The sequence below is a fragment of the Dermacentor silvarum genome, chromosome 1 (genome assembly GCF_013339745.2).
Source record: "Dermacentor silvarum isolate Dsil-2018 chromosome 1, BIME_Dsil_1.4, whole genome shotgun sequence".
Lineage (NCBI taxonomy): Eukaryota > Metazoa > Arthropoda > Arachnida > Ixodida > Ixodidae > Dermacentor > Dermacentor silvarum.
The window spans coordinates 385,586,323-385,658,411 of record NC_051154.1 but is presented as its reverse complement, the minus strand read 5'-3'; positions in this window follow the sequence as shown (position 1 = coordinate 385,658,411).

Sequence of the window (72,089 nt, the reverse complement as noted above, 5' to 3'; positions counted from 1 at the left end):
CTAAGCGGCAAAATTGACCCATTATACACCGCTCTCATATATGCCGCCAATGTGTGAATAGTACTTTCGGACAACATTCGTAAACATAGTTAGGATTTCTTGTAAGCTGTAAATACATATGCACATTTGTCCGCCTTAGGGGCTTTAAAAGATGCAACTTACAGAATTGCGATTTATGTTTTTGTTGTAAATTTTCTGGCACTATATTTATTAACTTGCCGATTTCCAGCGATTTTCGTAAAACATTAAAAGTGATAATTTAAAATTTTGCTTCTCCGAATCGCTGGAAGTTAACTTCCTGTCTTAGTTAAACAAATGTTATTCAAATTGATCCAGCGGCTGTCTCTGACAGGCATTTCCGCGTTTTACATGTATTTGAACAGGGAAATCGCAGTTGGCCTCGAGCTAAAGATTCCTCTCAAGGACGTAGTGCTACGCGAGTTCTTGAATCAGTGCGTCCGATTTACGAAGCAGGCGGATAGCAAACGCCAAACGTCGACAAAAGCTGGCCGTCCATCCTCGAGAAGTTTAAGTATCTGTGACACATTTAGCTAAATGTCCTCAAAGCCGTGACAGTTATGTATGGTTAGGGGCGAGCTATAAGGGACGCGGGATGCTGCTACATACCAGCGCTCATCTGGACACATTGTTCGGAGTGAAGAGTGTACTCGTGACCATTGATGTAGCATAAGTGAGGTCGTATTCCCGAAAGCGGCGCTTGATGGCCTGCTTTCAATTTCACTTCCTGTTTCGGTTTACTGTCGCATTGCCACGTGTTATCTGGCGAAACGCCCACATGCATATTCCGCTTTAATCGTGCTTTGATCCAAACTGCTCAATGTTATGGAACTTTTCGGTACGGCAAATTTTTACTTTAAAAAGAATCAAATTTTGGCTCAGATTTGTATTTTGCTGTAGTATGTTCGATGCGCTAAACTAGCTTTGATTGTGTGCAAAAGAGTCTGGAATACTGAAATCTTACATTTTTCATAAATGAAATGTGCTATAAAGAAATGTATTAAGTATAGACAAGTAGTTTCTTCCAAAGGCTAAAATTGTCAAGCACGTTGTGATCAAACATTTATTTACGAGCTCTGTGTAATTACAAGGACGAGGTCTGGTTATGCTGGTATTTGATATGCGTTTTATTGCGATAGCAATTATATGGACACTTCAACCGGATTTCTGCCGTCGGCGTCGCCGTCGCCGTTGCCGACGCCGTGAGGTTCCGTATAGATTCGAAGGGCGATAAAATCGTCGCCGCGCGCCGTATGCGCGAGTGAAAGCGCGCGGGGGACGCGCGCTATCACTGAGAGCCAACGCGCGGCGGAAAGCAAACGCGATTGTCGCGCGAAAGGCCGTGGGGGTATTGGGGGGGGGAGGCGGGGCGACGCTGTGCTACGGCGCCAAATGCTTATCTTGCAACCCAGCGCAAGGGGAACTGGCAACGCAATCTCCCACGCGAAAGAAAAAAAATGCGGGGAGGCAGCGCGGGAGGGAGGGGGGGGGGGGAGCAGCTTCTACTCTGCCAACAAATACGCTTGCACTGGCTGTGGTGGCCGTCGCCCGCACCATCTCTTATCTCCACATGGCTCTGACCTTTGTATGCGCTGTGCATTCGCCGCTCAGTTTCCGTTGAAGCGATAGACCGCACGATTCTTCGCCCGCTGCAGCGGCTGCGCTTGCTGCCAGCGCTTTGAAAGTCGTTGTCTGCGGTCATTCAGTGTGATCTATTCATGTTTGCTTGTGCGCGATGACACCACGCTTGTCAATTCAGTTACAAAGTGAATGTGTCGAAGTTTATGCGGCCGATAAAACTACTCTACTATCCCTACTCAGAATAGCTCTCTACCAATTTGCTATCGCAATTGATGCTTCGGCTTTCGGGCGAAACTGCGACATTTTAATATATTTATTCCTATAACACTGACTATACAAAGCACAGTGTTGACTAATGCTGCGATTCATGCAACATTCGGAGCAAATAATATTCTGCCGAATATAGACTGGTATGTCAATTATAACACATAACAAGCGCCGGAAATATAACTAGCATGTGGCAACAGCCACAAAGACATCACTGGACTGCATTATATCACTCAGCGAGCCTCTACGCATGTTATATCTTACCTCAGTATTTTCGCATATCGATGGTTGTGTTGATATGTGATCGCGTGCAATCCTTCCTTGCCTTTCACTCTTTGGCGATACTTTTTACTCTTCCTAAGGCATTCAAAGCAGACACAATTTCCTTCATTATATAATCTTTGGCGAGCCAAGGGCATCTCAACATTTATTTATTTATATTCAATACCACCCCTCTGATTTGAGAAAATAGCAAGTGGGCATTGCAAACGGACAATCTTGGGGCGCTATAACGTAGAATGATTCCAAACTGTTTTGATTCCAATTTCCGAAATCAGATTCCACGATTGGTCTAAACATTTGCGGGCCACTCCCAACATCGCCTGTCTGTGACTCGACGTCATGAAAACCGCGATAGCTCCCCATCTGATATAACGTGTACACACTGATTATGCATGATTAAACCGCACAAAAGAAGAATAATCATTCTTGATTCGACGATTTTCCCCCATTAGCCCTCTGCTATGGGTCCAATGTTTTCTAGCCTACGCCCACTTCGCCTGTCTGTCACGCGACCTCACAAAACCGCAAAAACTCACAACGTCAAAGTGACGTGTAAGGGAAAAAATGCATTATTATGCCGAACAAAATTGAACATTTTTTCTGAATAGCCACAGACTGCCCCGTTCCGAAAAGAATAGAAGATCGCTGCCCACCGATCGCTCAGGCCCTCGCTACTCGCACCTGCCGGTGAGTATGTATTTGCGCAAGGTAAACGTTTTTGCGTGGCAGTTAAACGTTATCGAGCCCTTTCGGCATGCATACGACATCGCTCTGCCAACTCTTCCTTGCTGAGGATCCGTTTTAGCGGCATTCTTATCCTTCCGTTTCACACCGCCGCGATTTCCTACCAGCCACCGCAAGCTAAGTAAGGTGAAGCGGACCAATCGGAGAAGCCGGCACCACCCTCTTCATGCGGTTATCTATTTTCACTGTGCTGGCTCGGCCCCATCGAAACCCTCTCCACTAGAGCGTGCTCCTCGCCTCTTGTCAGCCAATTAGATAAGAAAAACCGCTGAGTGTACACAATGTTATTGGTTTTGAAATCGAACAAAGGTGACCTCCTATAAACGAGAAGAGTGTTTGATTTGGTTGTTCAGACAACGCTGCGGGTCACCGCCCGATGCTTGTGTCGGTGGTTACGTAAATTTGACGTCAGGAGTTTGGAATCAAGACACATCCGCCAGGGTAGGATTAAAGCAATAAATGTGCTGTAAGCAGTTTATCACGCAAAGAAAATCAACATCGCAATAAAGTTTAACAGTGTACAATGAAGTGCATTGTGCATACAATAAAAAACAACACAAGAAAAATTTAACCCAGAAAAAGAAGAAAGGAAACTTCTAGACAGAGCATTTAAAGCAAAGATAACACATAAAAATAAAATTAACATTTCGAAAGTATGCACGCTGTGCACACGAAATGAAGCACAACCAGCGGTGAAGGATTACAACCAGCTTGCTTAGCAAAGAGAATCAATGCCTTATCAATCATCCGCAATGTGTAAACAGCAGAAAATAATACTGAAAGAAAAAGCGATCCACAGCCATGCACATGATTGGAATCTGTTACAAAAATCGGAATGGAATAAAGAAGTGAACAAGTGGTAGTACACGAACGAAGTAATATGCAATAGCATAAGTACGCATATGACGGCTCACCCACAGCAAATATTAGGACAAGGAAACCACTACATTGTGTAAGTGCAGGAATCTCAGAAAACAGAATTAGCGTTCAAATGATAGAGTGTATGTGGAAATGACGATGGTACAACAAGTTAGGCGTAGTTTGTAACTTTGCGGTGAAAGCGGACAATGTTTCGGCGCCCTGACACCTGGATTTAACCGATTCCATTCGCGTATCCTAAGCGCAAAAAACGAGTGCCCAAACGAGTCGTTGTTGAAAGAGTAATCTTTTAATGTGTATTTATGCTTATGACCAGTCGGGTGCGACTGTGAAATTGCGACATGCTTAGACACATCTATCTTATGGGCGTCTTGCGCTGGAGTTTGAGGTATAGTAGCGGCGCCTGGTGGCGGCGAAAAGCGTCATCCGGGTAGTATCAGCTTGGATAGTATTGAGCCCTGGCTGTGGCGAAGCATGTTTCTAGCCCGCGTTTTGCGTCGATTCACACATTTTTCTGCCCTGTTTCGAGTGCGAAAAGGCTCGTCACTGCTCACAGACCATGGCTACCAGGCTGCGAGCTGGCCGCAGCCTATAGTTTTACGAAAACGGACTCTCCGTGCGCCGTGGGACGCAATGCTGGAAGCAGAAGACATCGGCGACGCCGATCCGGAGAGACCTAGCTCAGCCTCGAAAAAGCGTCACCGTCGTTACTGCTGCGTCGTGGGCTGCCATGAACAAGAAGGCCTGAATCCTAACATCAGATTCTACCGTTTTCCTTCAAGGCCTCACGAAGTGGAGCGTCAGGCGCGCTGGATAACTGCAGTTCGTCGCGCTGGGTAAGCGAAATGGAAGACCGACATAGCAGCAGGCATGGCTGGTGATTCACGATTCGAGACCCGGCCACAGCGACAATTAACAATTCGACCGGTGCGAAGTGGTGAAGTGACCAGGTGTGTGCAAATGACCACAAATGGTCGGACTCATTCGGTGACAATTCACTACCCCACTACGAGCAGCACAGGTTAGAGAGTTGAATCTGCTCATCCTCGACCTCAAGCCAACACATTGAGGCAGCACAGCAAGGTAGTATTGATTACAGCACATCGTTGTTCGAGGGCTGTCATTAAAAGCTACATCAAGTGAGCAGCGCACGAGCTCGCGCTGCAGCGTGATTCGCACGTACGTACGTTACTGGGAGCTTATATGCATTGCATCAGTTATTTATGAATTTCTAGAGGGACAGATGGCCGCTACTACAGCGCAGGCATAATTACTTGTCTAGCGGCATGCAGTCAAGAAAGATTGCAGGAGGCCCGCCGTTTCACGGCATGTCGAAAGACCGCTGCCGTCGCGGCGCGTTCGATCGTGCGCTCGAGCAGTTCGTACACCGCGGCATGCTGAAAGACCGCTGCCGTCGCGGCGCGTACCGTCGTGCGCTCGAGCAGTTCGGTACACATGTCTGCTTATCTCTGCTGTGAATTCATTTATAGAAAGCATTTCCTCGCGTTTGTGCGCCTGAATCTAGCAGCGTGCAAACCTTACCTGAAGTTCAACTTCACACGTGCGTGACTCGCTTCACTTGCGATTGACACCGCGCTAAAACTCGCCGCTTATTTCTTGAACGGCGTACACGTATTTGGCGTGGCATAATTTCTTGCCTTTACGCAGCATGCCACCCATGGAAAAATCTTCGGCGCCCGATATTCGCTGCAAGCCGTGGTACAACACAACCGAAAGTGGCGGGTCCATATTGTAAACGTGCTTCCCGAAGCAGACGACCGAGCTTGGTACTACCCAGTTTCGGATTGAGGGCGCTTTTTAGCACCATTTTTGCAGCGCCCCCTGGGCAAGGCAAGAGCCCCATAGCTGTCATGCAGCAATTGGTACAATATCTTGAGACATGCCTGCTTTGCCCTAGTGGTTACTGTCCAAATTCCAGAAGAAGCCAGAAAGTTAGTGGATTAGTCCGTGCCTTTATACTTGTTACGCACAAATCTTATGGCTTTGCGCTGTACTGACTCCAATTTTGTTATCCTAGCTGGTGAATCAAACCATGTTAGCATATTCTAACACTAGTCTTATGAACGTAGCGTATGCTCGTATAGCTTTCAGGACGCTGGCGCCATCCTTAAATATATTTTTATACAGAATTCCGCAATGTTGGCAACGCGTACGTCCCATCTGAGGTAATACGTCAATGTTACGCCTAAATATTTATGTTGTTCAACAACCGGTAGGGATGAACCATTAATAGTGTAAGTGAATAAAGATGGGCTCTGTTTACCTGTTACGGCAATGGTTACAGATTTTTTGAAATTAATGAACATTTGCCATTTAGCGCACCAGTCTGTTAACTTATGGAGGGATGCATTGAGTTTAGGATGGTCTACGAAGCTGAGAATTCCCATATAAATAATGCAGTCCAGGAAGAGCTCGACACTAAACTCAATGTTTTCTTTAACGTCATATTTTCTCGGAGTAGTCACCGTGACCATCCGCCATGAGCGTCCCAACACACAGATTGTGAAACCCAGCAAGCGCGGCCACGGCAACGCCGACACCGCGATTGCGGCTAAGGTGCTTTCAATAATGCTATTGCAATGAAACCATTTTGGCGGAATGTTGTTGCAGGTTTCGCTAACCTACACTAATGCAGACATCATTCACTGCGAAAGCATCGGTGTAGTGGCTGTCGCCTTCCTCCTCATCCCTATCTTCAGCTAGTTCTGGCGGCACAATCACAATATAAATGTCCTCTTTTATGTTTTCTGCGCTCTCAACTACATCCAGAGCTTTGTGCAAACGACACAACCGCTTCCTTACGAGGAAAGAAGCATGAGCCAATACACTCTGGGAAGGTGGATCACCAGCGAAGCTGTTTAGCACACGACACAGACATGACAGAATTCGGAACAAAGATACGAACACATCTATTGTCTTGATCGGTGGTCATTACTTGTCTTGATCGGTGAACAATTGGTGTTTAGTGCCCGCCGGCACCGATTGCACTCTCGCATCTGTTCTCGCCGTCGCTCTCCATAGGCGCGCTGCTCCTTCGGGGTCCAGACTATACGCGGCCTCCTCATTACGACGACAGAAGAGAAGTGAAATTCAAAATGGAGAACGGCAACTTGTCTTTCTGTTTCATTTATATACCGCCACCACGGGAGAGCGGAAGGGAAGGAAACTAGATACGCAAGCGCTTGGAACGCCGACAAAGAGAGGGCGGTGCGAACGTATACAGGGCCGACGTGGGTCGAAATGTGGCAAATCTTTGAGAAACCTTTATTATCTACCTGGCAGTCTACTGATCTTAAAAATGGTGCCTATTGATAACTAATGTACTCGAGAGGCATATTCGAGGGACGCCGACGAGACAGCTGTGGAAAACCACGACGACGAATGCGTGAGCAGTGGCGCGAGCGCGTTCGTGCTGGACTTGAGGTTTTGCTTTCGCACACGGATAGTCCACAGAACCGTAGCCATGAATAGCTTCGCTGCAAAACTCTTTATACACGCTGGAACGCAAGTGAAAAAATAAAGGGCCGGTTCGTAACCGCGAACGCCATCCCCCCTGCAGTGTACTATATATCAAGTACACAAACTTTCAATGCGCGTTCTGCTCTTTAAAACAAAGCCGCAGATTTGACAGTTTGTTTCTGTAACACGCTGAACATATGTACTAAACACCGTAATGAGCACAACGCAGATATATAAAGCAGACGAGAAGAAATAAATTATAAGCTAGCACTCATCCTCATTTGTCGTTCGAGACCCCCGTTCAAAACCAACTTGCCTACTACTCAAATTGACTTGGCCCACCTCCGAAATTCACCTTGCCGCTTCGAAAATTGAGTCCACCCACATTCAAAACCGATCTGACCCACAACCAAAATTTCGGTGGCCCACCACCAAATTTGACTGCCCAATTCGAACACATGACCAAGTGGAAAGTATGGCGCGGAAGAGGCGGAATGCTTTCGCATCCAATGCACGGAAAGAGACTTATGTGTCTTTGTTACTTTTTTCACTAATGTCTGTGTAACAAAAGTTTCTAAGGCACAATATACACGTGAAACACATGTGAAACTCATACAAACAGGTTGCCCAGCATGCAAAACGGCAGCTGCGCCAACCGTCAGGCATGTGCTGTTGGACTGCCCAAACTATGCAGCCCTCCGACGAAAGCCCCGGAGCAAGTGGCCAGCTTCGAGGAGTGGATTTGTCCCATCAGTGGAGGCCGACAGTGTCTCGCGAGCGCTGTGTACCTTTGCTGTAGAATCTGGCGTTCTCCGCATTGTGTTAACCGTGTGGGGAAGCATTCCTCAGTAGCTCACCCTGTCGTGATCTCACAATTCTCCAACTGCATTACTGTTAATAGGCCGATGAGCTATCCCTCTTTTAATAAAGCTATATCATCATCATCATCATCATGGGACAGCAGATGGACCGATTCGAAAGAAACTTGCTGCATTCGAGACCGCAAGTTAACTTGTAGAGAGGGTAAAAAGCAGAATTTTGATAAAACTACGTCTTAAATTTCGTACACAAATTTCCAAAGTTGGTTAGTTAAAAAAAAAGCTAGGAGCAGCAAGTTTACAAATCCGTAATTACGCACCGAAAACTGACAGGGCAGATCTGTAAACAGCATCCGTTAAAGCATTTCAAGCATAAAAATTGGCTACATAAATTTAGAGTTTACGCGAAATTGTTAGAGCGTTTACAAGTGTTTTGCAAAAGTCCCATTCGGACCACTTATATTTCACAACAGGGTATAAATTATAACACGTCGATTTTGTTTGCTGTATGGTGTATTATTAGGTTAAGGGTTAACGAGGCGCTGTTAACAGAATCGTGATACCGTTTTTCACGGCTGAGTCAGAGCTTTAAACTTTATAGTTTAGTTCGAAAAAAATTTCGGATTTTTTATGAACTTTGCAAGAAAAATTGACGGAGTACTTGACTGGAACAATAATCACTAGATCTTAACTTATTTTAAATTCAAAAGCTCTAATTAAAATCGGCGTATCGGTTCCGAGAAAAACGATTTTTCCGTTCCTTGTAGTTTGATAAAAGCTCGAGAGTCATAGTTTCCTATTAAGGGGACACACCACACTGCCGTATGCCTCAAGAAGGTTGCAAGGAAGTGTGGCATTCTACCATCATGCTTGGCACCCTCGGTACGTTCACCGTCAGCGTTGGGGTGTTTAAAACAACCGGAAGTGCGCCTTTCCGTTCCAGGAATAAGAAAGAAGACTGACCTGCCTACGTTGGCCTTGAAGTTGCAGCTCTACATTGCTTGCACACTTTCCACTTTGACCGAGTACACATATATACGGATGGGTTTTCCACTCAGACCAGCTCCACCAGCGCAGTGGTCATACCATAACGATAAATAAGCATCACATACCAGATTTCCCACGTCACATCATCGACTGGTTCACAGCTTGGTGCCCTCCGAGGTGCCGTTGATTATATTGACACCCAACCGGCTAATCGGTGGGCAATATTCTGTGACTCAAAGGCGGCCCTACAATGTCTTTTGTCAACTCTTCGTCACGGGTGCTGTGAACAACACGTGTCGGAGATACGGGAAATGCACCATCATATGATCGCAAAAGGGCACGTCGTGGTACATCAGTGGCTGCCGGGTCATTGCGGTATCTCCGGCAACGACCTCGCCGACGAAAGTGCTAGGAAAGCATACGAAGGAGCAAACCTTGTTTCTGTGCCTTTATCGGGGGACTGACGCAGCCCAACGCCTAAGCATGCTAGCGCACCGTATGACATTAGAGAAGTGGCACACGCCTGAATTCACCCAGCATCGTTTGCATTCTCTCAATCCATCTATGTAACTGTGGCTGTTACCTGGTCTTCCGAGAAGTGAGGAAACAATGCTGCGCCGCTTAAGCTTGGTTGTTGCATTCACCAATGCATACACGTGTTTGATTTGAATGGCTGATAGCGCCGAGTGAAATGCCTGCGGTGTCGAGGAGACCATAGAACACCTATTGTGCTACTGCCCATCATTTCAAAACATAAGACGTTACTTTTGCAGAGCTCTAAATCAGCTGGATAAAAAAGCATTCACCTTGAACAATATCTTGGGACCATGGTCTCGAATATCGCAGCTACAAAATGCCACAAAAGCGCTGCGGCGATTTTTGAAAACTAGCGGATTGAGTGAACGTCCTGTGATTCGGTCTGAGTCAGTGATAGAGCATAGAAATGTTGCTACGTCGGAGATGTCCACAGAGGACTTTCTATTCTTTTCTTAATCTTTCTCTCCCCTTTTTCCTTCCCCCAGTGTAGGGTAGTCAACCGGGCTCAGGCCTGGTTAGCCTCCCTGCCTTTCATTTACCGTTTTCTCTCTGTGTTCATTCGGGTCAGCACAACGTACTGAAGCTCTCGTGAAAAAGCATGCTTCGCCTTTGTTGACTGCCTTGTGGCTGTGAGTGATACAATTCCCCTGGTCTGTGGCAAATGTATATTGGTCAAACGGGTCGTTGTTCGAACAATTGCTTTAGGGAACACCAGGGAGCAGTCATTGCTTTAGCGGTTAGTGGCCATCTGACTGGACATTACCGTAGATGTTCGTGCACCGAGCGATTTCACAGCACTCGTCGTCTCAGACACTGCAGCTCCAGAGACGGGCTGATAGAAATATATTTGAAGTTTTTGGCATCAAAAAAGGATTTGATAGTCCTGTAAGCACCGTGTCGCTGGGTCTTACCGCAGAAAAGTGTTACTATTTGGAAAATAACCTGCGTGTAGTCTTGTTCCGATACTTGGGTTAAAGCGGGAGAAAAAATTACGGCAGAAACCATTCTCGATGGTTACCTTAGTCAATGCGAAGAACTTCACCCCTGTGCGTGGCGCAATGCCCGAATGAACTTACGTCCTCTTGGGGAAATGCTCACCCAAAGACCACGACAGGAGCGGGCCACGACACACTGGCGACGTACGATAGGAACAAGAGGCTGTCGCTGACGGTTACGACACACCAAATTCGTCTTCGACAAAGTGCTTTCCAAAGTACGCGTCTGCGTCCCGCAAGTGGCGGTCCTCCAAAGGGCGCAGCTTGGTCTCGGCCGTCTGTTCAGCGGCCGTTCACTTGCCGTGCAGCTGTTCTTAGCCACGCGTCGTTGGCCTTGCGGCTCGCTCTCCCCCGCCTGCGTAGCTCGTCAGCCGAGCGCTTCGCATCCTGCAGCGTCGCCCCTTCGGTACGCAACGCATATTTCTGTAGCCTTTGCAGAGCCATTGCGCTCTTCCGCTCCTCTTCTGCTGGATACTTTCAAGGGTTCATTGTTGTATCTGCAAGTAGAGGACTACACGCATCATTACGCAGCTAAGGCAAGCGAGCCACGCCTATTTGTGACGCGCATTCACGTTCCAGTGAGAGGAGCAAAGAGAGGAGGTGCCAAACCAGTAGCGGCGTGGGAGCGAGTTCGTGAGAGAGCACGCGCATGTTCGCGGAGCGAGGAGGGCGGGTGCATGGAGGTGCGCGCGCATCGGCCACAAACTGTGACCACAGACGGCTTCGTGTTTGACCTAGGCTCCGACTAGGCAGGAAATGGTTTAAAAAAAGTTAACATTGTTTTTTTGCATCGATGTTCTGTGCATCCGACACTTTGTTTGTTTCCACGAAAAAAACAACAACATAATTATGCGGTTTTATGTGCCAAAACCACTGTATGATTATGAGGCACGCCGTAGTGGGAGCTTCAGGTTGAATTTCAACACCTCGACTTTTTTACCCTGCACCAAATGAACGGTACAGGAGCGTTTTTTTTTTTTTTGCATTTCAACCCCACAGAAATTCCGCCGTCGTGTTCGATATTTGATAACGTGCCCTCGAGCTTCGTAGCACAACAGCATAGCCACTACGCAACCACGGCAGGTTGTTTCAGCGAAGTAAAGATTAAAATAAAGTCTAGCGTCATGTCCTGCTTCTCGTTCTCGTCCAACGTCTTTTAGGGCTAGTGAAATATATCTCAATTCCGGAATACCCGCAACCTCAAACTAGCCCAACTTCGCTGACTTATACTTACATTGCTATAGAGTTTGTGTGGGTATAGACAAAAGGGGTAAATGTCCAACCCAGAAGAGTGTTTTAATAAAACCCGACTTTGGCCTTGGTGAGAGACTGCGGTACAGGTCATATTAGTAAAATGATTTGAATTCATCTGCAAGTGTTGCTGTGTAGTCAATATTTAATAGGCGTTCCCAACTGAGGGACGCACCTACCCCGTACCCGCTAGCGGACAGATGGTGCAAACAGTTGATGTGCGAAACTTCTGAAAATGTCACTCAAACACTTCCCGCATGAAGCAATAACGTTTTAACACAGTGCCCTGGCGTTGAAAATGGTGGGGATCTTTCCCATCAGAGATAAGCCAGAGCAAATGAAAACAAGCACAAGAGGATACAAACAAGCAAGAAATAGGTTGCACAATTGCAAAAATACAAAAATAAGGAGCTCATACCGCTTTAAAAAATCGATACGACTGCGCATACATATTGGGTGCATTTTTATCTTTTTTTATCGTTTACCCTTTGCTGACGGCACATACAAGTACCCCTTAAAAATGTTAATTTGTCATCTGAATGTGCATAACACATCAAGAATAAGCATATTCAGCGAAAACAATAAATATTTTGTGGAAACTTTTTCAGCACTACGGGGAAACCCCAGACATAAAACTGGAAGTGGGCTTCTAGCCAAGCTACCCATGGTTTCGTTCGGAATTTGTAGACAGCTCTCGTCATTAGTGAACCAGAGTTGCAGATTTCATTTGCTTTACATCACGTTTGTGACACCACTGCAGCTGGAGATATTGCATCCTTTGACCATGCTTTCAAAAGCAAGGGAGTCGCGTGCCCAACTTATACTACCTAGTCCTGTGTTGCTGCTCTAATCCAAGAAATGATGCCTGTAGGCAACATTCGTCAATCAAGGGTTAACATAATTTTCAAAGATGACCTGTGACGTGTAGCAGAATTCTACCTTTTGAGCTAGATTACTCTCAGAGGGGGGTATCACTTGCAAATGAATGTTTGAATAATTAAAGCAGTATCGCTAATTAACATTAAACAAATTAATTTACGGCACACATTGCAATTAACGAGTTGTAGGTGGCGAATATGAAAGCGATATCCACATTAAAGGAACTTGGAGAATGACACCATTTTGAGTTGTGCTGTCCCAAAGTTCGCGACGAAATGCACTGGTAATCTTGTAATTTTTGCAGTTCAATGCGTGAAAAGGGCGTTTTGTTAAAAATCGTAATGTAGAACATTGTTTTTTTTTTACCGCAAGCTTAACAGCGCTTATCTCGATACTGGTGTTAGCTGACAATTTCGTTCAAGTGGATGTGCCTTGTGCAATGAGTGGCTTCAATTCAGGTATTGGAACATGCGCGCTAAAATAATTTGTTAAAAGTTTGTTAGTAACATTTTTGTAATTAGTATATTATGAATTTTGATTTCCAGTGTAAGTAGCGTACGCCTCTTCGAGTGTATAGTTCACTGAGTAGATTTGTGCTTTATGCCACTGCTGAAAATTTTGTTCACGTTAAAAAAATCGCCCGTAGTTTGTGGCGGCAGACTTCTTTACGTGAAAAACTTATCAAAAGCTCCGAAACGTCCATGCGTCGCCTCACATCTGCGCGACTCTTTCATAACTTGTGAATTTTCTCACAACCTGCCTATAATACTTTATGGTGGCACACCTAGTAACGTGCTTTTTTATCTATGTTAACTAAACATATTAAACAGATGTCATGGAGAGCAAAAGCATTGTCACGGCAAGTTAACTGATTGTGACACCTTGTTTTCGGCCTGCATTCGTGCGGGCGCGCACACACGCACGCACGCACGCGCACACACGCGCACACGCACACAGCAGAGCGAAGATACGATAAGAAGTCCTTGGTATCGCCCCAGCTGTGTTCTTTGGATGGCAAAGGAAAAGCTGTTGGCCGCATAAGTTTTTACTTTGTACCTTTATTACCGAGTGCTGCTTTCTTCAGATTGCGTACACCGCCTGTCCTAAAGGCTAGAGACTGAAAAAAAAAAACGTCGAGGACGCTTCAGCTTCGCCTTTAAGAGTGGAACGCGATAGCATTCAAAGATCCCTGACTGCTTCTGACGCATCCCGGCAACTGCAGCTTATGTAACTGTAATGTTTACCGGGAAACGCTGGCGGCGAACGCTATGCACGAAGGCGAGCTTTCTGGTAGAAACGCGATTTCTTGTGTGGCCGATTTCTGTGTGGCCGCTGTGTGGCCGGTCGTGTGCATCCGCGCCAAAAGAACAACATAATTTTCAGGCTTCGGTTATTGTTTCGCAACTTTTAATATTTCAGGCTGAGAAGCTTTAACATAAAAGGCATGCGCTGTCGGTGTTTTCTTTCAGGACATTTGTTTGTGGGCTGTCACTCTCAAAATTCCGAGGAGTAACTTTGTCAATAATGGAAGGGCATGAGCAACTTGAGTGATAGAATGTTGTGGCAATATAACCCGCATATACCGCATGCCCTATAGCAAGGCTGGTATATATATATATATATACCTAAATATAATTTTATGTAGTGGACAACGCCGCTGAAGCCGGCACCCGAGTTTCTACGACATGGGGCCCTTAACGCTATCGCGTTATTATTAATCATTCGCTTGGTCGTGACCTTTGCGACTGCAAAGTGCCTTGCATTAACGGAAATTGAGAAAAGTTCATGCTTCTGTGAAATATGAGTTCGAGCAGAAAGTGCCGCTTACCTTCTCGGCTGACTAACGGTGCCTTCGATGTTATAATCCGCCCTCGACACGCGGCAGAGTAGCGAGTGAGCGGTAACAATTCACGAATATCTGCGACAGACGGCAGAACGGGTCAGAAATTCACAACGGCCATCCACTGTAGCCCAGTTACGATCCGTTATTCGCATAGATTCAAACGGCGAATGTTTAGTAGAAGGCTTGACACTGAGTCGTCTCTAGCGTAGACAGTGCGGCCAGGTGCGCGCGTCGTTTACTGTGCTGGTTGCCACGGGCAACGGGCCCACTTCAATCAATCGCGACCAGCAACCGCATACGGTGCGCTCGCCGCCCAAGTTGCTCGGTGAGGGGAAATGAGGGCCCCGCTCGCAGCATTGGCGGGGGAGGGGAGGGGAGGAGCAGACAAGCGCAAGTTTAGAAAAGTGTTAAAAAACGCTTTTTACTTTTTCTTGGTTGATGCACAGCCTTCCAAGAAAGCTGTTGCAATTCAGTGGAAGAAGCAAGAAGAAGCAAGCAATGAGTGGAAGAAGCAAGACATACACACGGAGAATTCACAAGTACATTTATATCTGTGCAATAGAAGAGCGCGTTTGCATTGTCAGCGCATATCAATGGGTTTGTGTATATTACAGACCCGTGCAGTTAGGCGAGCGCTAGCGTATTTTCTCATCGCTGCTTCTTTTGATTGCCTTCACCTTTTATGTCGGTGGCATACGGAATTATTGTAATAAACGGTGGCATGAAGATGTATTCCAGTGCTGAAGTTTTGCAAATGCCAGGCATTGTGTTATGTACTGTTATCAGTGCATTTTCTGTAATGAGGACGAAACTATTAATTTGCGGGGTTAAACTTCCTGAAGGAGCACCGTGGCTATGGAAATGACCCTGTGAAGGCCCCCGGATTGATTTTGACTATCTAGATTGATCTGACGTGCACCTATACAATAATAAGGACACCTCTGTTAGTTCATTTCATCTCAACCACCATGGAGTGGCCGGAAATCGAGTCCTCGACCACGGGTTTGGAAGGAGAACGCCAAAGCTTCCCCCGCGGCGTTTATGATGACGAAATAATTAATCGCATCTTACTGTTAAGTGCCGCTTCACTACGTTAGGAGCAATAACGTAAACGTTCCCCGTTCCCAGACGTAACGCTGACTGAATAGTTCGTTTTCCACGCTTTCGCAGCCCCGACTCTTGGATTCAGCCACCGGGGTGCTTGCTCCACAATTCGGGATTTCTTAGCCCTCTCGATTGCACATTATTACCTTGTTAAATTTGATGTCTTTACTGCCTTTCAGTTAGTACTGCCAGACTCCTGTTCTTTCTGTTGCTGTTATTAGTATGTTACCATGAATTCTGCTATCCTATATCACTTGCTCTTTAATCAATACTAGAGTTTTTCTTCCTGTGGTATTTTTGAATAGTCCGCATGGCATCTGGTAATCTTGGAAAAGGCGCTTTGAACGAAATAAACGGCAAAGAGAGTGTGGCCTGTTTCCTGTCTTCGCCTTGTCTCTCTTTCAAAGCTCCTTTTCAAAGATGAACCAATACCAGCTCGCCCAGTTACCTACTGCTAGAAACGCTTGGTGAAGATAGGCAGGGCCAGCTATCACGCAGACGATTCAAAAAAAGAGGAACAGCGTTACATGGAGCAAACCTAGTGCGTATTGTTTCCAGTACAGTGGAGTAGCCGCCAGTATGTTTTTGTTACTGAGATTTATTTAATTATTTGTAATTAATTATCTAACTAGAGAAGTACTGTCCTAATTATCAGTGCCAATGAGAAAGTTGAAGAGCAACATGAAAAACTCCCGATACAGCTTCCCGTTGCTCAATACGAGCTACATAAAAGTGTTTTTCCGAGCATGAAAGAAGCCCGCGAATACACGCAAAGTACCTCGAGCGGCCAGTCGTGCGGCAATTCTGCGTGTATTCGCGGCCTTCTTTCACACTCGGAAAACACATTTATGTAGCACGTATTGAGCAACAGAAACCTGTATCGGGAGTTTTTCATGTTGCTCTACAACTTTCTCATTGACACTTTGATAATTAGGACAGTGTACTTCTCGAGTTAGATAATAAATTACAATAATTATTTAAATCTCAGTAACGAAAAAGTACTGGCGGCTACTCCACTGTACTGGAAACAATACGCACTAGGTTTGCTTCACGTAACGCCGCTCCTTTTTTTAAAATAGTGCTGCGTGATAGCTGGGACACCCTGTAGACTAGGTATGAGCAATACGCTTCTTGGACTACAATAACAATTATAGGAAAATGAACAGTCTCAAACAACCTCGGGTACTTATGTTTGCAGTTGCATTCAGTGTCCATTGGTATGACAACCACCATCGCTGAAAATCGAACCCACGACATCGTTTGAAACAGCACAAAACCGTAATAGCTGATTCAGAGTGGCCGGGTGCTTTATTATATTTTATAATACACTCAATCATGCGCCGTCTCTCCCAAGGTAAATATGCTAAGGATTCGTAAAGGCCGAAAGTTAGCCAAGGAGCCATGCATGCTGTAGAACGCGACACAGAACAGAAAATGACTATATATGAAGCGCCGTGAAACATAGGAAAACATGGGTGAACAATTGTCTTCTTTTTTTCTTTTATACCTAAAAAAACACATGGCCTAGAAAGAAAGGCGCAGTATGCATACCACTTTAATAAACTTGTCGAGGTCAATTGCGTGCAGGAAACACTGGCTTCCTGTCAATTTATAGACATTACGCGGAATAAAATGCTTGAATTAAAAAGTATGTTGGGAAGAGCGGGATGTATTTTCATCACACATTGGGATTTGGTGCGTACAAAATTTCGAGGATGGAAGTAAAGTGGACCGGTTTTCATGACAGACCTCCATCGATAAAGTTGTTTAGACATTCGATTTATTGAGGCTGACTGAAGTGCGAAGTGGGAGGGTGCGAGAGTGAGGGCGCTGGCACATAAGGTGATAGCGTGGCTCATTAGTTTCAGGCGTTCATGAGGCCACCATTCCTATGTCGAGAACGCGCCAAGTGCAGTATAACCAAATTTGCCGGGCAACCAGAAAATCACCACAGGCCAAACAAGCCGGAGAAGGGCGCGAACTATAGATAAAGAGCTGCTCCTGAGATCCCCCCGCCAACCCCTGTGCTACAAAAATGAAAGAAATGACAAGAAGAACACAGTTGATGGCATGAGTGAAAAAAGGAGACCATTGGGCGATGTGCGTCTAAATCAAGAAATGAACCTTGTGGTGTAGTCCTACTGAGATGTCCGACTTTGTCTCATGCGAGCTTGCTGTGACGACGACTATAGATGATGATGACGACTTCGTGATGACGGCTTAATGAATACGGCGAACATTGACCAGATGACAGCCAGGTTCCGAGAATCGGGATGTTGTACTGAAAGTCGAGAAACGGGTTTAACCGTTTGTGCTACATTCTCTTCGGAAAGCAAAAGCTATAGAATTCTCATTTATCACTGGGTTCAGATCGGTATGGAAGTTATACCCTATAGGTAGACAGTGGAGCAACAGTCGTCACAGTTGCACATGTCTTGCTGCTTGTAATGGAGGATAGTCAGCATTCTTTTCAAGCATTATTGAACAATTGATGCCTGCTTTTGTCAAAAGAAGGACGCAGTAAAGTTTGTTCTGTCTCCTTGAAGTCGATCAAGTCACTTCAAAATGATAATCGGCGTTGATGAAGCAAGAGGGAGGTTGGAGGTAACAAACTTTAGAGATATATTCCAGTGAGGGTATTTACACGGTCAAATGCAGAATTTGCAGAATAATACTGATGAAAAACACACAAGGAAGCATCGCCTTAATCTTCTTTTTCTTAAGTTTGAGCTTAGGAAAACTGTTCCCACATACGACCAACTAAGTCTCAGTGTTCGACCACCAAGTGGTTACACCCTGACTAGCGTTGCATCGTACAGAGTCTTACCGATCAATCAGTTTAGTTATTACACCCTAGACTGAAAGGAATGGGTTCCAGAGAGTCTAAATACACTTCAGTAAACAACTAAAAGGGGAGGTGGCAACTGCTGGCCAGCCTCAACGTTCCCCTAACCAATGCTGTTACAACTGAGCTTAAGCCCCCAATTGCTGGGGCCTGCCTAATCTCATTAGCAGAGTTGTTAAACTTTAGGCAAGCGTTTGACACCCTTTCCCAGGACGGCTCTCTCTCTATCCTATTCTCACGCTCTTAGCGATTACTCGCTGCATGGATGCCTACAATTTCTGTCGTCAGGTTTCTATGCAATTTGTCCGTATGCCCGCTCTCATACAATACCAGAAGTGACACGCGCACGCGCAGTTAGCAAGCACTCCGCCAATGGAGGGTTTTTGTCGAATCTTACGCTGTCACTATGCTGGCTATGAGCTTTTGACGAGTGTGCTGTTCTCACTTTGGGGAATGCTTGCCACCGTATCCGCGCAGGTCATACACCGCGTGAAAGGTCCTTGATATTGTGCGTTCTTTACCGTGGGCATTTAGACCTGACAAAAGGTCGTGCGACATCATCACCCCCCCCCCCCCAACCGCCAACCTTTGGTGACGGTGCCAACGTTCCCACATTCATTAGTAGGGATCAGTAGGTAATTGCCCCTGCATTCGAGCGTGTCACGCACATCAATTATCGTGCTGAGAGAGAGCCGAGAAATCGCTGGTATACTTAATGCGTTGCGCCTCCTATTCTTCGAGTTTGAGAGATGCGCGGCTTAACAGAAGTCAATAAGAAAAAAAGTGGGGACGCTGCAGCGTACACCCGTTTCCTGGCCGGTGCCTTATTTCTGGCTAAAGTCCACTATCCTATTCACGACCATCATCAATTTAACTGCATAGAATAACTCAGTGGAGCTGGTGGAGAATTTCTTTCGAATCAGGTGACGACGAAGCGTAAAAAGGAAGGGTGCTCCGACGAGCGACGGAATGCTCGTAGCACAAATACTCGGTTACAACGGATTAAGCCGCAAGAAGCAGCGCGACGCGCCGTGGTTGCTTAGTGGCTATGGTGTTGGGCTGCCAAGCACGAGGTCGCGGGATCAAATCCCGACCACGGCGGCCGCATTTCTATGGGGGTGAAATGCGGAAACACCCGTTTATTTAGGTTTAGGTGCACGTTAAAGAACCCCAGGTGGTCCAAATAATTCTAGAGCGCCCCACTACGACGTGCCTCATAATCAGATCGTGGTTTTGGCACGTAAAGCTCCATAATTTTAAGAAGCAGCGCGCATGTCTTTGTGTCCATTTGTCTCACCGCTTCTGCTGAAGCTTCTGGGAACGTTCTCCTGGTGATGTTTACTTCAGGGTCTTTTATTTTTTCAAAGGTTTAAAGCTTGAAATTGTTCCCCGTCGCTAAGTAAGCATCTTGGACAACTATCGCTGACATTTAGTGAGTACTAACATGAATTACGGCCACAAAAATATCCGTTTTTCTCCGTGCTGTCAATCACCCTTTTCAGCGCTGGTGCAGAGAGCAAACGCAACACCTTGAGCGTGAATGATTTTACAATAATTATTGAAAATCAAGGAATAAAAAAAGCTAAAGGACAAAAGTTCAACTCTGAAATTCCGTCATTAATAACGATATCACAATTTTGCAAACTGCACCTATCAATACATCTAAAGCGGTCAAACCACTATGAAATGCGCCACTAATATGGGAGTATGAGTAGGACTTTGGCTAAAGCCTAGTAAACCTTCAACAAGTTCACCTAGGCTCTCAACTCGTCTGTGAAATCTGTCCGCTTTAGGTGCTCTAACAAATGCAGTTTATAGATGTGTTATGTCAGTTTTCCGTGCAATTACGGGTTTGCAAACTTCGTGGGTCGTATTGTTTGAAACTTAGCGATTTTCGGTAGTTCGCTGCAAGAAATATAGGTGCTAATAAATTGTTAGTCTCAGGAGGTAGAATTTACCTTCAAGATTTCAAGATTCTGATTATTGAAGTACATGTAGTACCTTGCATATCACATATAAATACAGAAGGAGCAGACGGAGGTCTCAAAGTCGCAAAACAGAGTGGGATATGCTATAAAACCAAGCATCAGGCAGCAACATTTCCGTAAACAATGGTAAACACAGAAAATTGAGCTATAAATAATATTCAGTTAAGCAAGAAATGAAACATATATACTTTAATTATAAGATAGCTTATGAATATTAAGAAATGTCTATGAATTTACCCTTTAAGGAGGAGTCATATAAACACCCAGAAAAATGTTTTTATATATCTAAATGTGCAAAACACATCAAAAATAAGCATAATCAAGAAGAACGAACAATTCCTTGCGAAATTTTTTTAGCCATACGTAAAAAAACCCAGGCAGTAAACTTGAAGTGGGCTTCAACCCAGGCCAATTAGAGCTTTGTTTTCAATTTGTATAAACAGTGCTGTTCATATGTCAACCATAGGTGTACATTTCATTTGCTTTACATCAAATGTGACACCAATGCACCTGGATATCATGCACTGGCCTGTCTCCTCTGACCTTGCTTTGAAAAGACAGGGAGTCACCTGCCAAAATTATTCTTCCTCGTCCAGTATTCCTGCTCTAAACCAACAAATGACCCTTGCTGCTTGTCATTCACTGTTGGACAAAGACATTTATCCAGAAACTTCGCACTCAATACTGAAACTCGGCAAGAAAAAATAAATTTCTGGAATGTTGCCTGTAGGCAACACTCGTCAATAAAGGGTTAACAAGTAAGAGCGCAAAGCCATTTTAAATATTTCAAAAGATCCCTTTTTTATACCTACAGGCAAGGAATTTCAAAATGATACTGATCAGAACTTAGTAGTAGGCTTGCGATAGTTGGTTCTTTGTTTAGGTAAGACAAAATTATTTAGTTTAGCAAAGCGAGTTGATGATACATGAGGAAACTGATTAGTGTGTAATAAAGGAATCGGAAGCTTTCCATTCACTTATTTGTATATAAGAATGCCGAGAAAGTATCTGCTTAGTTTTTGAACTGATAAAATGCCATGTGAGTAGAGCAAGGAGGACGCATTGAACATGACGTAGCTGAAGGCTACTATTCTCATTGCTTGGTTATGGAGATGCTTAATGGGTCAGAAATGAGTAAGGTACGTGATTCCCCATTATGAGATGCAATAGACAATATTGCTATGCAAGAAAACGAAAGAAAGGATGAACTTTGAGTAAAATTTGAATCGCATATGCTCCTTTTCGCGTGAGCAGTGACACCTGTGATAAAGCTTGAAATGTTCATCTAGTTTGATGCCAAGAAACACTACACTAGAGGTAGCACGAATGCGAGTATCGGCCACGTAGACAAAGAGATTGTTAGGAATAAATCGGTTAGTTGACAAAATTATAGTGAAGTTAGATTTTTTGGCTATAATATTTTATTTTCTGGTTGAACCAGTGAACAAAATTTATCCAGTCGGTATTTAGTTTAAACGCATAAAGTATACAGGAAGAATGTACAAGGCTTTGCTGAAGATCATTGATGCTAATCAGAGATAAAAGCGGACCCAGTATTGACCCCCTGAGGAACGCCGATGTTGATGGTTTGGGGGTTAGAATAGGTACAAGACACATGTACTATTTGTTAATGAACAAGCAATTAACCATAAATTGGTTGTAATGGGGGCCCAGATACACCAATTGACTCCAGTTTCTGAACTAAAATCTCGTGCACAATCGAATCAAAAGGTTTTGAAAACGCACACCACCAACGACATTGCCAGTGTCAATGGCAGATTTCATTTTATCTGTCACTGACATTAGAGGTAATTCTGTTGAGTATCCAAGTCTCAAACCATACTGGTTATTGGAGCGAATACAAAACTTTTCTAGATAAGTTCTTAAATGTACTGCGAAAAGTTTTTCGATGACTTTACTGAAAAATAAACAATTGCTATGGGGAGGTAATTAGAGATTAATTGTTTGTCGCCTTTCTTATAGACAGGAATAATTTTTTTTAATTTTCCAGCGCTGTTGGGAAGAACCCAGTTTGAAATACAAGATTGACGGTGTGACTCAAAGTATCACAGATTGAATGCGCTATAATTTTTATGTTGGCAGCATAAACGTTATGAAAACCAGCGCTTGTATTCTTAATACTAATAATAACGGTGTAAACTTCTTCAGATGAAGCCGGATAAAGCAAAAAAGAATGTGGTAATCGCGGGCATGCGTATTCGAAGGGTGCTGTCGACTGGGGTGGATAAATGCCGAAAAGTCACTGAAAGCAATTACAATATCGGATGAGTTTTCCATCCCATGGTCTCCCGAGTGAATCCACGTTACTTCTGAATTCGTAGTAGTTTATTCAAGAAAGGAATTTACAGTTTTACAGTGTTTCTTGCCGTCACTTCCTGCCCGTTTTATTTTCTCTTCGAAGTGCTTCATTTCAACTGCTTTAAGCACTTTTCCTAAAGTGTTTAAACAATATTTATAGCGCCTGTGTAGATTAATATGAAACGGCTTTTTTCTCTTTTTTATAAGTTATCCTTTTTCCGCAAATATTTTGGTAGATTAAGTGTCAGACACAGATTAATTGGGGCAACATAATTTTTCTGCGTGATACCAATGTCGAGGCAGCTGTAAGTGCATTTGCAATGATATATGAAAACTTTCGATAGGCAATTCTGCATTATTGCCTTTTATACTTGAGAGCCAATCGTATTGCTCAGTAATAATAAGGCATGAAGCGATGTTTACGTGATTCTTAAAGTGCCGGTTCATTTTTATAATATTTCTGCACTAATAGTTAGACGAGAAAAACTTGGTAATGATCTCGTACAGACACCTCGACAACACCAGCTTCAGGAGGACTAATGTGGTTAGACAAGATCAATGAAACAAGTAATGTATTCAGAAATCTTTGCGTTTATACTATCAAGGAGGTTGATGTTCATATCACCTAAAATAATTACCCCTTTTCCTTCTGGTGATAGAGCATTCAACACATCACCTAAAGCTAAGCAGGACTCTGTGATAAATGAAAACAGCTTGCGATAGATGCAGGCGGCAAATAAATTCTTAGTGGCTTGCGAAAAGTGCGGTTCATTAAGTTCTTTCCATACGGATTCGCATTTGTGAACATTTAGTGCCAAATCTAGTCGCCTGCGATATTTCAGGCATGTTGATATAAAACAGCAGCACCACAATGAGCATCATCATTTCGGTGACAATATCATTTAGTCTCACTTTAACATAGCCACGTTTCACTAATACATATAATTGAGGAATGGTTACCAATGCACGACAAGAAGTTTCTGATATTATCAGAGTTTCCTCTTAGACTTCTAGCTCTAAAATAGACGAATGACCTACATGGTAGAGACAGCTGCGAAGCAAGATCAGAAGTTGAAATATAAGCCATCTTATGATTAGATAGACGCTACAGACGCAGGGTTTTAAATATATCCAGGAGAAGATGGATAAGTCGACATCCGATCTTCGGCAGGTTCTAAAAACATCACCATGCGAAAATAAAATGCAGCAGTATTGTGCGCTTGGATCTGTGTGGGCTGCTAAATTGTACTAAAAGGTGCAAAAACTACGTCTACGAAAGAAACGTAAAGCAAAACAAAAGACCAAGTTAAGAAGATATAAGAGATTGCTCATCAGTCAATCGGTTGCAATGACCATCTTAACTCGGCGTGATATATGAGGTCTGTCTAAACGTCCATGCAGAGAATCAGCAAAATGGTTGGAGAGGGAGCGGCGCCAGTCTCTCACTCTCTGCACTCGAAAAAACCCGGTTGACATCTTGGACGAGCCGGACTGCTATATGACCAGGCAGAATGCTAAGTGTGCACGTTTCGTACTAATTTTAGTCTGTCAAAGTGGAGATCGAAAAAACGGAACAAGTGGTCACTATTAAACTTCTCCTGAGATTGAGAAATGATGATGCAGAAATTTATCAAATGTTGCAAAAGGCCTGTGGGCAGGCTTAGCTTAGGAATAAAGTGTGCTCAAGTGGCTCTAGCGTTTTGGGGAAGGCAGTGAACAACCAAGTACGATGCAAGATCAGGACGCCCCTCCATCTTGTGCGAAGGTGAAAACATCATGTGCCTTCTTTTGTGGATGTCACCACTGAATGATTGTTAGAATGATAGCGGAAGCACCTGATTTGGCAAAGCAGTCCACTCAGCAGATTTTGTCTAAAAATTTGGAAACTGTTTTGCATTGATTGCAAACCTTCAGATGACACTGATCATATCTTGCAAGCGATCGTCAGCTGCGGCGAAACTTGGCTTTCCGAATACCGCATCGAGCTAAAGTAGCAGAGCAAGGAGCGGAAAAATAAAGATGAATGAAAGCCAAGAAAGCGCGAACTAACGAGGAAAAATTAGAGATATCGATGACTTTCATGACTTTTAAACGCAAACAAGATTTTGATTGTGCTTATGATTACCATGGGATTGTGCACCATGAATTTGTACCTAAAGGTCAAAATGTTAACCCAGCTATCTGCGTGGAGATCCCTGAAGTGTCTGAAACATGTTGTTTGGATTGTGCACGCCGCAAGCGACGAAATTTGTTTAAATAAGGGCGCTAAATTCTGCACGACAATAATGGCGTTGCACCCCTTGCATTGATAGTGCGTGAGTTTTTGCACACATGTATGTCACTGTGACGAAACTGCCTGCCTAGTGGCCGGATTTCTGCATATGCGTCATTCTGCTTTGGGGTTCCCCAAATGGAAGCGGGCGACTCGGGGGCGGCGTTTCAACACCAATTCAAAAGGTAATGACTGCACTGCTCAAGAAGCGCTTATAACAGAAAATGGTTGTCAAGTAATTGAAGACGAGGTGGGGTCAGTGTATTTTGTCTAATGACACATTTATGTATATGAACTGTCGTGAAACGAATTTCTTTAAACGTACTGCAAATAAATTTGGGATCGACCTCAGAGGGCTGTGTACAGTATGACCAATCCAGCGCATAGAGCACAACGTGAGCCATCTATATTCACTCCAATCCTATAATTACACGAGTCTAGCTGTAGTCAACCCCAGAATATATAAATCATAAATTTTTTGCTCGTTAAAGCGAGAAAAATCAATGCTGATGTCTTGTGGATGCACCAACGATGTCAAAATGTCAAAAGGAAGCGCACGATGGAAGAAATATTTGAGACGTCGTACACTATAGCCAATGTCCAGTATAACCATTTTATGACTCTAGTTGCTCCTACCTTGTCTTACATTCTTGACAAAGTTATTCCTCGGTATTTTGAGAATGACAGCCAACAAACAAATATCATGAAACAAAACACTAACAGCGCATGCCTTTCATGTAAAATCTTCTCAGAATGAGATATTAAAAGTGCGAAACAATAACAGAAACCTAGAAGTGATGCTACTTTTTGACGCGGCTGTACACTACCTCCATGATCGGCCCACGCAATAGGCCACGTTTCTACCAGAAAGGTCGCCTTCATGCGTAGCTTCCGCCGCCAGCGTTTCGCGGTAAACATTACGGTTACATAAGCAGTAGTTGCCGGGAAGCGTGAGAAGCATCCAGGGATCTTCGAATGCTATCGCGTTCCACTCTTAAGGCGGCGGTCCCACTCCGGCGGCACGAGCCCCCCGTTTTCAGTACATTTGTAGCAACCGTGGCGGCTCTTCTACTTAAGATATGAAGTTGTCGTATAAACCATAAAAAGCTTAATTCTTGTAGATTCCAACTATATATAATATAAATAAATTGATTGGTGTGATTTAGAAATAAATGTTCAAGAACAAGCATGAGATACATGTTTTTTGCGAACTGTGTCTCAGTTGTGACCATATTTAGAAGAAACTACCGCACTTACTGCATTGCGGCTTGCTCTGTAGCTTTAGGACATATTTATCTAGTTCCTAGACGTAGCAAATTAATTTTTAATTTTTACTTTTTGGATAATTTGCTTTTGAAAATTGCCAAATATTGCAATGTTCTGTTGTAAACAGCCCGGCAACTACATGCTCAAGGAAGCTAAATTTTGGATAAAGTAGAGATCAAGGTATTTCCATTTAGGAGGCAAAATTTCATTCGTGTAGCTTTATTAGTTTTTCTAATAATGCGGCCGAAAATAGGCAATATTTAGAATTCTGGTTTTATTTTTGCCCAGTTTTGCGGGAAGGTAATAAAGCTGCGAAGCTGCGCTTTAAAACTAATAAAGTTACATGAGTGAAATTTTGTGTCCTAAATGGAAATTCCTTGAACTCTACTTTATCCAAAATTTAGCTTCCTTGAGCTTGTAGTTGCCGGGCTGTTCACAACAGAAGAATGCAATATATGGCAATTTTCAAAAGCAAATTATCCAAAAAGTAAGAATTAAAAATTAATTTGCTACGTCTAGGAACTAGATAAATATGTCCTAAAGCTACAGAGCAAGCCGCAATGCAGTAAGTGCGGTAGTTTCTTCTAAATATGGTCACAACTGAGACACAGTTCGCAAAAACGATGTATCTCATGCTTGTTCTTGAGCATTTATTTCTAAATCACATTAATCAATTTCCTTATATTATATATAGTTGGAATCTACAAGAATTAAGCTTTTTATGGTATATACCACAACTTTATATCCTAAGTAAAAGAGCCGCCACGGTTACTCCAAAAGTACTGAAAACAGGGGGCTCGTGCCAACGGAGAGGGACCACCACCTTAAAGGCTAAGCTTAAGCGTCCTCCAAGTTTTTCGATTAGCAGTTAATCAATAGAGCGACACACCGCGTATTGCCACCACCAAAACACGTAATGCTCGAGGCGTCTACGCAGCCGGGCTCCTGACACGTGCGTCCCTTTGAACAGGCTGCGCCATTTAGCAGCGCCCTTGCGAAGTGCGCGCGTGTATATGTATTCAGACAAGATTGTATGGATATATATGAGTAGAGTTCGATTCCACCTCACACTGAAGAAACTTCTAGAAAAAAAGCTATGACGAGTGGCATTTTTAGGATACTACTAGTCTAACACACTCTTATTTGTGCCGATCTGACCTCTTTCACACCAACTTGGGTCACTGAGTCATTAACAGTCAAATAAATAAAGCATCCGGATGCTGCGCTGGGGGAACCGGGTTCAAAACTAACCGTCAGACCAACTTCGGTCACTGGTTATGTGCCACCGTGTAAGTGGCGCTCTGCAATAAACCTCTTCGGCTCCAACTTGGGCAAATGGGTACGTGTCACTGGGCATGTGCTGAGCTGAGCTAGTTGCTGAAAGCTGAAAGCTGAGCTAGTTGGTAAGGATTCATAGTGCAAAAAGGTAAGGCGTGCAGACACGGACACAAGAGAAGAGAAGGGGGCAACACAAACGCGTTTGTGTTGTCCACTTCTCTTGTGTCCGTGTCGTCGACAGACAGCGACGCCAATTCAAGGGCGACCCGTACGTGACGTACGTGGACGTGGAAGCATCCCCTGCAGGGGGCCTCTTCGCGGTAGCCGCCGTGAACGGGAGAGACAGCTCCTTGACCCTCGCGACCTCCGTCAGGGCAGAGACCCCAGCTGCGGCTGAGACTATAACCGCGACGCTAGTAATAAAGCAAAATGACAGGGTGGGCAGGGAAGTTCATGTCGTTACCGACTCGCAACAGGCCTGCCGTAACTTTACCAATGGACGAACACCACTGCTGGCGGCTCACATTCCAGGCCCGAGGCTGCAAGAATCCAATCAAATCACGTGGACGCCGGGTCACGCGGGACTGGAGGGGAACGAAAGGGCGAACGCCTTAGCTCGAGCGCTAATTAACCGAGCGGGGCAAAACGAATCGTCTCATCAATCCCCACCCTTTACCTTTGTGCCCCTGCCATCAAATTACTGCGACCGACTCGAGATCCAGCGATTCAACCGCAGGATTTATCCTTCCCCTCACAAAAAGCTCAACACTGCAGAGGCAATAGCTCTCAGACGTATCCAAACAAACGCGTTCCCAAACCCACACAAATACAGCAAAATATACACACAAACATAGCGCGGCATCTGTCCCTGGTGCGGCGACACACGCCCTACACTCTTTGACATCTCGTGGGCCTGCGGGGGAAACGTCAACGCTTAAAGACGCCTAGCACGTCATTTGAGCGATGGGAGGTACAGCTGACCGGCGATAACCTGGCGGGACAAGAAGCTCTCGTCCAGCAAGTACGTCGAGCAGCCATGGCCAGTGGAGTCCAGGAATGAGGACACCAACCACTCGTCCTCAAGATCAACGACCTCGATGGTCCAAATACATGCTTCTCTCTCTCTCTCTCTCTCTCTCTATCTGCTTCTCTTGTGTCCGTGTCTGCACGTCGTACCTTTTTTGCATTCTACATCCCTGAAAACGTTTCAGGATGTTGTAGACATGCCTTCGGGTGATAACTGTCAGGAGCTGTGAGATCTTTCGCCCGAGGTGGCTGAGCTTGTTAGAGTTGCTTTGACTATCCCGGTAAAATCATGCACACCTCAGAGATCGTTTTCATGCCTCAGTGGCGTCGAAACGTACCTGAGGTTAACAATAGGACAAGCGCAGTTAGATCACATAGCAGGTCTCCATGGGCACAAGGAGCTCGCCCGCAAAATAAATCTCACTGACATCGTGGACGAGTTTGGACAGACATCAACTGTGCGTAGAAAGACATTCTCAATTGTGTGGTAGCCTTTTTATAAAGTGGTAGTGAACTTTATCATAGTATAATAAGCTTTTGCAGCCCCTTACCTTAATTTATCCCCTCCCATAAAATCAGCATTTTGCTCCTTCGTTATTACAACCTCTGCCCTTTCAGCATTGTTGTTGTCTTTGGTAGTTCGTTTACATTTTTGAAAGGTGAAGAGTTCATGATCTGTCTTTAGATTTTATATTGTTAGCTTAGTGTGGAAATGTTCGTACTGCCCAGTGTTTCTTAGACACGAAGAGTTTAAAATATATTTTTAATTTTTTAATTGTTAGCTTATCGTGGAAATGTTTGCATTGTCCATTGGTTCTTACAAATAAAGGGTTTGTAATGAGTTTGTACGAGGGGTGTTCAAATGAGAAGGTACGAAACGTCCTAACAACGTAATCGTTTACATAGATGTCTATGCCGCTATGGGGGAACATAGCGAGACATCTAGGGATGCGATTGGAGTCTCCACCGTGGATTGGAGCATGCGGGCCCTATCGAAAAATTTGTACGCGAATTGTGCGAGAAATGTGCGAGATGTATGCATATCTATGTATGCAAAGTGGCATTTCCTGCCAAATTTTGCTGCGAAACGTACGTTGGAGGACATCATGCATTCCAGAGTATTTTCGTATATTTTGGCTGTTGCGGTTCACTACACTTGCTCCAAAATTGCTAAGTTCAGTTCTTGCCTCTTTTAGAATGCAATATAGTCAATTTTTGCCAAAAACAAATTAACTAGGCCTTAGCAGACAGCCAGCAGGTGTGGGAACTTTATTGTGGTTTCACCACCTGTATATCGTTCTTGTGTATTTTCTAGCTTATCAAGCCTCTACTTTTGGATAACTGCAGTTTTTCTGGGTTTGCGGAGGAGTACTTCCATAATGCAGCTCAAATAATTATTTTACCCTTAAGTGTCCCCTTAAAGTTTTGTCTGATTGATGTGGCATGAGACAACACTGCCCGAAAGTTATCTTGCATGTCAGCAGTTTGTGTTGTCATGTAATCACCAGTACTGTCTTTGAGGTGCTCAGAGATGTCACTGCACTTACTCCTCATTTCCCAAGTCCCTAAGAAGCCATAAAGAGGATCTGTTTGAAATGTCCTGAAATAAGTTATATCATACTGTATTCACTGGGGCTCTGTTAAATGCTTGCAGTAGACAAGCACTGTCTTCTCCAAAACATGTATAGTGTGTTGGGAATTTGTCAGCGATTCTTTATACCTCAACAGTCATGGAAATATTGATTTACTGTTTTGACTGGCAGATTTATATCAAGCCTGATCTCTGTAGCTGATTGTAGGCTTTTTTATTACACAAAAATTAAGCTGGTTTTCAATAATACCACCTTTTCACAAGTACTGAAGCACCAGTTTGCAAAAATAATAGAATAAGTTTAACTCTATTTTTTGTAAAAGAAAGCTGTTGTCTTGCACAGCAACTTCAGTGAGTTTCTTAAGCGCGGCAGGCTTAGGATGTTGGTTGAAAATTAAGTTGCTTAAAGACGTGTTGCATCGGAGAGTATGTTTTCTTTTATCTATTGTAGCGTTATCTGTCTCTTATGTTCTTTTCCGTGCTATTCACTAGTGCACACTTTTCAAGAAGATAAGGGACAGGCAGATGGTGGCATTCACAGCTCACACATTCCAAGGCACTAAGGGATACACAGAGTGTGAAAGAGGACAGTTCTTTTGCACTGTCTGCCTGTCGCTTATTCTTTGGCATGTGTGTGCCATGAACACCATCAAAATGAACTGTTACCAATTTGCCCAAGCTTCAGCTCTTGCGCTTGGTGTTTTTGTCTACAAAATGCCCATATCGCAGTAGTAGTGTTGCTGATATTTGCGTGTATGAAAAGGGAATGCTTACTTGATTGCAGAACAATTTGATTGGTTCTACACATGGTACTGAACTTACCAATGTCATTTTAAAGGTGGGATTAGGTAGGAAGCTATTGTGGTACTGTTTAAAGTGCCCTTGTGCAGATGCTTAAAGCTTGTCTTCTGTTGACAAAAATTGGGCTCAAGCCGTAGGGGGATAGTTGTCAAAGTGTAATGAAAGCCTCCTGGTAGACATGCCGAGTTATGCTGCTGGGGACACTTATTGGTTAGCCCTATTGGGTGATGCTGCTAGGCATATGGGTGCTTTAACATTGCAGTGCCTGCAGAATGCATGTCGTGCTATGGTATCATAATTGGCCCACCAAGTGACCACCTCTGCTTACATTATGTGGCGGTCTGGCCTAGTTTACTTAACCTGACTGCCACCTATACACAAGGAGGAGGAGGGAGGCAAAAAAAGGGATCTTCAATTATTTTCTTGCATAGATGGCTCGTGCATCATATTTTTCTTCTAGTGCAGGATTTGTTACTCGAAGTGAAGCTTGCTGTATGGAGAATATCTGCATTTTTTCATATGTATACCGAACAAGGATTGCTTTGCTCACGGTGTCACTTTTTATATTATACTCACGTGACACTAAGCCCACTTGTATTAATGCAGGTATGGCTGGGCCTGCAGAGAAAGTGTAAGCAGACTGTGCTGTGTTGCTGATCAGTGCTGATCTCCACACCTGAGTTGGTCCCACAACATCCAGGCACCAGCGTGCTTTGCTTCATCATTGACAAGGTAATATGATATGGAGAGCTTGCACCTGGATATCAGTTTTGAGCTTGAGTTTTGAGAAATATGTTAAGATAGAAGACACAAGGGTTGGCCTTGGTGATAGATACACGTGTGTGTTTTTTTAAAGTGCTCTTTTTGAAATATTCTTCGTGGACCTATTTTCAGCAAATGTTTACACTCCTTAATTGAGAACTGCAATGGAGCTGGTTCATGCCTTAAACTACCACTCTTTCACCAAGAAAAAGCCTTAGCACAAAATTCATAGGAAAGGCAAGGACGTGACAGGACAGAACACTACTAACACCCTCCAATTTTACTGCTTGCACAGCAATATAAAGCGGGAGTTGAAAGGACGAGGTTTGGGTTTGCGTTCGTTGGTTCTATGGGTTTTGGAGCCCCACACAGCTTCTTTGCTAGGCAGACGAGCACCCGCCGTGGTTGCTCAGTGGCTATGGTGTTGGGCTGCTGAGCACGAGGTCGCGGGATCGAATCCCGGCCACGGCGGCCGCATTTCGATGGGGGCGAAATGCGAAAACACCCGTGTACTTAGATTTAGGTGCACGTTAAAGAACCCCAGGTGGTCGAAATTTCCGGAGTCCCCCACTACGGTGTGCCTCATAATCAGATCGTGGTTTTGGCACGTAAAACCCCATAATTTATTTTTTTTAGGCAGACAAGCTTGTGGGATGTGCTTCTGCAATTTGTACAGCACACTGACAGTGCAGGTGCGGGCCCCATCTTCGGAAGGAAGTGCACTGACGGCACCATTCACGGTGCAGATGACTCTCATAGAGTCAGGCAAGGCACTAGTGTTGATGTTTGTCCCCTTGCCCAAAGCAGCATGTTTAGGTTCAGTGTAGTTGTAAGAAGACAAGTTAAACATAACTTTCATGGTTTGAGCGGCCGCATTTTTCTTATAGCACTAAATTTATTTTCTTGCAACTGCCTGCCCTGGTGTCTCCTTAGCGTCTGCATGAAGTTGGCATGGAGTTACGCATCCGGGAACTCGTGAACAATGACCCTGTAGTTGACACTTTGCGAATAATACATTGGCTTCCAAGCCCTTCATTTTCTGTTGGCATACTTTTACTTGTACTGTTAGCAATTTCTTCTCGGCTTGATGAATTATCTTGAGGCCCCACACTGACACTACTGATGTCTTCAATTGAAGACTTTTCAGGATAAGACTCCTGGCTTTGCAAGTGTGGTTTAAAATAAGGTTGCACTTACAGGTGGCTATTCAAGACGTGAGTGAAATGAACCGGCAAGTCTTGGTTACATCTTGTGTGCAGTCCTGTTGGAGTTAAACGCTTTACGAAAAATTGTATCGCCACTAACACGATGACAAGCACTTGGTCAATCACCACAACTTCAGAGTCGCTACCTGGCTAAATGAATTTTCGTCGAACCCTTGACAATACCTTCTACAGAACTTATGTACAAAACATTGTTACCAAGACTTACTGGTTCATCTCACTCACGTCGAGAATAGAAATCTGTAAGTGCCACCTTTCCTGCAAAGAACCTTATCCTGAAAAGTCTACACTTGAAAGCATCGGTAGTGTCAGCGTAGGGCCTCAAGATAATTCGGCCAGCTGGGAAGAAATTACTGGCAGCAAGAGTTCAAGAGTGCTGACAGAAAATCAAGAGCTTGGAAACTCGAGCATTCTTCACAGGGTGTGAACTAGAGCAGACCATTATTCGGGTCTTCTGGGGCATACAGCTGAATGTCAACTTCACAGCGAGACTAACGGACCACCTGTGCGGGCAGTCACAAGAAAGCTTGATGTATTATAACCAAAACAGCCTGTTCGAACCAGGAAGTTATCTTGAGCTTGTCTTCCTACAAGCCCACTAAACCTGAAACTGCCATTCTGCGCAAAAGACAACTTCAACACTGGCACTTCACCCAACACTGACGAAAGTAAGCTGCATCGTGTAACGTGCCAGCAGTAAGCTCTTACTGAAGCAGGAGAAGGGCCCACGAGCTTACGTTCCATGGTGTAATCCAAGAACCTGTCTCGGCTCCAGAAAGGGAGCTTTTTTGGCTTGGCTTGGCTTGGGTCAATGACCATAAAATTATCATTACCAAACAGAATGCATTAACAGTTGCAGACTCAGGGTAATGTCTTTACTTGCTTGATTTTGTGGACAAAAACTGATGAATGGGTGCCCAATGTGACTAGTTATCCTGTCCAGGAGTCCGTGATTTCAAGAAGTTTTACAATCATTTCGTTGGCTAACAATCGCAAAGCATACTTGTGCTGTCATTTGAAACAAAACCATTCACTTTAAGGAACGGTGACAATTTCTTTAGCTGTGGGGAGCACCTGCACTGCATATATAATTTTGGTTAAAAAGAAAGTAAGGCGGAATGGGCCATATAAAATAATGTCAATAATTTTGGCATAAGTAGATTTTTGCTCAAACCATCTGAAAGTTTCTTGTTTTAGAAAGTATTAAATTTTGTTAAACGTAGCTGCTGTCAGATGATTCTATATAAGCATTTGGCCTTATGCAATAGTATTTGCTTTAAGTAAAACTTCTGGGTTTTATTTGTCAAAACCACAATATGATTGCTGAACGACATATTGTAGGGCAAAGGCACAAATACACAGATGTTACACGAAAACATGTCACAGGTGCTGCTAATAACTTTATTCGAAACACAACAGGATACTGTATATATACTCTTCCGAACGCGCAGGCGCACTAGCCACTTCGGGCAGACAACAGAGGGCGATTATCCGTGCTAACACAATCATTTTGAAGATCTAAAGAAAGAAAGTTCGGCGTCGTACAAAACAACAGAGGTCTGACTTACACAAGCACTACTTTTTTATGCAAAACGCTTTGAGTAGCTCACATGCAATTTTATCTTTACTGCTGCCTGGGATCTTCACATCATAAAATCTCGAACGACAAGGGCAGGCTTTTTTTTGCTGACAGATGCGCATTCAAGTCTGTCGTCATGTTTTTAGCATGCTCCCTGATTCAATCATTGATGCCGCGGCCAGTTTGTCCTACATAGGACTTTCCACAAGGCAGTGGGATTTTATAAACCACACCGGGACCACATTGCCTGTAAGGTGTTACATGTTGTACTTGGCAGCTTACCTTAGATCTGCCCATTATGCGGGGACATGTTCGGGCCAGCCTATTCGGACAGAAAACAGTACAGGCATGCCTGTTCGCCACTTTCTTTAAATTGTGGCTCAACTTATGCACATATGGTACAACTTGCGGTCTTTGGTCACTCGGCTCACCAGCTCTGGCCTCATTCACCAGTGTGCCCGCTTTTGTAGTGTTCTTTGTTCCCAATATGCTGGCCCAACTGTGTCCCCGCATAATGGGCAGATCTAAGGTAGGCTGCCAAGTACAACACGTCACACCTTACTGGCGATGTGTTACCAGAGGTGTTTATGAAATCCCAATGTCTTGTGGAAAGTCCTATGTAGGACAAACTGGCCGCTGCATCAACGATCGAATGATGGAGCATGCTAACAACACGACGAAAGACTTGAATGCGCATCTTTCAGCACAGTGTAAAGCCTGTCCTTGTCGTGCGAGATTTCATGATGGGAAGATCCTGGGCAGAACTAAAGATAAAACTGCACGTGAGGTGTTGGAAGCATTTTACATAAAAGAAAAAAAAAGTAGTGCTTGTGAAAGTTAACCTATGTTATTTTGATGATGTGGAACTTGCTTTCTTTAGATCTTCAAAATGATCGTGTTAGCCCTGATAATCACCGTCTGTGCTCTGCCCCAAGTGGCTGGTGCGCCTGCGCGTTGTGAGGAGCACATATACTGCATCTCGCTGTGCCTCAAATAAAGTTGCTAGTAGCGCCTGTGACGTGTATGTGTATCTTCTGTGTATTTGTGCCTTTGCGCTATAATATGTCGTTCAGCAAACAGCAACTTGCCTAATACCAAGTCCTTCTGCACAATATGATTATGGGGGACACTGTAGTGGGGAACTCTGGATTAACTTTGCACACCGGGGGTATGTGCCCAATGCACCTAATGGGGATGTTGTTGCACTTTGCTGCCATCAAAATGTGGCCGTTGTGCATGGGATTTTATCCTGCGCCATACGGCTTAGCAGTGCAATGCCAAAACCACTACGCCACCACGATTTTTAGTTTTGCTGGCAGAATAGCAGTTTCCAAGTAATTTAATTAGCTCGACCTGTTGATTCTGCTCTCTAAAAGTAGATTTTAAGCATGTTACTTATGTTGCTTCAGTACTAGTAATTATTATTACTCAAATGTCTTTGTTTACTGCAATAACACTTGTTTCACTGATCTGCTAATGTGACAGGTTATTCTACCACACTATAATGCACGTTTCCTTAGGAGTCGTAAGCATTGCAGGAAACCACATATTTTTAATAAATTTTGTTCAGTATCGCATGTTCTGAATGCTAAAGCATTCTTACCTGTCTGAATGTCAGCTAAACTGCTTTTGCCTATGTGTTATCCTATTGCATGTGTGAAAAAAAACTGTTGGCTTTTGTTTACTTTTTCAGGTGCGCGGCAAGCTCTCACTCAAGCAACACATTCCAGTGGTCTTCTGTCAAAAGACTGGGTGTATTGACGTACCATTACAAGGTCCAATAAACAACGCTTGCGAGATGTATGACGTGCTCTTGCTTAACATCGGAGGACTTCACTATTAATGTAAGCTTGAATAGGTGTGCTGAATAACCTGTGTAAAGTGTACTTGTTTATTAATAAGTACAAACGATTACCTCACCTGACATTTTTTTCACCTCAACGTAACTCTTTACTGTAGATTTCTCAACAAACCATTACAGCGACACAACACTGCAGTAAGGTCAGCACAAGTGTTCGTGCATGAACACTTGTATTTACAAGAATTGTATTTGCATTATTATACTAAATATGAATATGAGGTGCCTATCTTTTTTGAGGAGCAGCGAGGCGTTATCCGATTTCTGACAGCGCAAGGCATTATACCGGCCACCATTCATCGCCAGATGGTGACCGTATGCGGGGAAAACTGTGTGTCCGACAAGCCCGCGAGAAAATGGAGTGCCCGTTTTCGTGCAAGCTGTGAGAGCTTGGTTGCTGACCCGAGACCAGGCCAGGCAATCCCAGTCTTCACGGCCGATCTCATCGACAAGGTGGACGACCTAGTGAGAAGTGATCGGAGTGTCACATTGCGAATGTTGGTGGTGAAGGTGGATGTCAGCGTTGGAACAGTGTGGACAATTCTTCACGACAGGTTGCGTTATCGGAAGGTGTGCGCATAGTGGGCTCCGAAGCAGCTCACCGACCAGCACAAGGAACTGCGTATGGCATCATGAACTGCGTTCAGCATCCGTTTCGGTATCACGAAGACCCCGCTTTGATGGAGTGGATCGTCACAGGTATTGTTGCCATCACTACGAGCCAGAGACAAAGCGGAACAGCATGCAGTGGAAGCATGCGTTGTCACGTGCCCCTAAAAAAGCAAAGCCGTGGCGTCAGCAGGCAAGGTATTGCTCCCCGTCTTTTTCGACGTCCAAGGTCCGCTACTTATTGGATTCTTCGAGCACAGATGAACCATTAACTCTGATGTGTACTTTGAGACACTCCAAAGCCTACGCAGGTCCATCAAGAACAAAAGACTGGGGCTGCTCAAGGAGGGTGGGGTTCTGTTCAATAATAACGCGCGTCCGCAGGTCTCCAGGGTCACACACACGGAACTGGCCAAGTTCAAGTAGGAGCAGCTTGACCACCCGCCCTATAGCCCAGAAATGTCGCCCTGCGATTTCCATGTGTTTGGTCTCCTGAAAAAACATCTGAAAGGCAAGCGCTTCAACTCGGCCGACGGACTCAAGGATGCTGTGAAGGACTGGGTCTCGTGACGGCCACAGGAATTCTGAGAACAAGGAATCTTTCGGCTCGTTCATCAATGGGGTCGTTGTTCTCAGGCCTATGGTGTATACTTCGAATAAATTCTTCATTTACACCCACAGTGTCGTTTCGTACATTTTCATTTACACCCCTTGTAGTATTTGAATTGTTAGCTTGCTGACGAAATGTTTGTGTTGCCCACTGTTCTCTGCCACTTTAGCTAAGGGCGTTATGAATGTTTACCAAGAGTTTGCGTGTTTTTCAGTTTCTATTTCATTTATTTATTTAGTATCTTAAGAACCATGCGATCATTCTTCTTAGCATATTCGGTTGACTTTAGAAACAAATAAAGCTGATATTTACATTTACGGCCTCTCCACCAGTGTATATCTCTTGCCTAGGAGGTTGCGCGGGAAGGGGGGCAACGAATGAAAAAAGAGAAGGTGCGAAGTGTGCCCCCCTCCCTCCTGGCAGACTGAAAACTCCGCTCCTATAATGATTAGCATATTCCTTTTGATGTCTCGAACTGCATTTTTCCACTTATGTACTTGCTTGACAAAGAACGATCGAACCAATTATTACATGCATAACAAAATGCATTTCGCAGAGGCGACAACATCAATCATAACATATGACGAGAAGGACCTGAACATTTTAATTGCAAGTTCGACGGCTTTCAGCTCTATACAAGCATAATTATACAGTCGCAAAGATCACGGTTCAGCTCCCGTATATGAGAGATAGGTTATTTCAACATCAGAAACAAACAAATATCTAAAGAAGATTTCTTCACTAGAATTATGCCGCCATTTATGCGCCACTGTTCCGCGGAGCAAGGGAAACGAGGGATGCCATTCTTACTTTTTATCATTTAATATAAAAATAAAACAGACTTCTGTTCAGAAGTGCTATTAAGTGTTTTATGTGACACCATGCACTCCAAGCGCTACCTAATTATATTACCAAGCTGTTTTCCGATTTACGGTCTTTGATACGTTTTCGCACTTTCGAAAGGCGATATCCATATTTTTGAATGTATGGACGTTTTATTTGAAGGGTACAGACAGGGTGAAAACATTACAGCACGTGTGGTCTGCGAAAATTTTGTAATATCAGCGTATTTTTTATTTGCACCGAACAAAACAGGGCATTTATATGTTGGTCGCGTATGCCAGTACACGTAGCACTTTTGAAATCCAGGCTGCGTCCCCAGGATCAGCTAATGTTCTTCGTTTTATGAAATCCGGAATTCTCAAACTGCTGATCCTCCATGTACTTATTGTAGATCTTGCATTTACTTATTCAACTCGCACAAGAAGCCTAATAACCTGAAACATAGCCTTGACATCACCGTATGTAAATCTTTGAACTCCACTTGAAATTACATGCTGATAGGTGGCGGCAGGTCATAAGGTGATGACTCGCAAATTGGAAATGTATTGACGTCATTCGAGTTTTGCTTGTTGAGCTTAGCGGCCTGCAAGCACGCGAGGTGCTAATAAATAAATAGCAAACTATGAGCAGGTGTTCATTTTAGCAGTCGTCTCTGGGAAAGTGATACGCTGTCATTTCGCGACTGCCGATATAGAATGATGCGCTGTATATTCGTCGTTTTTATAGTTGGACACACTACCGGAAATTTCGATTACAGTGGGAGAGCAACGTTGGATGACGTTAATGCTGTGAGATCCTATTTTACTTTTCATATTGTGGTATGACTTGCTCTGAAAAACATTTCTGTGATTTTCCGCTGGCAATATGCAGTAATTTGGCAATATTACTCCGCTCGATGCTTCTAATATTGGTTTTCTTTTCCGAAATACATCGTGGCTATCTCGTGTATAGTCTTATATGTTACGATTCGCACTGCTCATATCTTCCCAAAGTAAATTTCGGCTGTAGAAATTGGTGAACAGGAGTCTAAACTTTTCGCCATTTCAACCAGAGCACAAAATATTCGTGAATAGCGTGATTAAGTGCCTGAAACTTTTTCATAATTATAGCACCATTTTACGAAGTTTAAGCATAGTACTCCTGAACTATGTAATAGCTCCACTTCTAATAGTACACATTGTCATCCAGTATTCTTACAAGATTTACGACAGCGCAAAGTCTCTAGTCTTGTTAATTATTCAGCAGGCATTTGTGCTAGGAGTGATTGTTGCAGCCAGATGCTCAGGGGGCAGATATTCTTATGTCTCCTCCGGCGAGACGAAATCCACCGCTATGTTTGCCGCTTGCATCTTTCATCAATATTCGAAACCAGTCATGGTAACCACTAACGCGTATGTTCTGCTGCTCAATACCAGGAATTAGGGACATTTCGTACAGTTTCCTTTTTTCGCCACCACGTGGCGTATCGACCTTAAAGAATTCGAAATTCCCGCTATGACGTATGCTATGACGCACAACTACAGAAAGCGCAATAAAAAGAAACACACCCTGAAGCTGTCGCTTCACCTCGGTGTTTGGAAACGAGCGCGCTTGTGTATCAGCGTTATCTCGAAGACGGCAAGCTACTTGCTCTACTGACAATGAATCGACGGTTTTGCTAGACACCTGGCCAGAAAGCTCGTCCGCATTCTGGAGAGATGTCTGGCCGAGATAAAGGCCCCCGCGAAGCTTCCGTTGAATATATATTTTTTTCTTGAGCAGACTTTTTATTTATGCACCACTGTGGCCACGGTCTTGCATATACGTCAGGGTTCTGTTTCATGGGTTTCCTATAGAACTGGCTTGATCCATTGTTTAAGAGGAAGCTTTAGCTCGGGCCTATCTTTGATGCCGGATTCTCAAATACACGTAAAATGCAGGAATGCTTTTATGAGAAAACCGCTGAACCGATGTGAATGAAATGTGTTGCATTAAGAGGGAAAGATAAAGTGCAGAGACTGCAGCAAATAGAATTTTCGTTTATGTAGTGTAATGTTTTCAAAGAATCGCAGGATGTTCATAAATTTGAAAAAAAAAATACAAGCATGAAGTTTCCAAATCCGCAAAAACAAATATGGCATTTCTATAAGCTGCACCCGTTGGAGCATCAAAAGCGAACAATTTTTTTTGCTATACCTTAAAACTTACGTGAATTTGTTATAATGTTTGGAAGGGTTTTGGAAATGCAACATTCACAACATAGCGGTATATCTCAGGATAGTGTATGATATATGATTGCTATTTGCTTTGGATGCATTATTAGGTGCAGTTTACAGAATTCCGATATTATTTTAGCTGCTGAGGTACATAGCTCTATAAGTCAAGTTTCCTTTTTTCGAAATTTGGCAATTCTTTAAAATTTTACGTAAAAAAAGTAGACGGCCTATAATAAAATATCCCTTTCTGCAATCACTACATTTTAAGATTGTTTTCTAAATTCAACATAACTCATAAGATTTGGTGGATCGGTTGCTCTGAGAAGCTATTGCCGATTTCCCATGTATTTCGATAAGAGCCCCCAAGCTCAATGTTCCCCCTAAGTTCGAGCTTGAATAATTTACTTGTTGGCAACATACGTTTGTAAACGTGTGATCGTGGCCTAATGAGCTAGAGCACCGGCGTACTAAGCTCAACGGCCGAGGATATGTTTGTAAAGCGTCTTGGGAAGGAATAGGAGAAAAGAAAGGGAGAAGGCTGGTATGTTATTCAGAAGCGTGTCTGGTTGGCTAAAAATTACTAAATGCTTTGGTCGCGATACCACCTCAGGTTCCATCAGCATAATTTCTATTTCATTCCGCTAGTATTGTGCAATTATTGTCACTCAATCGAGATTAGAACACCGGCGTCATGGCATTGTATTCCGTCGCAATTATTTATCGCCATCACTTCAGAATCATCTCATCGTCGTCATGCCGTCTTCCTCATATGCCTTCGTCGTTCTATCGACATCATTCTTCATCATTCTTCGTCGTTCTATCGACATCGTCGTCACTACATGCACCGTTGGCCTGCGGTCCTTGTTCTACCATCCTGAGGTAACATTGTTGAGTGATGGTCATAACAAAGCCGTTCCATGAGGGAGACAGTGCATGGCCGCATATAGCCGAATCACTTGAAACATCAGGGGAAACACTACGGATTCTAAATAAAGGTGTTTTAGCTAACACGGTGTGTCGCTTCTAGCTCGCTAGATTGTGTGAATGTTAATCGCATTAACTTCGATAATCATCTTAACATGAGTTCTGCAGGAATTCTTTCGTCGTCGCGACACTAATGAACTCTTGTCCACATTGTTCTCAGCCTATTAACACCTCGAATTCCTAGAGGTGATCGTGCTCAGGCATGTGATGGACGACCCGAAGTTTGATGGAGGTAGCGGTATGATTTCGACAGCGGCGCCGCCAATCGACAAGGGGAAACACATTTGGATGGGTGGGAATAGCGGCGAAAGGCACACTTCAAGAGTTGCTAGGCATCACAGATTCGAATCAACCTGACAAAGAGTTAGAAATATATATGCATTGCAGTCGTGCTAAAGAAATGGAAAACTATTGGATTGGTGTGAGATTCGCTGCAAAAACATTCATTAGACTGTTTCAGGTATCCGAGCTATCCTTAACAGGAATCAATGAGATGAGTTTCGATAGAGCTCGCTACATTTGTCAAAAGCGGAAGACGTGCCTAGAGGCTGATTCGACAGCAATATTTTGTTGCTGCACAAAAATATCTAGATTTTCAGAGCGATCATTTTTAAGGAAAAACAAAAATTAAATAAGTTTTCAAGAATTACTTAGAGTACCTCGATAAAATTGTAGCAAATAAATTCTGAAAAGCTCATTTGCAACTTTTTTGTATCTTAAGGCACAGGGCAACTTACTACTGGTTTCCATTAATTTGCTTCGTTATATTTTCAAGCGAGTTGAATATTCTGCCGTAGGTTATTTCACAATTAGCCCAACTATATAAACTGAGACTTTCAAGTGTATATTATTCTTAGACAAATGCTTTAAGTCTACGCGGATGCTGCAAAATTTCTCAACATTGGGGAGGGGAATGTGAAAAACAAAATAGAAATGCAGAGCACTTTATTGCCTCAGTAAAATTTTATTTTGAATGCCATTTCCACTGGTTAAGTGGCTCGACCCTCGTGTTCGCAGCCTTGTATATGTTTTTGTAGCACTAGCCACGTTGTCAGCGAATTTACGTGAATAAGCAAGGACATCATACTTTAATGTGGGCGGAGAAAAAAAACAAGGAAAGCCTACGTTGTAAATGCACTGTACTGAAACACCATTAGACAGAGTCTAAATTTGCATATATTTCTAAACAAGGATGCCTAAATTGTCGATTAAAAATGACATAATTACAATGAAGCCGAATAAAGCAATAAAAATGGCATGTCCTGTGCGAAAATATGGTGAGCGTTAGCCTTGTGGGTCAACAATTTCGGTTTAATGAAAAACAAAGCTTCTAGTGGCCGTGTATTATCGTATTCCTGAAAGCCAGCAACCAGCGTATCTAAATTTACATTCACGCCGAAATTATTGGCTCTAGTTCCATCACTGTATCCGAATGACTATATGAGATTCAAAAGTGAGATTAAATGGCGGGCCGCGGCGTGAACGGTAGTGTTCACCTATGCCTTCGCTATAGTATGTTGCCGCACTCTTTAAAGCACGAGCATGGTGATTAACCGATGTGCTTTTCTACAACTTCATCTCTAAATGTAAGCCGGGGTTCTGCCACTCCCGGTGGTTGTTAGCCCGATCCCTCCCTATTTTCTTCACTGTCGATTGTATGGTTTGTTTTCATACCAAATATTCACATATTAATCTGTGCGTGTTCGGCTAGTAATGAAATGTTTATTTCTTTCACAGTTAAATTGTGAAGTAACCAGCAAGAAGGGATGCAGGGCAAAAACCTGCTTTTATGCAGCTTGAAGACCGCCAGGCGGCCGTTGATCACAGGACAGTATCTTCACAACAATGGAGAAATCGAGCTAGCTTCGTATAGGCAAAAAGGCTAATGGGTCGAACAGAACCGGGCTGGCTTAAGTATGGTACTTCCGGGCTCGGGTCCGGCCCGGACTTGAAAAACCGGCCCGTGCAGTGCTCTACTTCAGATTGACCAGCAGATTCCCATACCGTCACATAGTAGTGACGTTGAAGTAAACAGTCGTAAAAGTGTGTATGACGAAACTGATTCTTTATTGGGCGAACATGTGCCCACAAAAGCAAGCTACACTTGAAGCACAACGAAAGCGGCGAATACAGTCGGTGATCGTCGAAATCTGATCAGCGGCGAAACGCGTCGGCTTTTATACATGAGTCATTGAAGGCCCCAGAATAATCCCTGGTACCCGCACGTCTTCCAGAAAGTTCTAGATACTTCGCGTCGCTCATACAATCAGGGGCGCGATCTTGTACGCGTTCCAAAATGGAACGGAAGCGTTCCGTTCCATCGAGCCGCACATGATTGGTCAATTTCAACCGCGACGTTCAAATTGACCAATCGTGTGCGGCTCGATGGAACGGAACGCCTCCGTTCCATTTTGGAACGCGTACAAGATCGCGCCCCTGATTACATGAGCGTCGGTGACAAGAGACAACGGATAGAAGCATCGATAACGTTCCAGAAACTTCCGATACATGCAGGCGCGTCCTGTGCCTAGCGAGAACTTTAACGTTTGTTAGCCGGTGAAAAGCGGTCACCGGTGAAAGATAAACATGTATACGTGTCAATATGATTATGAAAGATTGAGTAAAGCAGCTTAAGACGTAACCTGCTTCTCTGTTCAAGCAAAAGGATCCAGTCAAATTATGCATATGCGAGAGCTGAAACGGTCTGGCCGTCTATGTTATAGCCAAAACCAGAGGAATTAAGATCGTGGAGAAGGGGATCAAGCGCCAGGTTAAACAAAAATGGAGACAGAGGGTCCCCCTGCTTGATCCCCCTCTGCACGAACACTCTAATTCCATCTGATCTACCCCGGTACGAGAATGTCGTAGACTGGCTAAAGTATTGGTCTACAATCGACATGACGTAATCATCATGCGCCCCTCCCTCACGTAAGGAGGTGAGGAGCGCACGGTGGCTCACGGAGTCGAAGGCTTTCTGTAGATCCAATGAGGCGGCATAGAAGTGCCTATTGAATCGTTTGGCGTGCTTCATGAGGCCTTGGAGAAAGAGCAGGTTGGACTGCGCCGCTCTATCTCTAGCAAAGACACTTTGTAGTGGGTGAAAGGAGTACTGCTCCTGCAACCTGGCCAGCAGCATGCGCGAAAACAGCCTGATCAGGCCTCAGCTCCGAAGCCGACGCCACATTTGGACCTTTGGGCACGAAGACTGTCCGAGACAGACGGAGCTCATCTGGTAGATTGTGGTGCGAGAGCCAGTTGTTCATAACAAGTGCTAATACAGAAGGGGGCACCTTCCATAGCTCCCGCACCGAAAGTCCGTCTGGCCCCGGAGCCGAGGCCGTCACCATTGCCCTCAGAGCCACCGCCACCTCTTCCTCGGTAAATCTTGGGCAATTTTTTGGCAGGGCACCCTTAACGCCAACCTCCGTAACTGCAGGAGATTCACTCGTCAGAATCGCATCAAATGTTTCATGTATGTCATTAAGGGAGACTGGGCTCAGGGCACCTGTGCCGGCCAGCAGTTCCTCTAGAAGAACTTTGGGGCCCAGGGCATAAAGGCGCTGATGCTCTGCAAAAAGGCGACGCTTGAATGAACGTGAGCGTTCGTTGGGCTGTCTTTGGAGTTTGTTCTCACAGGGCCCAGTTTTCCCACCCCGCCTCCGACCAGGTCGAATCTTTACACCAAAGAACTCGTATAGTGCTCTCAAATCGTACATTGACACCGGTGACTCGACCAGATTCGAGGCCAGTCCAGCATCGTCCAATCCGAAGGAGAGGAGCACCTCGTAGGCGTCATCTTTAGTGTAAGCATCCAGAGTATCAGAATCAGAATCGGCAAAGTCAGCTGTATCGACATCATTCGGAGGCGGAACGAATGGAGTAGGTCCCTGAAATTTAGCGGATTCCGCCGCCAAGACCTCGCGGTATCTCGTTTGCCTGCGGAGGCCCTTGATGGCATCCACAGAGCGGGATGTGTAGACTGCCGCAAGGGCGGCATTAATGAGACGTTCTCCGGGCGGCAGCCTCGCCTCAGCCTGGGCCAAGATGCGTATCTGAGCCTCGGTCCAAGGCTGATAGGAACTATCGGCCGGCACAGCTGAAGACCTCCGTCTCCTCTCCACAGAGCCACCGCTCGGACCCAGGGGAGCGGGAGAACCGCCAGCACATGCAGGCAGCGAAACAGGAAGGACATTTGGGCTGACGCAAGCACTGGCACCCCCATCAGGCACATCGACCGCGGCCACCGAGGTGCCTGCAGAATCAAGATCGACGGCAGCGGACCGACCCAGCGGCAGGACGCCCAGTACACTAGCACTCATCTGCAAGTAGTCGGCTGAAGGGCCCTCCTCCTCCTCCTGCTGTACCACGGTATCACCTCCCCCCATAGAGCCGGATTGGGGTTCTGGTGGGGCGAGGGATCGTGACCGGGGCCCATCCCAACGGCTGCCATGCTCCTCCCTCCCGGCAGAGGGAGGCGTGTGCCGATGTGTTGCGCAGAGACCCGGTGACGCACGGCCAAAAGCACCCGACGTCCCAGCGGGTAGCAGCTGGGGAATCCCCTGGGAGTCGTCTGTTTCCACCTCTTTATGCTTTTCCTCCCCTGGTGGCACCCCAGAAGAACTGGCAGGGGGGCTTCTCCCTAGGGAGGCATCAATGCTAACGTCTAAGGACTGCCCAGGGGTGGGTGCTGGCACACCTCTGCCCGATGAGGAGGAGGAAGAGGGGGAGGAGAGGTGAAGTCTCGAGGGCTTCCCTGTCCAAGCTGTACTTTGTAGGCGCCTACCGCCGAGCCCTGCACCCGACATACCAGACCGAGATCCAGCCGCAGCCGGCAAGCCGCGGCGAATGCCCTCCGAGAGCGCGGCCCCGTCCTCAGACCTCAATTCATCCTCGGCCTCCCTGTAGCGCGCCATCGACACAAGCCGGGCTACCTCGCGCGCGGTCCTGCCAGCGGTCCAGAGGCTGACTCTGTAATTGGAGGCCGCGGTACCAAGCCGAAGCCTAATCATCGCAACCCTACGAATCTCCTCATCGCTCCAACAGCCGGGCGAGGCATTAGCCGAAGAGGCAGCGTCGGATTTACTCGGTTGAACTTTATGAGAGCCTTTGTCACTAGAAGTTTGAGAAGATGATACTCAGAAAGTGGTTGTATATCCCCAGGTCGAACAGTGTCGTGACGGACTGTACTTTTTCTAAAGTATTATGCAAAAAAATAATTGTTGGGCTTTACGTGCCAAAACCACGATCTGATTATGAGGCACACCGGGGTGGGAAACGCTGGATTAATTGAGTCCACCTGATTTTCTTTAACGTTCACCCAATGGTGCATTGATACGCACATCAGAAACCACATTCAACACAGAGCATGCCTACACCAAAATTGGTAAAACTTGTTTTTTACGCTGCTCTTTTACGTTAATACTTATGTGTTTTAAACTTTGTTGCAAGAAGTGAAGGGCATGCCCTGCATCTCTAACTACGGTATTAACATGTTATGACCAAGAGCCTTCCTCTGACAGCATAAGACTTAAATATCTCACTGGTGAATTATTTCTTTATTTCAACTGGCCACTTAACAAATACTTATATCTGAATGTTTAGGGACATGCTATTAGTGACACACTATTTTTATACTCGCTTCAAGTCAGCCGCCAATAAAAACAGTGACTCATTAGATGCCCTTGCAAACAGTACACAATCATCCACAAAAATTGTATCCCGGTTCGATAATATCATACCTATTGCTAATAAAAACCTTGCACTCGGCCGCGCAACGCTTGAAACAGCGAAGCTGTGTGATCGTAGCCTAGCTTTTCCCGGAAGCGCACGCGAACTTTTCATCTTATCACTCACGTAGATGATAATTTCTTTTCGTGCGTCTCGGACTTACGGCCGACAATGCGCGTTGCACAGCGCAGCTTGCAACATCGACACCGCGTTCCAATGCCGACATCGCGTTCCAGGAGACCCGCTCCTTGAATGCGTCGCTCTCTCTCTCTCTCGATCACTCTCATAGCACGCAAAACCTCTTCACCTCGCCGAGCACGAGCATACAAACGCGCCAGCTGTGGACGAATACGACGACGCTCGAACGCAATGCAGCCGTCGTGCAGCACGAACATGCGGCACGGGCCGTCGGTGCTGCCAGATTGCATTCCGGCGATGATGGCCTGCAAGGACTCGTCGCGATGTTGTTCAACGCGCATGTCGCATATGTCAGTGAAAGCCAACACGCAGGTCTCCGGAACATGTGCAACAGGATCAGGAGGATCCGCGGGATGACGAGAGAGGCAGTCAGCGTCCTTGTGCAGACGTCCAGACTTGTAGATGACAAGAAAAGAAAATTCCTGGAGCCGCAAAGCCCAGCGACCAAGCCCTCCTGTCGGGTCCCGGAGGGAAGACAGCCAGCAGAGGGCACGGTGGTCTGTAATGACAGAAAACGTGCGGCCGTACAAATATGGCCGGTACTTGGCGACAGCCCACACTAAAGCCAAGCACTCACCCTCGGTGATGGAGTAATTCCTCTCAGAAGGTGACAGCAGGCGGCTGGCGTAAGCTATCACGCACTCGGTACCATTCTGCTGCTGGGCGAGAACAGAACCGATGGCCACTGGCGTCAGTGTGGAGTTTGGTCGGTGCAGATGGATCAAAGTGGGTAAGTATGGGAGGGGTTGTCAGAAAGCCGATGAGAGCGGCGAACGCGTGAGCCTGCTCCGGGCCCCATGAGAAAGGCGTGTTCTTCTTTAGAAGATCTGTCAAAGGGCGAGCAACGTCGGCGAAGTTTTTGCCGAAACGGCGAAAGTAAGAAAACAGGCCGACGAAGCAGCGCACGTCAGAAGCAGAACGAGGCACAGGGAAACTGCGAACGGCGCGAACTTTATCCGGGTCTGGTTGTACACCGATTGCGTTAACGAGATGTCCCAACACGGTAATCTGACGGCGCCAGAATTGGCATTTCGTAGAGTTCAGCTGAAGGCCGGCTTTTCGGAAGACCGCAAGAATTGCAGCGAGTCGCGTAAGGTGGCTGCTGAACGTGGGAGAAAAAAACAATAACGTTGTCAAGATAACAAAGACAGGTGGTCCATTTGTAGCCTCGCTGAAGAGAGTCCATCATTCGTTCAAATGTCGCAGGAGCATTGCATAGGCCAAAGGGCATTACTTTGAACTGATATAAACCATCAGGTATTACGAAGGCAGTCTTCTTGCGGTTCATTTCATCAACAGAAATCTACCAGTAGCCGTATCGAAGATCAATGGACGAGAAGTATGTAGCTCCGTGCAAGCAGTCCAAGGCGTCATCGATGCGTGGTAATGGGTAGACATGCTTTCGCGTGATCTTGTTTAAACGGCGATAGTCGACGCAAAAACGCTAGGTACCATCCTTTTTCTTCACGAGGACGACTGGCGAAGCCCAAGGACTGGCTGATGGTTCGATGACCGCTTTGCGGAGCATTTTATCCACTTCTGATTGGATTAGTCTACGTTCAGCATTTGATAACGATAGGGACGCCGACGAATAGGATTCATGTCTGCAGTGTTTCTACGGTGGTGAACAACAGATGTTTGGCCGAAAGGGCGGTCGCCAAAATTAAAGATGTCACTGTACGATTCGAGCAGGAGACGGAGGTCCTTGGCCTGAGCAGACGTGAGGTCAGTTGCAATCATTTTGGCGAAGTTATCCATGAAATAATCAGAGCTGTGAGCTGCAATTGGTGCAACAATCCACTATCGGCATCCATACTCTCAATGTCAAATTCGGACGTACTGGAAACGCTGTCCAAGAACATGCCAGCCGGAAGCACTTGAGGGCACAGGCTGAAGTTCAGAAGAGGGAGAACTACGTCATTATTCGTAACCGTGATCAGCGTATGCGGAACAGCAAGGTTTCGGTTCAAAAGCACGTCGACGATGGGACGAAACACATATTCACCGTCAGGAACCTGTGGCTCTGCGTCAGGAACTATATTTTTTGTCATAATACGGAATACTGGCCGCAGAGTGCGGCTCATAAACACATCGGGATAATGATCGAGATTTAATTTCTTGATACATTTCTCGCTATGGGTAATATAGGAGCCCCTTTCTCACAATTATGTCTTAGTTGAGAGCGCGTTTGCTGAAAGTGGACTGATTGTCCGCGCTTTCCGTGTAGCTACCGAAGTGACTGTGACAGCCTTTCGCTGTTTAAAGCTTTAAGCCTTTCGATGCCAAGCACGCCTGAAATATATACAAACAACGCGCTTGTCCGGAACCAGAAAGGTCGCAAGCATCATGTGAAGGGAGGGATTACCCTTCTACGGGTTAGTCGCGTCCTTGAGCAAAAAAAAACCGGTGAGTGACAAGTCATTTTTAACGACGGGCTGTCGCTCTTATCGTTATCACAAATGACGACTTCCGCCAACGTACTGCGCTTTGTCGGGAAGCTGTTATGGTTCATTCTTTAGAAAGGGTATTTATTTTTTGCCGCAACGTAACTTACGTCATCGGGGCAGATTTTAAAATATAAAGGTCATGTGTCAGGTGGTGGTACCTAGGTGAACACCTAGGTACTGGATGGACTTGTAAGATGGACTTGTACAGTCACTTTCTTTTGGAAGCGCTGATAACGTTGCAATTTAAACCACAATAGAACTTCGTACATGGTATTTTTCCTAACAGCTTAACAGAAGGCTAATCAGTCCTGATATTATTAAACTTATTACTTTTTATCAAAGACACTCTCCGATGACTTCAATACATATACAATAAAGGGCTCTGTAATTTCCACCGGGACTTTACGTAGGTACGTTGGCGCACTTCATATAATAATCCCAGTCAGCCTACTCACATATACCGCATTACTACCCACGAAACACACAAGCAGCTATTTGATGTCTAGAAGATGTCTTGAACGGATAATTCAAAAGTCAAATAGCTGTCCTGGTGAAGACATTTTCTAGCCATGGACGTCTACAAGTACTTCAGTAAGCCCTGCTAACGTTACGCTAAAAGTTGGCTAATAAACATCTCGACAAGAACAACTTCAAGAATTGTATTAGACGTTCCCAGAATTCTGTAATAATGACTTTGGAAACATTATTCAGGCTTTTATAAAACATCTTGACCAGAACAAGTTAAGAATTTTATTAGACGTTCCCAGAATTCTGTTATAAAATATAACCGAATTATGGGGACGTCTAACAAAATTCTTAATTAAGCTACAAAAGCCAGCATATTGTTTCCGAAGTCATAACGTATAATGGCTTCAGAAACAATATGCAGGCTTTTATAGCTGTCTTTAAAGTAGCATTTATAGATTGTCATTCTACAGTGACGTGGTAAGCAAAATTATTGGCCACTTCTTCCTCATACCATGCATCCGTATGCTAGCTTCATAGTACACATGTTACTATATAGAGCTGAAAAATAAATTGAAGCATTACATTATATGATTTGTAATAACTTGCATAAAATTGTTTAACATATATGAAATGTGCAATACACATCCTGAGCAAATGAGCATAACATGCAGAAAAAAATACCTAACCTTGTGAGAAAGCGGCTTTATTGACTAATAAATTAAAGGACATGCAGAATTATTTTACAATCTTTTTAATACAGTAGAAAAGGTGACCACAGAAAATAAGACGTAGCTGCAGTAACCACCGCAATTTTCATGTCCCTTCCCTCTTGGATACCGCTGGCTGCCCACAGAAGTTCGCTCTGTAATACAACAGTGAAGAAAAAAGTGAGTAAGCCACACTTGATTTACAATAAAGATGTGCGATTCGGTATTTCAAATAGCAACATATGTGCCGTTATTTTACCTCGGTCACATTTACTTTATAAATTTAAGCAATACTTTCTCTCAAAATCGTATGCTGTACGATGACGTTCAGAATTATGTTGCAGATATATGATGTGAAAAAGCTACTGTAGAGTGAAATTAAACTGGAAAATGGTTTGATCCACACACGACTTGCAGAAGGTCATTAGCAGTTAGATGGTTTGCAAACAGATCTCTTACAAGAGTATGCTACTTTTATTTAAGTAGTGGTGTTGGTGAGTTGTAGCAACAGGTGGGCTTAGCCTGACAATCAAGGCCGGCAACTGCTCCTTCCAAGTGTCTCTTCCAATATCCCTGCGGTATTGCACCATACGTCAATAAAACCATTCTCTTCCTAAAGGGACCCTAAACACTTAACTAATCATAGAATGACCTCACTATATTAAAGGACGTCGTCTCACGAATCTCGTGCCGCAAAAAGTTTTCCCAATCCTCCAACTATAAATGAAGTTGCCACACCAATGCAAGACTATTTTCCTGCCTGCTAGCGTGCTGGAAGCTACACAGAGGAGAAGCCAAGAGAGCAAAGTCCCGGTATACTACGCAATGCAGCACGCTGCTGCCATCTTAAAGGCCACACGCAGCCAGAATTTTTGTAATCATTCAATCAATTATGTAAAACTCCGGCTTTACCTCCCATATCACAAAAGAAAGCGTTCTGCTACATATCGTGCATGCAAATATATTCGAGTCTAAACTTCGCGCCAGGACGGGCCCGCCAAAACAAAAGTGGCGTGCAAGTTGTAGCAGGTAAACGTATACGTACCGTAAGAAACTGTACCGTATCTGCAGGCGCTGGTCAAGGCTTGAACGTGAGCAAAAGACTTGGGAAGAGAAGCATGAGCCCTGGCGAGCGAACGCTTGCGAGCATGAGCACGGCCCTTTGAATCGCTCGCCGAAACTTGAGCGCGCCCCCCTGGTGCGGCCCAAGACACGTGGTCCAAGAGCAGATAACAGTTCGCTCAAACGGAGCGCACGTTTGCGACTGCGCGCGGCCAGATCTGTTGGTGACGATAGCTGGTATCGCAATTCTAGCTTCACCGCTTGTTCACGCAAAGGGAAAGGAAGGCACGGCTCTGATAAGGACGCTGAACGGGTGCGCACCTGTGCGCCCGGCCGTTTTCTTTTTTTCTAAACTTTGACTGTCGTGACAGACTCATCGAGTGAAAAAAATCGGAAAGGAATCAAATGACCCCGCAGGCTTTTTCTGCTTGTTCACCCATAGGGGGAAAGCAGCGAAAGGCTATATGATGCTACGTTAACGGATTGCATATGGCTTGTTAAAGTCGCACGGAATGTAACGCTGCGCGTCGGGCATGCGCATTTTAAATCTTTTTCACTTTCACGCGCACGCCCAAGCATGTCGCACATTTTCCGACAAGAAACGTTCTTGAGAAACAAGAAACAAAAACGTTCTTGAGTTATACGCTCTCAAGGCGTTCACCAAAGTGTACTCCGGTGACGCCAAAGGTGGGCTGTTACCACAGCTGAAACAGAATAGCATATTTGATTAACCGTACTTCCTGCTACATAATGTTTCCAACAACATCTGTTTAACGTCTTCGCGTAGACCAAGACGTCTATAGCCGTTTGTAGCCGTTCCGAGACGTTTTCAAGACGTTTTGTGTTTCGTGGGTAATCACATCTACCATGGCCTTGGCTACATCCCAAGAACCAATTGCCTACCTATTTTGATTACTTGAAACTCGGTAGGCTTAAGACAGGCCAAAATTCGAATAGAAATGCGTAGTATGGAATTAGTATGGAACCTACCGTGATATAGAACGTATGCGTTACACTCGAGTCTGTCCAAAATCGGACAGTAACATTCATTTACTTTTACTATTCATTTATCATCAGTGTTAATAAACAAAACGCATCTGTGCCGATCTTTCGCCCCACCTCACCCCAAATTCACTTGGGCGCAGGCTACCACCGTGCGTCTGCTACAAACAAATACATACCCTTCACCCGCCCGCCTCCACCTTATATTCCGTGAAGTTTACAGTACCCTCAACTGCCGGTGCTGTGGCATTCACCCGGCTACGCTTACGCATATGCTGTGGGAGTGTCCAGCCCAGTACACTCACATTCACACCACGACCCTCTCGTTGAGGTTGCGTGAGGCTCTGCGGAGCTCCGCCCTCGACGACCAAACCTGGGCCACCCAGCACGCCCGTGAGGCGGCGGCGAGGCAAGTCTCGACGTCCCCTCATCGCTATGTTTGCGTCGTGAAGTCGCCTGAGCTTGCACAAGTTCTACAATTCTACGCTCAAATATTCCATCATCAAGAGTTCGCGCATGTCATCACGAATAAGCTAAAATCAACCTCGCCTTCATAACGTATAGTCAGCGTCAAAAGCTTTCGTACCCCGGAAGGTGAAAAAATATTTATATTTCTATGCCTTAGTCACGCATCGTAGTATTCGGATTTACAGCGTATACTGGTCTAGAGTAAACAAAACAAAAGTTTTGCATATTTTTACTGGCTGCGGGCGTAGCTGCGTTGAAAATGAACTTATGCACAGAACCTCGGCCGCATAAACTTTTGGCGGCAACTGTGCGATTGAACACCTGCATTTTCCTTATTCTGCACACAAATTTTTTTAATGAATGGCCTTCCAGTCAACGTCATGCAGCGCTTACACCTGGTTAATTTTCAGGACAGCTATCTCAGACATGAATTATTAAGTAGAAGAACTGAGCTATTCTGTAGTACGTCATTCGGATCACCAATCAGGTGTAATAAATATGTAAACAAATAAAGGATAATAACATTGACTATGAAATTTTACTAAAACCTCAGGACTACTTCAAAACTTCGCCTGTTCGTCTTGTGTACGTCCCTATACTTTCTAGAAAACTGAAAGGGAGAAATTCAAGGCTGAAATTGACATCTCTTGTGACACCATGGCAGAAAAGGGAAGGTGTGGCTTAGTGGGCCCATATGAAAGGATCAGCTGCGATTGTGCTACTCACGCGCAAGGAACGACACTTTTGTATTTTATTTACAGGCAGTAAAGTGATAAATAGTGTCAGTGGACGCTGGCGTGATCATGACAATACCACCGTACCAATATGGACCATAAACGACTCTAATAATGGAACATTTCTGCAAACCCTCACGGTACTTTCTCATGTTTATTCAATTGTTCAAACATGTTAAATTTAGGGTAGGAGAAAATTCTTACAGAATTACTGAAGAATTGTACCAGTAATTATATCATGGTGCTGCGATCTGATTCAGCAATAGTTAGTTAAGAACAGAACAGCCGAATGCCATAGCAACTTTGGTGATTCTAGCCGAAAACAATGTCTTCTTGCAACACTTTGTGGGCATAACTCAAAAAGGGTGTGGTCTGTGATTGGAATCGTTGTCTATTTTTAAACGACAAACTACATTAACACTTCCCGGTGTCTTTTCGCATAATTTCCAATACTCCTCAGCGTACGTTGTGGTAAAAGGATATGAAGACCTGTAGTATTTCTGGAATTTCGTGAAGGTGTATGGGAATGGGTCAAATGATAAGACACGTGCGCTGCATATTGAGGATAGAATGTTTATGTTTTGAGGTATCGGTTTGTACTAAGCAAAAAAGCTTGTGAAATGATTCCGACAGCCTTCATTTGCACCGAAGGTCCGGTACGCAAAAATTCTGCTTTGATATAATGCAAATATACTCAGTCAAATAGCTTCTGTATTCCTTTGTAAGAATACTACGTCTGGGGCTGCAGCCAAGTTTTTTACTTCTGTGTCTTTTAATTGCACACACCGGACACTATTTTTGTGGTACGTTCCAAGCTGCACAAGAATCGCAAAAACACGCCTTTTCCATGATATAACTGAAGACGCAAAATTTTTTCTTAGTAACGTCTTCATAAACGTTTGCCTTAAGAAAGAAATGAACTTTCGAAACACGTAACCTGGGTTTATTGTCTCAAATACATTACACCTAAAGTGCAAAAGAAGTTTGGAAGCACGTTCGCATGTTAACGAAACAAGCCAGCAATTTTTTAGGAAGACGTTGGTACAGTAGAAAGAAGCGAAACAAGAACCGTAACTAAATGACCTGCATTTGGGAATATGCCATCTGGCGGGAAACCGCCAAACTAAGCAGCGACAAAGGGATAAAAAAATAGCGGCGCCGCTGGCTTCGAACCTGCAAACTCACAATTGTGGTATCAGGGACCCTAACCTGTGGTCACGCAGAACGCTCGGCTATTGGTTCGACGTGCTGCTGGAGGCAAAAACTAGGTTTATATACGTACCACAATAAATTCTGCGACCTTGTTATGAAAACTGCGATTTTTGAACGACTTTCTTGCCATTTCAAGAGCTGCTGCTGCAACTAGCTGAAAGCTGAGTCATTGAAGTTGATAAATCCCCGGTAATACGTCGATCGATGCAATAGGCTCATCGCAAATTGCTTTTTACTGGCCAAAAAAGCCTCCAAAATTTGGCCTTTTCCATAGACTCCCATACTTCTAACTTCGCCCGCAATTTGGAACGGGTTTTCCGTCGTAAGTAATGGTCACGCTAGCATGAGATGTCGGGTTAAGCTCCTAGAGCCTATTTCCACGGTAATATTTTGAAAGATGGCTGCTATGATTAGTTATTTGGGAAAAACGACGCTCTCCCATAGAAAATGCGCATGTTTTCAGAGGCGGCCGCTAGAGGCGCTGTTCGGCGATGTCCCAATTAGGTTTTGATTTATCCTACATGCGTAATGGACAAATGGTGCAACAAAAGGTCCCTGGATTGATGTACGCAGACGACATTGTGCTACTAGCGGACAATAAAAAAGATTTACAGATACTTGCGAATATCTGTGGGAACGCAGCGACAAATCCAGGCCTTAAGTTTAGCACAGAGAAATCAGGGATTATGATCTTTAATGAACACACGAGTAACTTCGTGGTGTCAATTCAACAGCAAGTAATACCCATAGTGAAGCAATATAAGTACCTCGGCGTACACATAAACGAAGGAAAGAATTACTCAAGCAACCATCAAGATAATCTGAAAATAAAGGGGAAGCGGAATGCAGCATTAATGAAACACAGAGCACTGTGGGGCCACAATAAGTATGAGGTGGTGCGTGGAATCTGGAAAGGAGTAATGGTGCCAGCGCTAACATTCGCAAATGCCATTATATGCTTAAAATCGGATATATTGGCGGGTTTAGAAGTTAACCAAAGATCAGTAGGCCGGTTGGCTTTGGGAGCACACGGTAATACGACAAATGAGGCAGTGCATGGAGACATGGGTTGGGCCTCTTTTGAAGTCAGAGAAGCACAAAGCAAAATTAGTTTTGAAGAAAGGCTCAGGAACATGGATGAAAATAAATGGGCGGCTAAAGTGCACAAGTATCTCTACATGAAAAGCGTGGACACAGAATGGAGGAAGAGGTCAAGGAAGTTGGCAACCAAGTACAGGATAATCGAAACTGTAAATAGACAACCAGGGGTCATCAGAAAGAAAGTGAGAGAAATAGAGACCGTGAATTGGATGCAAAGAATGGAAACGAAAAGGACAATGGAGATTTACAAGAATGAGAAGAAAGAAATTAGAAGGGAAAATCTGTACGATAACACAAAGGGCAGTGCCTTGCTATTTGAGGCTCGAGACGGTTGCCTAAGGACGAAAACATATCGGAACAAATATTCGGAACTAGATGAGACATGTGTATGCTGCAGTAAAGATCCAGAGACCACTCAGCACATCCTAATGGAATGCGACGGGATCCACCCAGCGAGAACAGTAGGTAACGTGCAACTCCCAGAAGCGCTTGGGTTTAAAGTGGAAGGAAACATAAACAGATCAGCCGTAGAGATCAGCAAGAGACGATTAGAGTACTGGTGGAAAAAAAGCAGGGAAAAGATCGATACGACCTGATCTCTTAAAATCATAGGCAGCGGTACAAGCTAAATTTTTGAAAAAGGTATACAAAAAGTGCGAGATAAAGAACATGTGTAGTATACCTGATTAAATCAAGCAGGCTAGGTGGCTATTTGTCGCCACCCCGTTTCAAAGGGGATGCCAATAAATCATCATCATCATCATCATCATCCAGATTCCTGGTATTGGAGCTGGGGGGTGGCGTATTTGGTTTCTGGCGCTACCTGTCTCTTAGCGTGGACAGCCGACAAAGTGCCTAATGATCCATGAAGATGTCAAAAGAGCGGTGGTAGACATGGTGGCGATGTTTTAGGATGGTGTCCAGACAGTCTTTCTCTATGACTGAAAAATGGGATTCGGATTTCGTGCGAGCTAGGCTACCGAACGCGACGAGTTATTTGGGGGTGCTCTGTTTGGGCTTGTTCAGTACAGCGGCGAGACCGAACACTGCTGGCATATCCGTATCAACTACCGGTAGTTTAAGCAGAATCAAAATAGATAGTATGAGAAGCGTTGTTAGCGGACTGCTCTAGTGCTTGAATTTACCATTTCAGGCTGGAAACCAGGATGTAACGCTATGGGGCTTATGAAATGAGTCAAAAGCGCCATAACAAATGCAAACTCTTTTATAGTTGGCATGAATAACGAGCCTCAGAAAACAGACAAGGCACAAAAGAAATGAATGGACACAGAAAAGCGCTTGGCCCGTGCCTGTTTTTTTTTTCTTGCACTCTTTATTCGTGGTAAATAGGCACCAACTAGGCCCTCTGAAAGGTTTCTTAAGTCATATTATTTTATTAAACATCGCGAATGCTAACAAACGCCCATGGAGCTTCAGAATTACTTGAGCGCCGTTGGTTTGGAAAATTTCGCAATTGCACGAAGTTTGCAGGCATCAAAAAGAGCGCCTTCTCTTGAGGACACGTAGCCAAGTATTGTGAACTATCGCACGCAGAGCGACACTTATTCAAATTGAGTTGGACAGCCAGCTGATGGAGGCAACGCAGAACTTCCCCGAAATGACAGATATGAGTAGGGAAGTAACATGAAAAGACGATGTCAAAGACGTAAGCGAGGCAAGTATGCCATCGAAAGCCGCGCAGTGTGCCGTGTATCGTTCTCTGGAAATTTGAGGGTGCGCTGCTGAGCCCACAAGACAAGACATTAAATTAATTCAAACTGCACAGGGGCCACAAAAACTATTTTACGTCGATAAGTAGGCAGCATCGATACCTGCCAATAGCTACACCGTAAGGCAACTGAGTAAAATATTTCTACCAGCAAGTAATCGAGTGCTTCATTTATTCGAGCCCGGTGGGACCCTTGCGAACACTGAGTAGAACGAACGACAGTGATAAGAATCCGTAACGCAAGAAGATTGCCGATGACTCAAAGAGACCAGTTCCGTGAGAAACGGAGTCACATGATACAGGCACGAGGCATAAAGGCTGCACCGAAATGGTGTTTTCCACGTCGGGCACCTTACCAAGAGGAGTTACATTGTTGGGAGTCTCGCAGCCTTGAATAGAATGCTGAAATTTTACGTGCCAAAAACACGATTTGATTATGAGGCACGTCGTAGTGGGGACACCGGATTAATTTTAACCACCAGGGGATATTTAACGTGCGTCCAATGCTCAGGACACGGTCTTGTTTACATTTCGTCCCCATCGAAATGCGGCTATTCAAAAGGCGCAGCGCGACTGAGACAGAGACGAAACACAAAACCAGATCACAAGCGCTGACTAACAACAGATTTTATTTGCACCGAAACCGCCTATTTATGTGCAAATGCTTCACATTTGACACATCAGTTAACTCTGATATTGTCACACTTGATCAACCAAAGCAAGATGCTGCAAACGTTTAAGAACATATTGCGCTAAATCCAAAGCAACAGAAATAACAAGATATGTTGATCGAACTTGGTTTACTATCACCAGCTGTCTCAAAACACAAGGCTAAGGCAAAGTCACTAGGCAGGAAAAAAAATACAATGAAAACAGGAACAAGCGCACCGAATATGGGAATCCACACACTTGGCTTCGGCGGGCGTCAGTGACGAAAATGCGAGGTGGCCGGGGTTTGATCCCACGGTGGCGTAATACCACCGCAATACCATAGCCGCTAAACCACCGCGGCGGGTATGAGTCTGGAAGTCACATTCAGTTTAAAATTGGATGTCAGCCAGCAAAGAAGAAATAACGGCATTTTAACGGCAAGAATGCTTTATCCTAAACTTATATCGTGGAAACAGGAGGACAACGCGAGAAGCATGACTACGCCCACACGAGTACCCGGATCACCAAACGTACGTTGTTCGCAGCCACAGGCTTGAGGCTCTCCGCGCTTGCAGTTCGAAACATGTCAGACAAGGGCGCCCCTAAGTTTCATTGCGATATCAATTCTACGGATGCTGAAGCCGCATTCTTACCGTTCGTACTGTCATTTGCGCTACCGCCACCTTCGCCGGGCTGTCCCGATGTCTACGGCGCACGCGCAACTCGCACATGGAGGATTGTAGGGTTTTCAAACGTGGATTGCATCTAGCCGCACAAGCGACGAAGCGAAGTAGACGCACTGTGAACGCTCCACTGAATCGGCTCGCGCATTCTGCCTTCTGCTGCAGCATGAGCTTTGTATGCACGCATATTATAAGCACACTGAGAGATCCTGTTGCACTGCTGTTTATACGAAATGAGCGAAATCGTCGGTGAACATCAAGCTACCGCCATATAATATTTCCCACTAATAATAATTTTATTTATTAGTCCGAATAGCGCCGGCGATTCGCCGTCAGTCTCTTCTTGAGCACCACCAAAGTGGATACCTGCCAACTCTCACGCTTTGACACTGCCGAATTCCGACCAGTAATCACGATTGTTCGGAGACGGCCATAAATCGCCCGCTAAACTGCCCCTACCCGCCAGCAAATAAAAAAAAAATAAAAAACCCGTCAAGCAGCCCAGCCGCCTCGTAATGCCCATTTTGCGCTCGGTTGCTAGCGGAAGTGAGATTTAAATTCAAGCCATTTGTGTGTACGCAGTATACCCATAACTACGTTCGCTTCAGATCGAGACATACGCTGAGGAGTGCGCGTGAGGCAAAGGTCTAAAATGCGTGACATAATGACTGGTTTTCTTAAGGGGGGAAGTGGGTTCCAGAAAAAAGATGTTGATTCTTCGAGATATGGTCCTAAAAGGTTGTACATATATGTAATGATATGTGCCTATTTTGAATGTGCAGGCCATTTTTGGTTATCTCCTCTGGTTCTAATTTTATGTGAGCTTCCCTTAAATAATTTTTGCAAAGGTTTGCAAAATATCTGTTTTTTAGATTTCGCTAAACAGGTTATCAATGGCTTCTGTATGGTTCAAGGAATGCCATAAGACTATCCTCATTACTCTGCCTTATTTAGAATACGAGTTGCGAGACTTCAAAGTCAGGTACCAGGAAAACACTGTTCAGAGTTCCAACTTCGAAACCTTGCAACTCATATTCTAGGTAAGGCAGAGCAATCAGGTTGGTTTTACGGCATTCCTTGAACCACACAGAAGCCATTGATAACCTATTAAGCGAAATCGAAAGGACAAATACTTTGCAAACTTTTGCAGAAAATATTTAAAGGACACTTTCACAAAGTTAAAACCAAAGGATATAAACAAAAATGGACCTCATATTTGAAATAAGCACATCAGAGTACATATATGTAGAAGTTTACAGCACCATAGCTCAACGAATAAACATTTTTAAAATTTTCGCTTAAAGGCCCACATCTCTTCTTCGTCAGCTGCCCCGCTACACAGACGTGTTCCGGGTGAAGCGTATTTGGAGTGGAAAGGGGCCACTGTCACAAGGCATAGTACATGGTCCTCAGCTATACACGGACGCACGTGCCATTTGCGGTCAGCTTACGAGCACCGAAGCGTGTAATAACTGTTCTGGCAGCCATTTAGAGCTATTTCAGACGTTGTTGTGGCGATTTGAGACCTTCTTTTGCCCACGTAGCGCACATAAGCGACCATAACAAGGCTTAGTAGGCGTTCCTTAACCATAAACGTGTACACGCACCGTCTCTGTCGCAGCACGAGCACCGATTCATCTAATTAATGTGCTGGTATCCCTACAGAGCTGTTTCTGACGCCAATGTAACCCAGAAAGAGAAGCCCGATATGTTTTTCCCGTCATTCTACGGAACGAGGTATGACGCATCCAACGTCTCTGGTGGTGCTCCCCATCACAGCATCTTTGTGAAATACCTCATGTAGCTGCAAGGGCAATGCTCCCTTTTCGCAGCAGCAGTTGCATTGTGTGCTGCATCGCACCAAAATGTCGCACCCGTGTATTGTTTGAACACCGTCTGAGAAGCTCAGCCACAAACCTAAACCTTGCTGTCGCTCTCCATGCATCGCCTCATGGGCGAAACTGCGAATTTGTTTCAACGAGCGGCAGAGACTTTACTGAAGTGACGGAGACAATGGCGCCGATATCGACAAGGACGAGGCAGCTACGTCCCGTCCACAGTAGTTTTGATAACATTGATAACATGAAGAAGTAAGATATATGTGCAATCCCTATCCATATTTCCTAAGATATTTACGCTTATTTCACTGGACCCTGACATCGCTGATCCAAGATGACCGCTACTTTAGCTAGGGAATGCATCTTAGAACCATTTAAAGGCCGTACTGAGAATTGTCAGGTTTGAGGGAGGGCAGAGAGGTTTGGAAAAAAATTAAGGAGTAGTTTAGTGGACACAAACTGCATGCATGCACGGTGGTAGCAGGCTTAAGAAATAGGAAGCTTCTACAACGACAAAGGAGTCAGGCAGTTCCGCGTGCCAAAGCTTGGTACGAGGATGTGTCAGCTAGCTTGAAGTTCACGAGATCAAGCGAGGTGCGGAGGATGTGTCAACATTCTAGCCCTACTTAGGAGAGTGTTTGAAGGTAAGCGTTATTGTTACATAAACTGCAGTTGCCGGGAAGCGTGAGCCGCTGTCAGGGATCGTCGAATGCTATCGCGCTCCACTCTTAAAGGCGAAGTTTAAGCATCCTCCAATTTTTTTTCTGCCATTTCGGATGGCTTCGTTGGGAAATTAACCCATGCTTCTTTTATTGTGATTGGTGGTGTAGATGTGTTATTTTCAGGTTACAAATATATTTACAGCAGCGGAGTGTTTCGAAAACACAACTACCTCGTAATGAGTTTCATTTCGAGTGCATAAATTCGTACCGACAGTTCTAAGCGTACGTGGGGCTGCATAGGCACCTCTTGGGCTGTGACGCTACCAATCGGTGAATGTTGTCAATGATGTAAAGCATTACTATTGATTGAAATACTCTCAAAACAATACGGCTGTAAAGTATAAAAATAATGGGGCTAATGATTCCTATATAGCAAAATTAGGGTTACGTATAATCTGAAATCACGAGTCCAGAGTGTTGTTCGAAAACCAATGAAGTTCAGGCATATACTACCGGGCATTTGCGCACTGCGTGAAACGACATGGCCTCCGAGATATGTAAGAGCCAGCCGACACGCGCAAACCTTGGAGGCCATAGAAACGCTTTGCGGGTTGCAGCCGTTGACTTTACTGCAATATTTGCTTTTAGTAATTTTGGTGAGTAACTGTCTGAATCCGACTGAAAAAGAAGACAAAAGCACACACAAAAACACTTTCTAGTTTTTTCAGACTGAAATAGATGTTTAGGCCAGTAACATAAAACGTGATTATCGTATTAAAATAATCCTAGTCAATGACATCGCTTTCACTCGCTTCCGCTCCTGGCATTCGTTAGATCAAGCGCAAAATAACGTCCGCTTTGCAATAAATCCTTGAATAGTGTGGGCTGTGATACACGCGCACATTTCGTACTGTACGCCATGAAGGGAGACGGGAAATTGAAGACGCCAGTCGCCCTACACTGCCGGGGTCATTACTTCAGATGTGATTAATAGATCTACTTTGGAAATAAAAAAAACTGATAAGTAATATATGTATGAATAAGGTACAAGCATTATGCTTCATGACGTCTGCACACGTTACCTAGTAACGACGAACAGACCTAATTACTCATGCAAAGACGGTGGTGGTTGAATGGCAATAACATGGGTGTTAATTTCTTAAAATGCTATAGAGGCGATTGCCTTTATGATGAAGTGCTTCAAGCCTCCGAGATAGTTCAGTATACAGGCCCGTTCTTTGTAAAGGCCGCGCACCACACAGCTTACAAGAGAGCCGCGACAAAATTATCCTTCGTTACACAGGTAATTTCGTCGCAAAGGCATCCATTGTAGAGATTCTCGAGTGCAGTTGACATGATGGGAAAAGATGATAGCGCTGAATATAAAGAAAGATGACTTTAAAAAGTAAAAGCCACGCTTTACGTATATGCAACTATTTAGTGAAGGGCGAAAGGTGCGCTTTTCGTCGTTACTTAGCAATGTATGCCGACGTCACGAAGCAGAATCCTCGCACCTTATTCATACATATTACTCATTCAGATATTCATAGATATTACTTACCAGTTTTTCTTTATTTCCAAAGTAGATCTAATAATTAGATTTGTGGTAATGAACCCTGCAGTGACGGACAACTGGCGTCTTCAATTTCCCTCGTCCCTTCTTGACGTACCGTACGAAATGTGGGCGTGTATGAAAGCCCACACTATTCAAGGATTTATTGCAAAGCGCACGGTATTTTGCGCTTGATCTAACGAATCCAAGGAGTAGAAGCCAGTGAAAGGGATGCGATTGACTAGGATAAATTTTTGGCGATAATCACCTTGTATGTTACTGGCCTAAATATCTATTTTATTCTGAGAAAGCTAGAAAGTGTTTTTTTTTCCATGTCTTCTTTTTTCTGTTTCATTCAGAGAGTTACATGCCAAAATTATTAAAGCAATTATTGCACTAAACTCAACCGGTGCAACCCGTAAAGCGTTTGCATGACCTCTAAGATTTGCGCGTGTCGGCTGGCTCCTACAAGTCTTGGAGGCGATGTCGTTTCACCCGGCGTGCATATGCTCGGTAGTACATTCATTGGCCTAAACTACATCGGATTTCGAACAACTTTCTCGATTCATGATTTAACCTTATATGTTACTCCGATTTTGCGGTGTAGCAATCAGTAGCCCCACTATTTTTATGCTTTACTGCCGTATTGTTTTGAGAGAATTTCAAGCAAATGTAATGCTTAACATCGTTGGCAATATTCCCCGATTCTGAGTATCACAGCCCAAAAAGCGCATGTGCGGCCTACCGCACACTTAGAACTGTCGAATCGCATTTATGCAGTCGAAATGAAACGCATTACGAGGTAGTTGCGTTTTCGAAACGCTCCGCTGCTGTAAAGAAATTTGTAACCAGAAAATAACTCATCTACACCATCAATGGCAATAAAAGTACCATGGGCTAATTTCTCAACGCAGCCATCCCAAATGTCCGAAAAAAATGTTGGAGGGCGCTTAAGCTTCGCCTCTAAGAGTGGACCACGATAGTATCAAAGATGCCTGACTGCTTCTCACGCTTCCCGGCAACTGTAGCTTCTGTAACCGTAATGTTTACCGGCAAACGCTAGCGGCGAACGCTAAGCACGAAGGCACGCTTTCTGGTAGAAACGCGGCCTCTTGCGTGGGCTGATCCCGGAGGTAGTTCACTGCCGCGCCAAAAAGTTCCATGATTTTCAGGTTTCTGCTATTGTTTCGCACTTTTAATATTTCAGACTGAGAAGATTAAACATAAAAGGCATGCGCTGTCGGTGTTTTGCTTCAAGACATTTGTTTGTGGCCTGTCATTCTCAAATTCCGAGGAATAATTTTGTCAAGCATGTAAGACAAGAAGGTATGAGCTACTTTAGCGATAGAATGATGTGGCAATATAACCGTCATATACCACATGTCATATAGCAAGGAGTGGAATATACATATACCTAAATATATACGGAAACTTTTGCTCAAGGACAACGACGCCCGCCGTCACCGACACCGGATTTTCTGCCATGCTGGGTCGTTAACGCCATCGCGTTAATACATTTGCTGGCTAGTTGTTGCTGACGGACTGTAGCACCAGGATTTTTTTATAATTTATTAGGACATTCTATCGCCTGACACGGACGGCGTTCTCCTGATTAAAAGCACACCTTTCGCCCTTTACTTATTAGTTGCATATAAGTAAAACGCAGCTTTTGTTTATGAACTCATGTCTCTTTATATTCAGCGTTATTATCTTTTCCCATCATGTCAACTACACTCGAGAGCCTCTACAACGAACGGCTCTGCGACGAAATGACCTTTGTAACTAAGGATAATTTTGTCCCGGCTTTCTTGTAAGCTGTGTGGTGCCCGACCTTTACAACGAAGGGACCTGTATACCAAATTAGTTCCGAGGCCCCAAGCACTTCGTTAGAAAGGTATTCGTCTGTACAGCATTTTACGAAATTATCATCCATGTTTTTGCCATTCACGCGCCGCCGTCTTTGCATGAGTAATCAGGTCTGTTCGTCGTTACTTAGTAACGTGTGCAGACGTCAGGAAGCAGAATACTTGGGCCTTATTCATAGATAAATTACTTATAAGTTTTCTTTATTTGCAAAGTAGATCTAATTATTATAATTGTACTAATGTCCCCTGCAGTGTAGGATGACTGGCGTCTTCAATTTCCCGTCTTCCTTCTTGGCGTACAGTACGAAATGTGAGCTTGTATCACAACCCACACTATTCAAAGATTTATTGCAAAGTGCACGTTACTTTGAGCTTGATCTAACCAATGCAAAGAGTGGAAACCAGTGAAAGCGATGTCATTGACTAGGATTAGTTTTCGACGATAATCACTTTGTATGTTACTAGCTTAAACGTCCGTTTCACTCTGAAAAAGCTACAACGTGTTTTTTTTTTTCATGTCTTATTTTTCTGTTTGATACATGCCAAAATTACTAAAAGCAATTATGGCACTAAAGTCAACGGGTACAACCCGTAACGCGTTTCCTTGGTCTCTGAGATTTGCGCGTGTCGGCTGGCTCTTACAAATCTCAGAGGCCATGTAGTTTCACCCTGCGTGCAAATGCTCGGTAGACTTGAAGCTAAATATTTCGACAGAATTACCTGTCTGGTTGGGAAAATTGATAAAGACTTAGGGAGTGACTCCAACCAATTAAGGGAATTTATTAGCCCTACGTTTCGGAGCCACTTGGGCTCCTTCTTCAGGGGGTATTCTTCGGAGGTGGCGATGTGCAGCTTTTAAAAGGTCCATCGTAAGTAAGGAGGAAGGGGGAGAGAGCGGACGGTGGGCAGGCGCTTGACAGGGAACCTGTTCTTGGGACAAAAACAGCGAAAGAATGGAGAGGGGGGGCTGCGGCGTTGCTGGTCGGCTGGGTTGATGGATGCTGGGGGCGCTTTATCCCAGGGAATGCTATTGAAGGGAGGGGGTGGGGGGCAAGATGTTTTGTTGTTGGTGACCTAGAGCAGGGGGTCCTTCCTTCCCTTCGTCGCATCTCCAAGGGCATGGACATACACAGAAGGTAGGATGCCCTTCACGCGGTTTATATTACCCGCCGTATTCTGAATGTGCCATGACTCCAGTAGCAGCCTTTTTCGACCGTTTGTCTGTGCTTGAAGGATTTTGGTTTCTTTGAAAGAAATCTTCCTCTTCATGTAGTTTGGGTTTTCATCACCAGTTCGACTGCTTTTCTTGCGTTCTTTTCCTCATCGCGCGGCACGACAACCAAATGTGACGAACGTCCCGTTATTTCTTTACAATAGGGTATCTCATTCCGATTTGCTAATGCAGCTTGACAGCTACAGCCTTCGTCCAAACCTCGTAATCCGGAAATCTGATTGCTTGGGAAAGAGCAGGTAATTTGTCGATGTTGATGGCCATCACTGAGGTTGGCTTCACGTAAAGGTTGGATGCCACAAAGGAACGTACTTTGAGCGCTACTCTTTCTGCTCTGTGATAGGACCTTAACCGTGAGCACTGATAAGAGTGCAAGAATTAAAAGGGGTTCTTCATCTTTCTGGGGTTTTACATGCTAAAACCAGTTGTTATTAAGAGACACGCCGCAGTGGTGGCCTCCGGCTTAATTTTGAGCACCTGGCGTTCTTTAAAGTGCACTACAATGCAAGGACACGCTCGTTTTTGCATTTCGCTTCCATCGAAATCCGGCCTCTGCAGCCGAGATTTGATCCAGTGAGCTCTCGCTCAGCAGCGCAACGCCTTGGCCTCTGAGCCACCCCGGCGGGTTACGTATGTATTACGTATACCTAAAAGTTTCAGTCTACAAGCACTTGAAGAGGTAGCAGAGTATTGAGTATGCTAGGCGTAAATTAGCTCTTTTAGACATATGGTGAAGGACGCGTATGCATTGGTTAAATACTTAGCGTTCGTTCAACACACTCATTAGGTCACAATTAGAGCTTACCTTCGTCGGCTGGGACCCGCTTACCAAAAACGGCATTAGTAATTTATAGCCTATCAAAAGACTTGCCGTCTACATTATATATATATATATATATATATATATAGGTGTAATGACTGCGCCACCGAAATAATGAAGCACAATGGTATTTCCACTCCAGAAACAACAGGGAAGGTTGCCCGTTTAATATTCCTTTTTTGTCTCTGGAAACAGGACTTTCGCACGGATACTTCGAACTATTTTTGCCACTATCACAGAGACCTACCAGGCATCCTCACCCCGACAAGATAACTGGGGTATTCGTTCGCATAGTTTACTTAAACTTTTCATCAACATTTATGATCAAGAATTTACGAAAGGTATGATCTGTCAACTGATACATTTTTGTCCGACGGTATATCAGCTAGAGCACTGCACGGGCTCAGGCTTACCCGAAATCCCGGGCCCGACCCGGCCCGTGGGCCGGGCCGGGCCCGGTAGGGCAGTTTCTTCACGAGCTCGGGCCGGGCTCATGCGCGGCATGTGCTTTTTGACCCGGGCCCGGGCCGGGCTCGGGTTTTCTGACGCGGGCTCGGGCCGGGCTCGGACTTTCTGGTGGTGTGCATGTAACGTGCAGCGAGTTATCCTCGCAAGTCTCGCCTCTGAAAAACATGTCTTTTTTGGTCTCGAGCCGGGTTCGGGCCGGTTTCGAGCCGGGCTCGGGCCGGGCTCGGGCCTAAGGTAAAGGGGCCTAAGGTAAAGGGCGGGCAACGTTGATTATTTCCAGGCCCGGGCCGGGCCCGGGTCTCGCCATAAAACTTTTGGTCGGGCTCGGACGGGCAGCCCAACGTAAAAAGGTGCCCGGGCCGGGCTCAGGCTGAAAAAATCGGCCCGTGCAGTGCTCTAATCCCAACTTCCTTAAAGGAATTCTGCCTCTAACTTACTGGGTTATTTCTTTTGTTCTTCTGCGCAGTGGCTTCACTCGTGATGTGTCTAAATTTTGAAACCCTATCTACATTTCACATTTTCGTATATGCATTTATACTAGGCCAATATCAACAATTTCAAGTATGCATCAAATACGAATAGTAGCCATCGAATATCGAATATTCTTTGATTGTCTCATTTAAGAATGATCCATATGATAACTTTGACTGTCTCATTTATGATTACTTGTGATACTCTGTTTAGCTGATGGGGAGTATAATCAGTCTTTATTATTGCGTTGTTGCCAAATATACGGTTAGTTTGGAGTATTCAAGTATACCACGTGTTTTTTTTTGAGAATGAATACAAACAGTTTGTGCACAGTATTCGATTCGTATTTGAAGCTTCGAATATTCGCCCTACTTTCCTTATAAACAGTTTTTTTTTGCTGGTTCGTGTGTTCATGGTTGTACCTTTATACATTACCACCTGGACCTTTTTTTGGTCTGCGGTATTACGTAAATAAATAAATAAATAAATAAAAAATTGCGGCAGAACCCATCTCGCGATGACTGCAGAAGGTAACGCGTCATCACTGAATCAACTTAAGGAACTCAAAGTATTGCCACCATCGAAACGATGTATGTATGAGGCATGTACTGCAGCGGGACTTCTTTTTCTTACTTCGCCAAGGACACTTGTCGCCATCCAGTGCCGCGACCGCGAAGCCTGCGCGTGGCCTCCAGAATGCAAGGCGCGCCGGTGCGTAGCAACCGCTGATAAACGCGTCATGCCGCAAACTGGCTTATTCCGCTTTTTTTCTGGACGCGCTGCGCCATCTATTGGCACTGCCAAATCCACGCGTGGCCTCTGAGACGAGAAGCGAGGCGCACGGGTGCCGGCTAACGCTGCAAATTGTTCCCTCGCATGTCGCACACGCAGTGGCACATAATGAGTTATCGAGAGGTTCATTCAAGAGTGGCACATACCAAGTGCGTTCGTGGCGCAGCTTGCTATAGCGTTGGCGTGAAAGGCATTCGCAAAGTTTAGCGACATAGAGCCAGTACATTTTTGGCGCATCCTGCTAATGCGTCAGATTGCTGTCTTTGATGAACCCTTGCGACGTGGGCTCATTTCCGTTCATCATCGTCGAAATGTAAGGGATTTTTTTGTCATTGTAGAGCGGCACATTCCCAGTTACACTTACCTAGTTACCCAAGTTAGCTTCAAAGATGTTCATTGAAGAGCGACACACACATACTGGTAAATACCTAGTGACTCAAGTTGCCAGCAAAAAGGTTCGCCGAAGACCAGCAGAGACCGAGTGGCACATATCCAGTACTCTATGGTAGCGTGAAAGAGTTCCTTGGAACAGCGGTCAGTACAGTGACCCATGTCGGCGTCAAATGTTCGTTGAAGAGCGGCACGTATGTGCACAATGCCACATACTCAGTCACCCAAGTTGGTCCGATGGTTGGTTTCGAACCCTGTTACCTCAGTACACTAGACCGATGCGCTTCACATTGGACCACTCAGTAGCCAGTGGCCCAGGAAGTCGGGAAAACGTTTAGGTAGGAAATTCATCATGATCATCATCATCAGCCTATATTTATGTCTGCTGCAGGACGAAGGCCTCTCCCTGTGATCTCCAATTACCTCTGTCTTGCGCTAGCTGATTCTAACTTGCGCCTGCAAATTTCCCAACTTCATCACCCCACCTATTTTTCTGCTGTCCTCGACTGCGCTTCCCTACCCTTGGTATCCATTCTGTAACCCTAATGGTCCACCGGTTATCCATCCTACGCATTACATGGCCTGCCCAGCTCCATTTCTTCCGCTTAATGTCAACTAGAATATCGGCTATACCCGTTTGTTCTCTGATCCACACCGCTCTCTCTTCCTGTGTCTTAAAGGGGCCCTGAAACGATTTTGACGATTTTGTACAAACGTACTGAGTCGTTAGAGTCGGTCCTTCTGATCATTAATTGACGCATCTAAGCGCTCCAAGTAAAGCGTGCAATTTATTATAAGGTTTTAAAAATGTACATCGCTACCGATTGCAGCAGGCCAAGCGGCTCAGTTTAGTGGCCAGATGACGCGATTTGCCCAGAATACGTCAAATTATGGTGAACAAATGTTGTTCGTAATCGTTTAGATGTTAGTTAATTTGTTTCTATAAAAAGAAAGTAACAGAAAGAGAGTGCACAAGGACACGTAACACTACACAAAAAGCATTTCCGGCCCACAGCAAGTGTCGTCTGCTTGTGTTACAACGTGCTCCGTGTTGACGAGAGCTGCGTGGTCAGTGTTGGCCTTGTTCTTTCTTTTCGCAAGCACCGTGGTTCGCCCTTGAGTTGTAGGCTGCAAAACGTAGCGATCGGCCACATGTCAAGCTGCGACATCGTGCCCCGCTGCAAGGCAGCAGACGGGCGGAGTGGCTGCAGCGCATCGGACTGATGGTATCCAAACGGCGCCAGCATCTACGCGTTTGCGGCCGTCACTTCACGTCGAAGAATTGCCATAATAGAATTTAGCTTGTCCGGCATTCAGGTGAACGCAAGCGTAAGTGCACCGGCCGTTTCACCACGTTTTCCTTGATAAACGGAGGGGCAAACGTCAACTACTTGAATGTTGCAACCACCTGGCGGCACAAAGCTCAACCAAACACATAGCTAATGCAGCAGTAACCAAGTTTTTTCTACTTTCCTGCTGGCTCAAATTTTTGGCAGGAGCGTAGTCTTCAACACGTTGTCTTTTTATATGTTTAAAATGTTTTACACTTGGTTACAGGAATATTAGATCTGTATTTGGCTGTTTAAGCTCTGCGCCACGAGATGGCTGGACTGTGCATGCCAATCAGGCTGCTCACGTTCGTCTACGAAGCTCCTTCATCACAGCGGGATGGAGGGGATTTAGTTTACGCCTCTGGCTATCCGTCAAAACACGCAGCCCGCCTGTGGTTACCGGAATACCGGACACGCTCGGCGCTGCGACAGAACGCTCGCGACGCACGCTGCTTGATCGCTCTCGCTGGGGATCGAGGGCCGGGCGGCTAGCGGAGAGGTTGGAGAGCCTTCGCGCTCTGGCTCGGACAACCGGAAGTAGACGACAACACGTACGTCACAACATGACGTAAAGCCTGCGAAGGTGGAGCTTAGCCCCGATCACTCGGCGAACGAGTTGAGGAAATGCATGGCTAGGGAGGAGGGCAACTTGTAATCGTCCGTAGCTCTCTAAATATGAGATGCTTCTCTTAAATTGTGACGCGAATGTTTTACTGTAGCTGTACCCTACACGTCTACAAAATTTGTCCGAACTGTTTCAGGGACC